Source organism: Quercus lobata, chromosome 3, assembly GCF_001633185.2.
Source record: "Quercus lobata isolate SW786 chromosome 3, ValleyOak3.0 Primary Assembly, whole genome shotgun sequence".
Taxonomy (NCBI): Eukaryota; Viridiplantae; Streptophyta; class Magnoliopsida; order Fagales; family Fagaceae; genus Quercus; species Quercus lobata.
This window is the reverse complement of record NC_044906.1, coordinates 54,717,597-54,789,685: the sequence shown is the minus strand read 5'-3', so window position 1 is coordinate 54,789,685 and position 72,089 is coordinate 54,717,597. Positions and strand designations below refer to the sequence as shown.

The 72,089-nt window shown below is 35.0% G+C and overlaps 5 protein-coding genes across 10 annotated transcripts in view; 2 read left to right on the top strand and 3 right to left on the bottom strand.

Moving 5' to 3' along the window:
• Positions 1-14,763: 14,763 nt before the first annotated feature.
• On the bottom strand, positions 14,764-18,638 carry LOC115982288 (3-oxoacyl-[acyl-carrier-protein] reductase 4). The gene is made up of 11 exons (XM_031104851.1): positions 18,252-18,638; positions 17,402-17,544; positions 17,006-17,059; positions 16,824-16,904; positions 16,697-16,742; positions 16,529-16,623; positions 16,411-16,443; positions 15,795-15,929; positions 15,592-15,685; positions 15,368-15,450; positions 14,764-15,076 (listed from the first exon to the last, which is right to left on the bottom strand). Exons 1-11 carry the CDS (start codon positions 18,442-18,444, stop codon positions 15,044-15,046), a joined length of 990 nt encoding a protein of 329 aa, XP_030960711.1. The 5' UTR covers positions 18,445-18,638; the 3' UTR covers positions 14,764-15,043.
• An 8,138-nt stretch (positions 18,639-26,776) lies between these two features.
• On the bottom strand, positions 26,777-28,066 carry LOC115982393 (putative F-box protein At1g67623). The gene has a single exon (XM_031104979.1). It carries the CDS (start codon positions 27,747-27,749, stop codon positions 26,985-26,987), a length of 765 nt encoding a protein of 254 aa, XP_030960839.1. The 5' UTR covers positions 27,750-28,066; the 3' UTR covers positions 26,777-26,984.
• Positions 28,067-28,985: 919 nt separating this feature from the next.
• On the bottom strand, positions 28,986-32,568 carry LOC115979162 (protein Iojap-related, mitochondrial). 2 transcript variants are annotated; one of them, XR_004088960.1, is made up of 5 exons: positions 32,152-32,568; positions 31,842-31,929; positions 31,188-31,285; positions 29,281-29,426; positions 28,986-29,175 (listed from the first exon to the last, which is right to left on the bottom strand). XR_004088960.1 is itself a non-coding variant. In XM_031101130.1 (4 exons), the coding sequence occupies exons 1-4, from the start codon at positions 32,449-32,451 to the stop codon at positions 29,355-29,357; spliced, it is 558 nt and encodes a 185-aa protein (XP_030956990.1). In that variant the 5' UTR covers positions 32,452-32,568; the 3' UTR covers positions 28,986-29,354. The 2 variants fall into 2 exon arrangements, 1 of the variants encoding a protein (XP_030956990.1); XM_031101130.1 differs by having other exon boundaries at positions 28,986-29,426.
• Positions 32,569-52,531: 19,963 nt separating this feature from the next.
• Positions 52,532-59,407, top strand: LOC115982287. Its single transcript, XM_031104850.1, has 6 exons — positions 52,532-53,735; positions 53,901-54,009; positions 54,526-54,646; positions 54,765-55,514; positions 55,948-57,889; positions 58,636-59,407. The coding sequence occupies exons 1-6, from the start codon at positions 53,540-53,542 to the stop codon at positions 59,070-59,072; spliced, it is 3,555 nt and encodes a 1,184-aa protein (XP_030960710.1). The 5' UTR covers positions 52,532-53,539; the 3' UTR covers positions 59,073-59,407.
• Positions 59,408-67,976: 8,569 nt separating this feature from the next.
• The window catches only part of LOC115978818 (ATP-dependent DNA helicase Q-like 5), a 9,062-nt gene continuing 4,949 nt past the window's right edge, over positions 67,977-72,089 (top strand). For all 5 annotated transcript variants that reach the window (XM_031100695.1, XM_031100693.1, XM_031100694.1 and 2 more), the window contains exons 1-11: positions 67,977-69,080; positions 69,158-69,211; positions 69,392-69,504; positions 69,649-69,861; positions 69,976-70,054; positions 70,349-70,402; positions 70,502-70,576; positions 70,720-70,773; positions 71,311-71,355; positions 71,446-71,540; positions 71,632-71,758. In XM_031100695.1, coding sequence (XP_030956555.1) covers positions 68,007-69,080; positions 69,158-69,211; positions 69,392-69,504; positions 69,649-69,861; positions 69,976-70,054; positions 70,349-70,402; positions 70,502-70,576; positions 70,720-70,773; positions 71,311-71,355; positions 71,446-71,540; positions 71,632-71,758 — 1,983 coding nt within the window. In that variant the 5' untranslated portion in view covers positions 67,977-68,006. The remainder of the gene's footprint in view (positions 69,081-69,157; positions 69,212-69,391; positions 69,505-69,648; positions 69,862-69,975; positions 70,055-70,348; positions 70,403-70,501; positions 70,577-70,719; positions 70,774-71,310; positions 71,356-71,445; positions 71,541-71,631; positions 71,759-72,089) is intronic.

The following is a 72,089-nucleotide window of genomic DNA, read 5'->3' as shown; positions in this document are numbered from 1 at the left end:
TTCAACATCCCTAGTCTGGGCACAAATCCACAATCTCCCTCTCCTCTAGAGGACGAAAGAAAACCTCCTCAAAATAGGCTCAAAAATTGGAGAAGTTGCCAAAGTAGATTTCATCGGTGACAACGAAGGTACCTAGAAGAAATTCATCAAGATAAGAATCGAGGTACCTATTACCAATCCTTTCATCCCCAGTTTTTTTCTGCCCTGCCAAAACGAGAACGATCTTTGGATCGGAATAAAATATGAGAAACTGGCAAACGTTTGTTACAACTGCGGCAAGATCGAACACGAACTAAAAGAATGCCACTTGGAAACTTTCTAACTACTCGGAATTTCCAGAACTCCCTTCAATGCTTTAGGTCCTTGGCTTAGAGCAGAGAATGAGGATAGTCCTCAGGGGCTGGAACCAAGGCACAAAGCTGCCTGCGCCTCCTCCCAGCAACACCACACTCAAAGTGCCGCGCCACCGGGAGACCCTACTGCCTCAGACACCACTCACATGCCAACCCACAAGCATGACACGTGGACAGAATTTACAAGTCCAGTACATGGGGCAGGACACAGTACTACGATGACAGTGAAACAGTGCAGGGACGAGCCTACAACGAATAGCACAGCTACAATAGGTTAGCTGGACGTCCTTCCTCCAACTCCTGAAACGCTCAAACTCACTTTCCCACTTTTGCTCCGCTGCACCAGCTCTAACCTCCCACCTACCTCACTCTTGCTCCTCGGCATCCACTTCCCTAAAAAGAAAAGTAACAAAGCAAGAGTGTGAACATCTCGCAAAGTGGCTTAGGAAGGAGATCTCAAGGCTAGAACCGGTGTATTTTGACTCAAACACAGTGACTTTAATCCCTAAATCAAAATTGGAGCATTTCATCATTCAACAAAGGCTCAAGCTAGGTACATCAAACACTTTAAACGAATCTCTTATCTCATAGCATGCACCTAATGTTCCTGCATCTCTCAATTGGCAATCCCCTGTTTTCCCTGCATCTTTCGCACCTTCTTATTCTAACTCTATGGCCAAGGAGGCGGGCCTTATCATGCCCTCAACCTCACCATGAAAATCCTCGGCTAGAACTATCGGGGCATCTGCAATGCCTTGATAGTTAGAGCCCTTAAGGCTCAAATAAAAGGCACTAGGCCTGATATTTTATTATTATTTGAAACAAAAGCTAAAGTAGGTCGTATGGAGTCTATTAAAAGCTTCTTGAAGTTTGATCATTTTGTGGTTGTGGAAGCAAAGGGCAAGGCTGGTGGTCTGTGCATGTTATGGAAAGAGGGTTTTTCAACAAGTCAGGTAGAATTTGAGGAAAATCTGATTGCGATAAAAATTTCAGATACTGTCTGTGATTGGTTGTTTGTTGGCTTCTACAGCCCCCCATACTACTCAAAGAAGAAGAAAGTGTGGGAGAGTTTAACTAGCCTACTCGAATCCTCTCAAGGCCCATGGGTCTGTATGGGCGATTTCAACTAATCCCTAAACGAGGATGAAAAGAAAGGAGGCAGAAGGGGCAGCACCTCGGAGACCAATCATCTCAAGGATCTCATGTTCGAATTTGGAGCCATTGATTTAGGGTACTTGGGAAGCAAATTTACATGGCCAAAAGGAAATTAGGGCAATACTGCTATCAAAAGAACATTGGATAGGGGCATCGCAAATATCTCTTGGAGACTTGCTTATCCGAAAGCAGCGATATCCCACCTCGGAGCCATTAAATCAAACCACACTCCCATTCTCTTGGATACTAATCCCAATGAAGAATTTGCCCACAGACCCTTCAGGTTCGAAGCTGTTTGGCTAAGAGATGACTCATGTGTCCCAGTGATAGAAAATGCTTGGAACACAGAACCCTTAGGCTCTAAGTTCATAAAGCTATACAAGAAACAAGCCTCAACTACGACTACTCTTTGCAAGTGGAACAAAGAAGTTTTTGGCCAATGTCAGGATAGAATCAATACTCTCCTTGCAAAAATCAAATAGGTTCAATCACAACAACCTTCCCAGGAGAATGAAGCTCTCGAAACCTCTCTCCAATATGAACTAGTAGAATGGCTATTCCGAAGTGAGACTTTATGGCGACAAAAATCCAGGGAAATCTGGCTAAAACTAGGAGACAAAAACTCAAAATTCTTCCACCTCTCTACCATCATCCGTTGAAGGAGAAACACTATCGACACAATCAAGATAAAGGATGGTTCATGGATCTCTGAATCCAAACTAATTTCAAACAGCAATTCAAGGAAGAAGAAGTCCACTTCCCCACCCACCCCGAGCATTTGATTCTCCCCTACGTCACGAAAGATGAAAATGCAAGCTTTCTCACTACCCCATCCCCTGAGGAAATCAAGTCCACCTTATTCCACATGCAGGACTTGAAAGCCCTCAATCCAGATGGCTTCCCCGTTTTCTTCTACAAGCAACTATGGCCAACTATAGGGAAGAATGTGACTGACGCAGTCATCTCTTTCTTTCAACTCTACTCCATGCCCAGAGAGGTAAACAAGTCATTAATTGTGCTCATTTCCAAAATTGCTAACCCTACTATGGTTAATCATTTTAGGCCCATCTCCCTCTGCAATGTGGTCTACAAAATTATTTCAAAACTCTTAGTCACCAAGCTCAGACCTTTGCTAGATAAATTTATCTCCCCTGCTCAGTCCGCGTTCATCCCAGACAAGTGGATAGCAAAAAATCAAGTTATTGTCTAGGAACTCATTCATGGGTTTAAAACCCGAAAGCCATAGTCCAGACTCATAGCCATCTAATTGGACCTTCAAAAGGCCTATGACAGGGTCAACTAGCGTTTCATTCACTCTGTTCTCCTTCACCTGGGTTTCAATAGCACTTTTACTAGTTGGATTACTGCCTGTTTATCATCTGTGACCTTCGAAATGATGGTTAATGGAGACATATCAGAAAGCTTCACTCCCAGCAGGGGCCTGAGGTAAGGAGATCCGCTCTCCTCCTACTTGTTCATTCTGGGCCAGGATGTGCTCTCTAGATTACTAGACCGCTAGTTAAGAACAAAGAATATAAGTGGTATCAAAGCAAGCTCCCATGGCCCAGCCATCACCCACGTCATGTATGAGGATGACATAATCTTTTTTCACAAAGGCCACCTCAAAAGACGCTCACAACATCAATGTGATGCTTGAGAAGTATTGCTCTTGGTTTGGGCAAAGCATTAACAAGATCAAATCAGGGGTTTTCTTCTCCAAGCACACTCATCCCTCTCATCGTAGACACATCAAAGAAATCTTACAACTCAAAAATTTTAAAAAGGATGCTATGTACTTGGGAGCTCCTCTAATCCTATCTAGATCCCCATCTCTAGACTTCTCTTATCTTTGCAAAAAGCTTAAAGCCAAACTAATGGGATGAAGAAGTAAGTGCTTATCTTGGGCAGGCAGGAAAACCCTCATCTCCTCCGTTGCACTATCCATACCTACGTATGTCATGTCTACTTTCAACATCCCTAAGAAGGTATGTGAAAAATGGATGCCATTACCAAAAGATTTGGTGGAAACAAAAAGAGAAAGAAGGAAAATTCCTTGCTTGGAAGTCTTGGGAAAACCTTTGTGTTCCAAAGGCTGCGGGTGGTCTTGGTTTCAAAAAATTCAAAGACATAAATAATGCTTTGTTGGCAAAGTTGGCCTGGATGGTTGCCTCCAAGCGAGACAGCCTTTGCATGCAAATTCTCTGAGCCAAATACAAGGTAGATCATAGTTGGCTGAGGTCCGATCCCTTAAAATCAACATCTCCCATATAGAAAGCAATTGATAAGCCCAAATCCATCATCATCAAAGGAGCATGCTACACCATCGGAGATGGAGCTTCTATAGATGTCTGGCAAGACCCTTGGGTCCCTTGGGTGCAAGGATTTCTTCCTAAACCAAAGGACTCATCCTCTCCAATGCCCCCCATCAAAGTTTCACAGCTCATCGGCCCCGATATCCATTGCTAGAAATCCCAAATCATACATTAGTTGTTTGAGCCTATATCTGCAAGAGCTATCCTCTCTATCCCAATCCATACTAATCCTAAACAAGACAAGTTAATGTGGGTGCCTAAGTCGAAAGGAAGTTTTACGGTAAAGTCAGCATATTTAACTACCAACTCTGTACCGAATGTGTTGGAACATACACATGTGAACTGGAAAAAGCTTTGGAATCTAAAAGCCCCAGAGAGGTTGAAAATGTTCATTTGGAGACTCTGTTCTGATATTCTGCCAACAAAAGAAAATCTATCAAAGCGTTTTATCATTTCTGAATCATCCTGTAATATCTGCAAAGAAGCTTCTGAGAGCGCAAGCCATCTTTCCTTGTTCTGTCCAGTTGCAAAGGCTCTATGGTTCGCTGTTTGCTGGGGTTTTAAATCTAAGGTTGTCTCAGCTTCTTCCACTGAGGACATTTTCAGTCTTGTCCATAATCCACCTGAAGCTCTTTGCCAAACTTTGGGGCATTGGAAGGTGTCTCTGACCATGGCTCTAATTTTAGACGAAATTTGGCATCTCAGGAATGCAGATCTCTTCATGAGGAGTAACTCAAATATAACCACCTCCATCCTTTCCATCCAGAGAAGATGCCAAGAATATCCAACTGTGTGTCCTATTCCCCCTCCAAGGCTTAAGCAGCAAAATTTAGCATGTTGGTCCCCTCCTCCTCCTTGCTACATCAAACTCAACACTAACGCTACCCTTTCAAGCACCAGAACAGCTTTGGCAGTCATAGCCAAGGACAACAATGGCTCTATTTGCAACATCTGGACCAAGCTTTTATCATAAAGATCACCCCTCCAAGCTGAGGCCGAAGCACTTTTATGGGCTGCCCATATTGCAAACCAGGAAAATTGGAGCTATATCATCCTTGAAAGCGACTCAAAAATCTGCATTGACTCCTTGTCTTCCTCTATTCCTGATTTGGACTAGTCTACCAGCACTATTTTTAGTAATTTGTTAGACTTTGCTAAGTGTTTCTCTGTTTGCTCCTTTGTTTGGACTAGTAGAACCTCCAATTCTGCAGCCCACATTGCTACTAAATTGGTTCTCTTTCACTGTATGCCTTTTCCCTTTAATAAGGATAATCTTCCACCTGCTTTAGCAGTTGCTTGTAAGGAACATTACCGTGCTTGTTCCCAATTTTCTTAGTAATGGATTGAAGTTTATCCAAAAAAAAAAAAAATTAGAGCATTAGCATCAATATGTGTAAACTCTTGCAAAATAGAAAAATTTGCTCATTTTACACATTTTTAGCAAAAAAACACCCACATCTATGGGTATAAAATTATGCATTTATGCACAATTGCTACAGTAACCGTTCATATATGCACAGTTACTGTAGCTCTTTTATCTATTATTTTATTTTTTTTCTCTCTCCTCACCTTGTCAGACTCTCTCTCACCCACTCTTCAATGCCAAGAAGAAGAAGAAGTCGGCCATCACAACTAACCAACCACCACCACCACCACCACAACCAACCCATTACAACATCAATTTAATCCAAACACAATCAACCCAAAATTAATGAACATCATCATAAACCCAACTTAAAATCAACTCAAAATAAAACACAACAGAAAACCCATTTGGCAAAATACAAATCAACCCAAAACCCAAGCTTTCTGCCATCATGAGAGAGAGAATGTGAGTGTATTGAGCCATGAAAGCTTGGTAGAGAGATTTTTTTCAGATTTGAAGAGAGCACTGATTTGATAGAGAAAGAGAGGGGGAGAAAGAGAAAGAATTTTTTTTTAGAAATGAAAAGGAAGAAGAAGAAAGAAAGAAGATGCTGAAGAAGAAAAACATAGAAGAAGAAAGAAGGAGAAGAAGAGAGAAGCAAGTAGAAAGAAGAAGGAGAAAAAGAAAGAGAGAGAGTGTTTCAGAGAAGTGAGGTAAGGTGGTATGGCCGTGTATGGGTAAGGGAAATAATAATAAAAAAATGTGAAAATGTATTATTTTAATAAAAGATTGTGTATTATAGATAATCTGATGCGGGTGTTTTTGCAAATTAATTATATAAAATAGAAAAAATAGATTTTTATTGTAAAATAGAAGGAAATTTTTGCACATACTGATACTAATGCTCTTAGTGTGAAGTAATGATTTTCCAATTATAAAAACTGTTTGAGGTTTATCTAAACTAATAATTTAGTCATTTATCCTTTTTTTTTTAAAAAGACATTAAGTTTTATAAGGATTCTTTACAAAAGTAGTCGTTTATATCTTCTAATAAAATAACATATCAAATCTTTTCAAATAAAAAAAAATATTAATGATACCACACACTCCATTTTGTATGTTACCCACCTCTCTTTTCCTATCTTAAACAATTGTGTGGGTTCCAGTTAACTCAAATTGTAAAGTCTCTGATGGTTGTATAAGGGAGAAAATGGGATTTTGCCCTTTTTTAAAAAAAAAAAAAAAATCTAGCAATTTGCCCCTTTTTCCAAACTAATTAGGGAAATGCCCCTGTTTTGAAACTCGATTTTTGAACAATCAAGTTATAACAAACTGAAAATTAAAAAATAAAATAAAATAAAAATTTCTGGAGCCCTATAGTGGCGTTTTGGAACTCGAGCTCCATGAACTCGAGTTCCATGCAAGTTTTTTTTTTTTTTTTTTAGTTTGATCGCCCCATACCTATAGTGGCATTTTAAAGAGCCTATAGTGACGTTAATGATACCACACACTCCATTTTGTATATTACCCACCTCTCTTTTCCTATCTTAAACAATTGTGTGGGTTCTAATTAGCTCAACTGATAAAGTTACTGATGGTTGTATAAGGGAGAAAATGAGCTTTTGCCCTTTTAAAAAAAAAAAAAAAAATCCAGCATTTTGCCCATTTTCCCAAACTAATTAGGGAAATACCCCTGTTTTGAAACTTGATTTTTGAACAATCAAGTTATAACAAACTAAAAATTAAAAAATAAAATAAATAAAAAATTTCTGGAGCCCTATAGTGGCGTTTTGGAACTTGAGTTCCATGCAAGTTTTTTTTTTTTTTTAAGTTTGATCGCCTATAGTGGCGTTTTAAAGAGCCTTTAGTGACGTTGAAACTCGATTTTAAGAAAATAAAATCGAGTTTCAAAACATGGGCATTTCCCTAATTAGTTTGGAAAATTGGGCAAAAGGCTGGATTTTTTGCGCAGAATGGGCAAAGTTCAATCCCCGTTTACACCAAAAATTGATTGGTATCTTGGTCTAATGATAAAGAGTTATCATCAGGAGCAGACGTCATAGATTGAAACTCTGTCCCAAAAAAAAAAAAAAAATCTTAAACAATTGTGTATCACGCCTCTTTTTTCCCATCTTAAAATAACTTTATGTCGCATAGCAATCAACTTTCGGCCTAGCCTATATATGGACTACGAAGCGTGCACAAAAGAAATAATTTTCACAAATTTTCCTTCAAAGTTTCCAGATATTTCCCTCAAATCATATCATATCTCATATATATATATATATATAGTTACCATATTGCAGCAAATTTTTAGATAATTACTCTACAACTTTGTGCTTATCACTTTCACTTTTGTATTTATCAACAAGAAAGAATATTCAATTAGGTGATTTTTTTTATTGCAAAAAAAAAAATTGATATTTTTGGTGTTCATTACTTTATCTCATTTTTACGAACAAGATAAAATATTCAAGGAAAAAAAAAAAAAAACTAGGAGATAATGGAAACCTGAGAAAGAACTTGAGGTTTCTTTTTTTTCTTTTTTCTTTTTTCGATACAAGATGAAATAGATCGATGTAGGTAATCTTGGAAGAAGTATATTGCCAAAGGTATGTATTCTCTCTTTCTTTCCATCTATCTATGTTGTGGGAGTCTAGGACTGTTCCATTAACTTAAAATAAAATAGTTTTCTCTTCTTTTATCATGCTTAATGTATATATCATAATTTTGTTTTTAGGTTAATAAATTTGATTTAAATATCTTGGAATTTATTCTAGAAAAAATAATATATATAAAATAAAATAAAATAAAAGGGGGGGGGGGGGGGGGGGGGGGAGAACACGTCTTCCAGAATTGGAGGCAAAAGCCAAAAGATGGTGTGTGTATATATATTGGCATGGAAGCAACAAGGCCTCCTCGTATATGGAACATATTTTATTTGTTTAACTAATAAGAATATTTATTTCCCTAAAGTTCCTTTCAGCTAGAGATTTTGTCCAAGGTTGCAACTATGTCTATGTCCAGCACCTCTTCTAATGCTTTGTTTCTTGTGTTGTGCTATTCATTTTGTCAGCAAATGTAAATTCAACTTCCATATTATTTTTGTCGTTGACTATGAAGGAAATAGATATTTTTGAAATGAAGAGTTTCTTTTAAAGATTTGTGGTTTAACTGTGACATTCCAATAATGTAAAGCTTGCTCCTCTTTCATTGGCAGATTAGTTGAAACAATGAATAAAGGAGTAAGCTTGATCTAGATGAGTGCATCAATTTCGTGTAAACTTGGCCTAGATACTGCTAATACCTCGCAGTTCTAAGGGGTAATGAGAGTTTTTTTTTTTTTTTTTTTGAGAAACCAAGGGGTAGTGAGAGTTTATACTTCATATTGTTTTAAAGTATGAATTTCACTATTATACCCTCATACCCTCTTATTAGTATTATTCATCCGCATCTTATGTATGATATATCTTTATGGGTTGTGCATTTTGAATTACTTTTCAAACATTCTAATTCTAACTCTAAACATGATGAATTGTTTTCAAGTAGGTATACCGTCATTAAAAACTAATCATTACAAAAATCACAACTTTTCTTTCTTTTATAAGATGGAGGTTGTAGGGACGCGTTTTTTGGATCCTGACCCAAGGTATGATTGGATCTAAACCCAAATAAGCCCAATACAATGAATTTGTAAAGAGTGGGTTGGAAAACTAGGCTCTAATGAATGGGACAACGGTTAGAATGGGATTTAAAAGATAATCAAACAAAGATGGACTAGAGTTATCTTAAGTAAATTTGTCCTCGGCACAATCCGAGGAGGTATGTGTAGGGGAGAAAAACACCTTGAAGAACTTCTTTGAGTAATTAATATAACATATAAAGACACACTTTAACCCAAAAGGCCTAAACCCAATGGGTATGTGCTCAATTGTGTTATATTAACCACTCATTCTTCTCATCTTTATTCAATATGGGATTTCACTCACACGTGTAACCCAACAATCTCTCCATTACGTGTGAGTCTGCCTCTTTATGGGCTTTAAGACCTCTCTGTGGACCATGAACAAGTCCTACTCACTCCCCCTTGCCTAATGGGCTTTTCACTTCATCAACGCATCATCCATGGATCTCTCGTACGCCATCCATAGGAACCACATGTCAACTCCGCACGCACATCCATGGAAACCCCACATGTCCATGTCCATGGAAACCTCGCATCACACCATTATTTAGCATCATTAACAATATTCCTTTGTTGGGCTTTTTTTTCTTTTTCTTTTTTTTTTTTTTTTCTTCTCCAGGATCTTTGTGTGTGGGCCGTTTAAGGCTTTCTCTGTCCCCGCTAAGTAAGGACCATGAACACCTCACCACCTTCACCGCACACCACCATGGGCTCTGATACCACTTGTAGGGGAGATAAACACCTTGGGGAGTTTGTTTAAGTAATTAATATAACATATAAAGACACACTTTAACCCAAAAGGTCTAAGCCCAATAGGTATGTGCTCAATTATGTTATATTAACCACTCATTCTTCTCATCTTTATTTAATGTGAGACTTCACTCGCACGTGTAACCCAACAGTATGTTCTAGTATATATTGATTGGAAATTATTACAAAACAGTTTAAGCTGCTATAGTGCTTTCTCTTACAAATTTCTGATCCCCTTCTCTCATTGCTCCCTTCTCCTTTTATACTCTTTTCCCTTTTCATCTCTACCCTCCACGTGCAGACCAGATAATGGGTGCTTGATACTTGTCCCATCAGCCCCCTCCTGAAGTCTTTAGGTAGTAGTTGTAAGGCTCAAAGCCATTGTTCAGGTATCACCTCCACACTAATGCGGCCAGAGAGTTAGCTGTAGAGCATTTAATGCGGTGGTAGCAGTTTTCTCCTTAGATATTTTAGGACTTCCCTATGTCCTTTGTTTCTGCAATACTTATCTATGCCAACAAAACTTCCTAGAACATTCACTCGGACGGCAGACCACCTCTACGGACCTTGATTTTGGTTAGCTGAGGAGGCATTCATTCTCGGCACAACCCCCTGGGCCATTATGATCAAAATTGACGTCTTCATTTGCTAACATGGGCTCTCTTGACAATGTTTACCCTCCTCGAACGCCTTCCAGTCCACAGCTTGAGCCTCAGGCCCATTATATACATAAATAATGAACTCCTGGGCCCAATACCCCTACAAAGGTAATACTTTAAGAGATTAAATTCAATAAGGACGTAGTGTAAAAACCTATGTTTACGCCATCCAATAATATTGTGCCATGTCAGATTTTTTTAAATAATTGCACAGAAAATATTAAGCCGTAATGTTCACAATTACTATCTATTTCAGTAGATTAAAACCCTAAACTAAACTTCCTCTAGAACCAATATACCTTGGGAAGTTGTTGAGAACCAATCATTCTCAACGAAGCTTCAAGGTCTTCGTGCAAGCCATTCTTGATCAAGTGATTTCATCAGCACAAATGGCAAAGCAATCATGATTTTCGCTCAAAGGTGCATCAGTTGTCTTTATTGAAATAGGACTTCAAACACATCAAGTTTAACAAAGGCTCATTTGCTCATTTTCCCAAGTCACCACAATCTACACTTCAATTGAATCTTTGAGGATTTTTTTTAAAATAACGAACACACACCCATGTGGATCATTTGCTAGGTGCTTTCTTGGTTGAGAATGAATGGTTCCCGACAGCTTTCCAAGGTGTATTGGTTTTAGATGAAGTTTAGCTTAGGGTTTTAATCTACTGAATTAGATAGTAATTGTGTGTATTACAATTTAATATTTTATGTGCAATTATTTTAAAAAATTTGATGTGGCACAATATTATTAGATGACATAAACATAGGCTTTTACATCACGTCCTTATTGAATTTAATTTCATACTATAATTCTTTTTACTGGTACTTATGATAATATGGTCTACTTTTTATTATATAGCCTAATTCTAGATTTAATCATATCATTATAATTGCTGAAATTAATATATATATATATATATATATATTAATTACAAATGGTGCCTGCCCTTGGTGTGTGTAGTAAGACTTCGCAAATTTTTGTTTTTGTTTTTTATCAAATTTATACAAATTTTTTCTCTTACAATTCCAATGCAAACACTTTGTTACAAATAATTACAAATGTCATTATAAGATCGTCTATACATTAGATGAGAAATTTAAAATTATGTAGTAGTTAATATTCATTTACCTAATGCTTCTCAAATCAAATTATATATTATATTATACAAGTTTATGAATAGAACCGTGCAATGCACGGAACTACAACTAGCATATTATTGTATGAAATGACACTCCCCTATAGGATCTGCCACTTGCTTGCTCCAACCATATCTATTCACTATTTGTGATATAATTGGGTTGACTTATCCTCTACTCTAACCCTTGCCAAAAAGGTTTATATAATTGAAACAAATTAATTATATCCTCTTTCACAGACTCACACTATCACCCCAACCAAACATACTAAGAGATTAAATTCAATAAGGACGTGGTGTAAAAACCTATGTTTACGCCATCCAATAATATTGTGCCATGTCAGATTTTTTTAAATAATTGCACAGAAAATATTAAGTCGTAATGTTCACAATTACTATCTATTTCAGTAGACTAAAAGTCTAAACTAAACTTCCTCTAGAACCAATATACCTTAGGAAGTTGTCAAGAACCAATCATTCTCAACCAAGTTTCAAGGTCTTCATGCAAGCCATTCTTGATCAAGTGATTTCATCAGCACAAATGGCAAAGCAATCATGATTTTCACTCAAAGGTGCATCAGTTGTCTCTATTGAAACAGGACTTCAAACACATCAAGTTTAACAAAGGCTCATTTGCTCATTTTCCCAAGTCACCACAATCTACACTTCAATTGAATCTTTGAGGATTTTTTTTAAAATAACGAACACACACCCATGTGGATCATTTGCTGGATGCTTTCTTGGTTGAGAATGATTGGTTCCTGGTAGTTTACCAAGGTGTATTGGTTTTAGATGAAGTTTAGCTTAGGGTTTTAATCTACTGAAATAGATAGTAATTGTGTGTATTACAATTTAATATTTTATGTGCAATTATTTTTAAAAATTTGATGTGGCACAATATTATTAGATGGTGTAAATATAGGCTTTTACACCACGTCCTTATTGAATTTAATCTCATACTGTAATTCTTTTTACTAGTATTTATGATAATATGATCTACTTTTTATTATATAGCCTAATTCTAGATTTAATCATATCATTATAATTGCTGAAATTTATATATATATATATATATATATATATATTACAAATGGTGCCTGCCCTTGGTGTGTGTAAGACTTCGCAAATTTTTGTTTTTGTTTTTTTATCAAATTTATACAAATTGTTTCTCTTACAGTTCCAATGCAAACACTTTATTACAAATAATTACAAATGTCATTATAAGATCGTCTATACATTAGATGAGCATTTTAAAATTATGTAGTAGTTAATATTCATTTACCTAATGCTTCTCAAATCAAATTATATATCATACAAGTTTATGGATAGCACTGTGCAACGCACAGAACTACAACTAGCATATTCTTGTATGAAATGACACTCCCCTATAGGATCTGCCACTCGCTTGCTCCAACCATATCTATTTGTGATATAATTGGGTTGACTTATCCTCTACTCTAACCCTTGCCATAAAAGGTTTATACAATTGCAACAAATTAATTATATCCTCTTTCACAAACTCACACTATGATTTCTTTAACAAAATACATTTAAAAAATATATTCCTAACCAAAATTATAGACAAAAATGACTCTTCACCTTAAGGTTTGTACCAATGACACTCATCATTTAGGTATGAAAATTTTTCTAAAATGAAATATTCCATCAAGAAATCATGGCGTGAGAAAGCATGAACTAATCTATTACATTTATGCAAACATAAAGGAAAGTAGTATTTCATCTATAGCTGCAAGGGAACATCATTTTGTAAAATCTCAAAGTAGGTTGATGTAATTGAAATAATAATAATAAAACTCTCATGCAAAATTCCATCTTTGCACTCTTTTAAATTTGCTTTAAAAGACCTACCCTAATTTGAAGGCCTAAAATATTTTCTCTTTTTTCAGATTTTTTTTAAAAAAATTTGCTTTAAAAGATCTACCCCAATTTGAAGGCCTAAAATATTCTCTCTTTTTTTAGATTTTTTGAATTTGTCGTTCTAATTGAACTATTAGTGTACTCACTTTTCTTTTTTTTAATTTGCTTTAAAAGATCTACCCCAATTTGAAGGCTTAAAATATTCTCTCTTTTTTTAGATTTTTTGAATTTGTCGTTCTAAATGAACTATTAGTGTACTCACTTTTGACTTCATTGATGAGATGTCATCTCTACCAAATTCAACTATTTTACTTGACACTATACTAATAAATTCCATCAAAGAACAATGTTATATACACAACATTTTTCACAACATTGTCAGGTTTATTGGTTTCATCTAAACCCATGACTTTATCATTTACCATTAATAGTTTGCCGACATGATCGTGAAATATTTTCTGAAAATTATTTGTGACTCTACTCTCTAGACTTACTGCTCCACCAAAATCAACTCTTTTAGTTTGACACTCTACACTCCAACATTGGACTCCACCAAAATTCAACTATTCAATTAGAAGTCCTATATCATTCTCAAAAAAAAAAAAAAATTAGAAGTCCTATATATATCCATGTCATCTTTCTTAACAACTACAATCGGTACAGAGATATGTCAAAAGCAAAACAAACAAACAAAACAATCAGTACAGAGGGACTAGTGGGACCACAATATGCAAATTGTTATCATTCCTCACAACACACTATCAATAACCCATTAAAAAGATATCAACAACTAATAATGTAGCTTTTTTTATGTTAAAATGCAGTTTTTTTTTTTTTTTTTTTCCTGAGAGTGTTTCAACCTATAACGTCCGTTCCTGATGATAACTCTTTATCATCAGACCAAGACATCAATCAATTTTTGGTGTAGACAGGAATTAAACCCCAAATCTCTTATACAACCATTAGAGACTTTACCAGTTGAGCTAACTGGAACTCACATATTAAAATGCAGCTTTGATTTGCCGCAACTTACTCTCTTCTTTTTTATATTTGTTTGGTAGGATGTCATCTACTTTCCTTTTTATTATTTTGGTAAATTATACTTTTGGTCCTAGAAATATGGGATAAATTCAATTTTGGTTCCTCAAATTTAAAAAGTTCACATCTTAAATCACTCAAATTTTCAAAAAGTAAACTATTTAATTCCCCATTGATTTTTTGCCAATTTTATGCTATCCAATAGTTACATAAACAGGCACAGATTGAATGACTCAAATGAGTCAAATCAAAGCAATATATAACATAAGGGACAACAATTCCTAAACTTAGTAATTTAACCCAACTTCTTAGTATAGGCCTATTTTTGCACACATAATAACCCTGTTCCAGATAATGCACACTGAATTACTGTTACCCCAAAAAGAAAGAAAAGGGGTTTGGGGGGGCGGGGGTAGAGAGAGAGAGAGTTGGAAACAACAGCAGTATGAGTTTTAAAAAACTGCATTTGCACAATGAAAAACACAGCCGAAAAGAAAAAGTGTTACAACTTATCTGGTTTTGATTAACATGCTTAATTAAAATTCTATCAAAACTTGCTAGAGTATTATTTTTAAAACACAACTATAGCATGAGCTCTCACAAAAACTGGCATATGCAATTGAATTTTGTGATTCCAGTGCCACTGGTCTGAAATGTGGAGCTCAAAAGCTCTGTTTGGAGCTTAATCAGGCAGAGTGGATAGCTGACCTACATCACCATCCCTCCATCAATGGTGAATACCTGCAAGGCAGCAATAATGGTCTAAATGAGCACCAAACTGGTGAAAAATAGGGAAAGATGGGAGGAGTGATAACTGCAAAAGAAAGAAGAGACAGAAACAAAGACTTGACTCATCATACTGAGCTTTTATGTCCCATAAGTTGGGACAGGAAATTGGTCAAGACAACAGTATCAGGTTTTCTGTGATCCATGCCTTAACCAATAAATTGCAGCCACTGGTGGGGCTAATAACTCCTTTTAAGAAAGAGTCAAGTATGTGAAACAGTATTAAAATAAACCATAGCTCTGAACCTGTCCGGTAATGTAACTGGCCGCAGGATTAATGGCCAAGAACTCCACCAGTCCAGCAACTTCTTCTGGTTGGCCATACCTTCCTGAATCCACATGGTAGAATAACAACAATGCTTAGAATCTTAACAAGACAAGTTCTATTATCATACTTGACAATCTCCTCTAATGTAGCACTTTCTAGCACTCTTGGGTATCATGAAATAAAGTTTTTCTTAGAGTCTCACCTAATGGGATGGCCTCCAAAATTTTCTTCTCAATGTCTTCCCCTAGCTTGGATGTCATGTCAGATGCAATGAACCCTGGGGCAACAGCATTAACCTGAAAGGAAATTCTTTAATCATTACTGTTTTCCATCAACTTGTCCTAGCTACATCTTAGGATGTCTGACATAACTAGAACAAAAGGACACAAATTTCTAAGAACCCACGTTGATGTTTCTGCTTGAATATTCCTTTGCAACAGACTTTGTCAAGCCGATTACCCCTGCTTTTGCAGCACTGTAGTTGGCTTGGCCTACATTGCCAACCAGACCAACAACTGATGCTATATTGACTATCCTTCCCTGCAACCAAAAAAAAAAAAATGATGTCACGAGTACAGCAGAAGTCAATGTCCATACCATGTATGATTTGGAATTTTAATTTTATTTTATTTATCCTTTTATAGGCATAGTCAGCTCTCAGAGAGTTGAGAGCATCTGGAGCCTAAGCAACTGAAATTTGCTTTTTCTTCTAACATCAGGAAATAGGGCAACAAAGCACAATTTTCCTTTGGGGGTGGGGGAAGAGACGTCTTGCAGTTCTTTTAGCTTTATTCAAGATATACTCCACATTTCAAGGATAGAGATTATAGAGATGGTAACCATGCCATGTTTATGATAAATTACTGTATGTCAATATACCACACTCCATCTCCATTATAATCCAAGAAAGAGGTTCCAAATACTACGAGAGAAGTAAACTTTGTGGAGACTCTGATTCATCCCAGCACAAATGACACAGAACCAAAAGAATAAGAATTTTGAGATGGCAATGCCATGTTACCTTTTTTTTCTTCATCATAATTTTTGCTGCTGCCTACAAAGAGTAAATTGAATCAGTTTCAAATAGGATAGATCAGACAATGGACTTCTGTAGAAAACAAAAAATCTGACATTCATACCTGTGTACAGAGAAATACACCTGTGAGATTCAGATCAATAACCTCCTGCCACTGAGATTTCTTCATTCTCATCAATAAAGTATCCCGAGTAATTCCTGCAAGCAGAGTCGATAAAGTTTACGAGAGCAAAAAAATTGATATTATGATAGGCAGGTGACATTTACTCACCTGCATTGTTTATCAAAACATCAACAGTTCCCCATGCATCAACTGCCTGCAGATGTGAAAATTCATTAAGTTTACCACAAGAAGCATCAAACTAACTCATCACTTAGCAGAGATTACATTTGCTTACAGTTTTAATCATTGCTTCAACATCTTCTTCTTTCGAAACATCCCCTCCAAAAGTCAAGGCTTGTCCACCATTTGCCTCAATCTGCGAATAGCCAAATAATTTATCACCAGTGAAATCTATAGTACAGTACAAACTACCAATGAGACAAGACAATAGTGTATTGAATAGATGCAACCATCCACCTCTTTGGAGACTTCCTCAGCTTCCTTTGATGACCTTGCATAATTAACAAGGACCTGTATAGCACAACAAAAACCGCAATCATCACTGGTGAGATCAAGAGATGAATCGGAAAACATATCCCACCTCAAGAAGACATCTTGTATCGCAAATACGCAATCATGAACGGGAAATATTAATTGGGGTTCATCCCATTATACAGAACATAAACATGACATAGTACACGAATCAAATTAATAAGAGAAACACAGTGCTTAAGTTCAGTAATCCCATTAACCAAAGCAATTTCTAGCAGAAAAATCGGATCAACCACTCAGATTCAGACTGCATTGTTTAGTAAAAAAAAAATGGTACATTTCTATTCATAAGCAAACACGTTTTATCATCCAACCACTAACCTTACAACCAGCTTTTCCCAATGACAAAGCAATTGCTCTACCGATGCCTCTTGAAGCACCGGTCACAATAACCACAGGAGCTTCCACATTTTGGGCTACTCCAGTGCTTGCTTGTTCAAGTGTGGCAACCTGAGCCCTTACTCCTGCATTTATCATTATAATTCTCGAAAATCTCACTCATTGCTACCATACATGGTAAATTCCTCACTATGGTAAAGCTCCAATAACAATAATCATAACACAAACGAGTTTGGTTCAAGTTACTCCTTGTCTTTATCAAAGTTACACGAGTCAATAACTTCCAATTGGATTTTTATTACACTGTTGGATTCCATTTCTCCTTATACCCTACTGATCAAAGGTTTATTAAATATGGGTTTATGGATCAAATAGAAAATAACATCAAATCAACGTGAAATTTGAAATACCTATAAAAATCATAGAGAATATATATAATCTAACTGTGGGATTTTCAAAAATATTAATATAAGGTGTAACGTTAAGCAAGAGTCACACCATGGTGTAACTTGATTTCTGACACCCGCACATACGCCAGAAATTTGATTGAAATTCAATTTTCTTCCCTTCAATTTTCAAAGTTTTATAATTTCGTCCTAGAAATTTCAAAAACATATCAATTTCGTCCTTATGTTGAGGGCAAATTTGATAACTTAACGAATTTTTAACGGAAAAGTGTATTTTAGCATAAAAGAAGAAAGCAATGTAAAAAAAGGGAGTTCACTTTCAATTAATCAAATGTGAAAACAAAATCCCTAATTACTCATTTATGAATACAAATAATACGATGCGCAGTAAGAGAAAAAAATGAATCAAAAATCAGCTTTTTTACCAGACGAAGAAAACGAGCTTTTCGATGTGCAGTGGAGGCCGCCGATGCGAGTCCGGGCCTGACCCGATCCGACTCCGCCGCAAACCGGAGACCATTGCCGAAACTGATGAGCGAATTTATTACAATCGACGGAACCGCCGAATTTGGCGGCGGATTTGAAGGCAACGACATTGGATCCGGCGATAGAAGCCATGGCAGCTCCGAAGAGTCTAGAAGATGAAGAATGAGAAGCGAAGAAGAGTGTAGCCAGAAATGAAACTGAAAGCAAAAAAAGCTTTGTGTTTTTTGGTTTTATAAAGCAAAGAGGAAAATGTTGGTTTTTGCTTTGGAAGCTCCGCAGAGTGATGGAGTGGGCGAAAGAAACGAAGTTGTTGGGGGACTCTTTGAATTGAGGCTGACAGATCAGATTCGTGGGGCTAGTTTTTTTTTTTTTTTTAATTACCATTCACCCCAGTTTGAGTTTAATTGTTTATGTGACACCTGTAGTTTCGGTGTAGGGGTAAAATGGTCATATTTTGTTGGGGTTTTGAAGTTTTTTAGGTGGAAAATTAGTTGATCCACTTTACCAAAGTACGACATACTGAGTGAAACGTTACCGTTTTATTTGGAAACAAAACGTCTCTGCAATGAGAGCAATCCAATCATAGGTGCTTTTGTCCTTGCTCTTCCTTGCCTCGTTCTATCGTATATGACGATGCAAGTTGTCTAACCTCTTCCCTACTCCGTTCTCATCTCGATTTGTAGACTTTACCCGTGTTAATCCACTTTGCCTCAAATTTATTACATTTATATAAAATTATGATGGAAAAATAGTATGGAGTGATTAAGAAATTGATGTTTTTTATGTTCACTTAGATGTTATTAAAAGTGGTAAAATCCTAAGTCCCACATAGGAAAGGAAATATATAATATATGAGTTTATATGCTCATGAGTTGGACATTGGGTTAAGCTTTTGGCATATGTGGACGGTATCTATTTGTCCAAATAATAATATTTTATTATTTTAATTTTTGAGTTAGTTAGCATGTGCACAGCAGTTATTATTGAAACAAATTATTACTGAAACAAAGTGTCTTTAGTAACGTATAATAATTCATAGTCCCTCATTCATAAAAATAACTTTTGAAAAAAAAAAAAAAAACTCTCCAGGTGAGAATTTTTTGTGCATTTCATATTGTGTTAAAGAGAGAAAAAGAGACATTGAGTAGTTCACAGAGCACGACTTTGTGTGTTTTGTTTTCGTGTTGTAGATCATTTTATCCTGGAAGACAGACGTCCGTGAGTCTCAAAACAACACAATGATTGTGTGAGAAGCGAAATTTACTTTAAAGAGATTGTGTCAAACACAAGACTTGATTTGAATCATTCATTCTTTACGCATTTAGTCGGTGAGTTTTTAATTATTTACAGATTTCTTCTTATTCAATATTTGTCTATTATTTTTGTCTATCACATCTATTTGTATTTTTGCTTATTCTTAAATCTGTATATTGTCCCTTTTACTTTATCACAAAAGTAAATTGTTGAAATATATCTAACCCTCTTAAAGCAGATTTTATATTTTAATTTACTTTTGTGATCTACGTTGAAAGGAATTTTGGTTGGTTGAAAAATACTAAATCGACGATTGTTTATACTCTACACAAAACTTGGCAAAACTGGGTTTGTGTTTGTCGTATATCGTGTATATCTATCTTCTTTGTTTTTCTATAAAGTGATTGGTCAGGTCCGTTTGTTTTGCGCGTCTGGCGTTCACGTCCAGCGTTTCAGGCTTTTTTTTTTTTTTTTTTTTTTTTAACTAGCGCCTATTGTACTGTTTATGTAAACAGTAATTTTAAGTGGACAGTAATCGAAAAGTGATTCCTTATTATTTTCGGTTTTTAGGCGGTTTGGATTCGGCGTCTGTGTTTTCATCTCAACGTTAAAAAAATATTAAAAATGGGTCTTACGGTATTATTCATACATTTAAAAATTATTTTGCTATAATATTAAAAATTATTTTACTACAAGTATTTTCAGTTTTCAATTTTCAATTTCAGTAATAACAAGTTCAATCCAAACGGACCCAAAATCTTCCACTACGTTTTAGTGTCGGTTTGACCGTTGTTAGTGTTTGTAGATTTTTGTTTGCGTGGGTTGACTGTAGATATTTGTATTTTTTTTTTTTTTTGGTAAATAGTAGATATTTGTATAGCTTCATTGGTTTAGTGTTTTTGATATTATTATAAGCATTGGATAAAGTTGATTTCATGCTTGACAGTGTTGGTGGTTTTAATTATATTATATAATATTAGCCTTTTTGTCTTATTTACTTGGCTGGGCATTATTTAGATTCTATAGTGTGTACTGTGCTGCTCTTTCTCTGCAATTCGGTGATGAAGTCAAAGCAAATGTTTTATTTGCATCTCTTGCTAAGTGGTGATTGGTCATTGTAGTACATACACGACAGTATATGGAAAGGCAATGAATAACTGCTTTAATTTGTGAACCTGTGCTATCAATTGCTTAGTTTAATCGCCTAGTAAAATAAGAGTTTGATAATATTGATAGAATGGTATTTAATCTATGAGTAATAGATAGATGTAGAGATAATGGTGTGACTGCCATCTTATATTTGCAATGGCCCGCAAGAGGATGCATTGGATTTGTGTGCAGATTCTAATAGCACTAGTTCATGGCATGCAATATATCTATGAGTAATACATATATTGATATATATGGTCATATGGTATTTATTTGATATCAAGGGTAGATGTAAATGGCAATTAAACATGTCATTAATGCTAGTAATATGTCCTCGGCCTTTTATGTGCAATGGTGTATGGGCTAGATGAATAAAGGAAATTGGAAATTTTGATGGAGGCAAAAATTTTTGAATCCATTTAAATGCATTCAATTTTGGGCATGGCTACCATTTTTTAGTTTTTGATTAGCCTTTATTAATTCATCAAGTGATCCTCTATTTGATAATTAAAATAGCATTATGAGAGCTGTTATTAATAATTTCAAATGTGTGGATATAAGCCCAAGAATGAGACCAATTGCACACTAGTGGGACTGTAAATATGGGGTTTCACTCTAAGTTAGAGAGTGTACAGTTCACCCTTTGGCCAAAGGTGTTATTTATTTATAAAGTTTAAGGCTCAATTGTTTGTATTGATATGAAGGACACATGATTGTTGTTTTTGAGCACATATAATCTTATTTAATTACTTACATGTATATATATGTGTATATATATATATATTGTGGGCATGTGTGAGCTTGATTGGATATTAATGTGTTTAATCCCAATATATGTTTTGTAATATTTCTTTGGTTGAAGTATATGTTACATGCCTTAGTTGATATGCTTAAGTTGTCTAATGTTTTGGAATGCACAAGAATCTGTTATGAGTGCTTATAAGTAAGCAATGATGAGATATTAGAGATGTCCATTCATTATAAGGATGAAGTTGAGAAATAATTCAATGAATGCAATAAGTTCTTGATTACCATAGAACTTGTGGGAGAAGCTATTATTTCCACTTTATTTGTTCATTGAGATGCCTTAAAAGAAACCACTAAGACACCTTGTGAATTATGGAAAGAGTGATCACCTTTCCATAAATTCTTTAAATGTGGGGGTGTTTGATGAAGGTGGTGATTCCTATTCTTAAAGGATAAAAAACCATTGATTGTGTTTTCATTGGTTATGGTCATAACAGTAGTGCATAGTGCTTTCTAATCTATGAATCTATTATTTTTATATGCATGACAATTAATTAGAATATATTTCAAGTGTTAAACTTTCTTAAAGAAAGTTTGAGTCTACATTTAGTATCTCTCATGATCAAGAGTCAATGGAAGAGTGGTTGAGCCTAAGCGTAGTAAAAGGACAAATGTCATGATTGTTTGGTCCAAATTTTCTAATTTATATATTAGAAGATGAACTTAAAGCTTCAAAGAAGCAAAATCCTAAAGTGCCTTCTTGGAAAAGAGATTTTCAATAGTGCAATAAATCCATATTTGAAATCTATGCATAGTAATTGATCAATCTACCACCTAAGAGTTTGAGAGTTGATGGAATTATTGACTATTACAAGGCAAGACAAGTTGTAGAAGGCTACAAACAATAGGAAGATGTGAGTTTTCTTGATACACAATAAACCAAAGGGGTTTATGATTCTTGTACAAGGAAACAAAGTGTGTAGGCTTGTTAAATCTTTGTATAGATTGAAGCAAGTTTCAATGCAATGACATGATAAATTTGACATTGAGATGATGTCAAATGAGTTTAGGTTTAATGTGACTAGTCTGTTATGTGAAATATATCACAAGAGGCTATGTCATTGTGAGATATGCTCATGTATGTAGCAATAATAAAGGCTACCGAGATGATATTGATCATTAAGTTCAACTCGAAAGATGTAGGTGTTGTAGATGTGATACTAGAAATAAATTTTCAAATACATCTGATGGACTTCTCTTGTCTCAATCACATGAGAGATGTAACGACAGTCTAATGAGAACACCTTGTGTGAAGAACATATGTGTTTTTGGGAAGTCTTTATAAACCTAAACAAACATGCATTGTTGGATACTTGTGCCTCCTATTTGTATATATTGGTAGGGCACAGAGTTATGGAGGGTCTTGACATATTCGTTAGAGACAATACCATTAGACAGTTGCTCTCAAATGGAAGTATTTCCAGATTGTAAAACGGATCCGTAATCAATTGTTTATGTGGAGAGCAAATAAACTGCGTGTTCATTAAAGGGAATGGGATTAAAGCCTATTACCTAAAAGTCTCCGGGATGGTAACCCAACCTAGCTAACTGGAGATCCCAAGATCTAAGTTCAAAGGGACAACCGAATCATAGAGACTATTTTTATCACTATGGAGATAACATCTCTTTCCCATTCCTATGATGAAATAGTGATGCCTGTAAGCGATGTTCAGGGTAAGCTTTGCTTTTAATGATTCTTATATCTTGGAATTTCAAGTGGGGTATAGCAGGATACTCTTAATAAGAGTCACCTATATGAGTGTGAAGTGGGCCACTTCCATGAGAGTTTCCAAGGCTGAATTCTCTAAAGCATTTCATGAATTTACTAGGATATGTTCAGGGCCAAAATGAACACAACTATAAGAATGAAATATGTTTGAAAATAAGCTGTGTGAATTCTATTGTCTTGGTATACACAAATGGCTAACAGTTCAAAAATATCGTGTTCACTGATTAGCTAGTATATCTGATAGTCTTTCACAAAGGAAAGGTCAAAGTCACAAGCTACTTCTCCCGATACAGTAACTTTTCTTCTACTCTCTCTGTGTCTGCATCATCATTTGCATTGTGTTTATCAATTTCTATTCATGTGGGGGATTGTTGGAAAAATAGCATGGAGTGAATAAGAAATTGATGTTTTCTATGTTCACTTAGATGTTATTAAAAGTGGTAAAAATCCTGAGTCCCACATAGGAAAGGAAATAGATAATGTATGAGTTTATATGCTCATGAGTTGGATATTGGGTTGGGCTTTTGGCATATGTGGACTAGGCCTACTTATCCAAATAATAATATTTTATTATTTTAATTTTTGAGTCAGTTAGCCTGTGCACAGGAATTATTACTGAAACAGAGTGCTTATTTAGTAACGTATAATAATTCATAGTCCCTCATTCATAAAAATAACTTTTGAGAAGAAAAAAAAAAAAAAAAAAAAAACTCCAAGTGAGAATTTTTTGTGCATTTCATATTGTGTCAAAAAGAGAAAAAGAGACATTGAGTAATTCGAAAAGCATGACTTTGTGTGCTTCATTTTCATGTTGTAGATCATTTTATCCAGGGAGGCAAACGTCTGTGAGTCTCAAAGCACCACAGTGATTGTGTGAAAGGCGAAATCTACTTTAAGGAGATTGTGTTAAACACAATACTTGATCTGAATCATTCATTCTTCATGCATTTGGTCTGTGATTTTTAATTATTTGCAGATTTCTTCTTATATATATTCAATATTTGTCTATTACTTTTGTCTATCACATCTATTTGTGTTTTTGCTTATTCTTAGATCTGTATATTGTTCCTTTTGCTTTATCACAAAAGTAAATCGTTGAAATATATCCAACAAAATAGACTTAAAATTACAATTAAATTGATCATACAAAATCAAATTTATTTTTTGTAAGAAACTTAATAATATAAACCAAAGAATTTAACAACACAGTTAAAAAAAACTCTTATTATTTAAGTAATTTAATACTTACGCTCCATGTTGTTTTGAAGTGAAATAATTTGAAACGTAAAATATTTTCCAAGGGTTTAATGTGACATGTAAAAATTTTCAAGCAAACCTCCAAAACTGGTGGCTCAACCATCAAAGCCACTAATGTCGAAGGTCCAGCAACCAAATTGCCAAAACTGGCAGCCAAACGGTGGCTTCGGCGACCAAACTACCACTAAAACATCATTTTCGGTGATCGGACTGCTGACAACCACCTCTAGAAAGGTGGCTCTAGCAACCAAACCACCAACAACTAGTACCAAAAAATTCCTATTTAAATTAGATTAGATCTTCTCTAAACACATTCTAATTAAATTAGGGATGCTTTTTTCTATAAATTCTCTCATTTGAATTTTTTTTTTAGCACTTATTAATTAAATAAATGTGATATATATGAAAAGAAAAATTGTTGAGATTACATAGGTTAACGACTAATATAATATGTAATAAAATTTAGGTCTTAGAAGGTACGGTTGTGCACAAGTGGTTGTACTTTTTCATGTCAAGTGACTACTCTTTATTATGAAGGACTTAAGTAATTATGTGTGTTTGGATTGGGATTGTAAATGAAAATTATTTCACTATTCAACTTATTTTTGTTACTATTCATAGGCCCCACTGCACTTTTTAGCACTATTCATGGGCTCCACTATACTATTTCAACTAACTTTTACATTTATCTACAGTACTTTTAGTAATAATTTTTCAGATTCAGCAAAATAAACGGTATTTAAACACACCCTACATAATGCTAATAAAATTTCAGATGATTTCAAAATTATACTCTAAATTTTAAAAAGTTTCAATTAAAACCATGAACTCTTTAAATCGTTTTAATCTGCAACCTCAATGAGTCACCATTAACTAAAACTAACAAAAATTATAAATAAGTTGTGGTCAAACCTATTCTTCTAAGTTTAAAATCTTATTATCAAGAGTTTCTAGAAAATTAAAATAAATTCCACTATTTATTTTATATTAAGTAATGGTTTACCATAAATTTTAATTTTAATAAGAAAAGTTAGGTCTTAAATGTTGTGCTTAAACTAAATTTAAGTATTGCAAGTTTTTTTTTGTGCAAAAGTATTGCAAGTTGTATGACATGATTTTGCTATGTGATATGCATTCATCATGTAATTTTTGTTCTTTATTTTTACTCACTATTTTCTTATTCAACTTTAAATATATTATTAAATTTTTTTTTATTTACATATGGTTCTTAATTAAGACATGCATCACAAGAATGAATTCCGTTAAAAAATAACACTAATAACATTATAGGTTTGAAATGACATCTTATTCCCAATCATTTTTAATCCACATATTAATGAAACTCAAATTCATTCATAAATTCCGTCAATAGAAAAAATATATATTTCTTTTTATATTGTATTTAAGTAATTCAAACTAAAAATTAAAATCAAAATCATTTTCCTTAAATTCATTTATGCATACAAAGTATTAAGAAAATTGTGCATGTGCAAGCACTGAATTTAACCATTTTCATGGGGCAGAATGTATCAATAGGGTTTTCAATACTTCAATTATTGGGTTAAGCTAAAAACGTGGTAGTATTAGCATTAGGAATCACTAGAGAGTAAAATGACATTATCTGGCATCCTTTGACCCCTAGGATCGCATTGATTAATGCAGAACTAATTTAACTATAGCTGCAAATTAAAATCAACTGGCAGAGGAGAAGCCAGGGGCATTTGCTGATTTACATAGTTTATTGGTTGTCCTTTCTGCTAATTAATCTGTTGCAAGCAACAAAAACGTCTTACTTTTCCCCCTATCATAGACCTTTTGATGAGCTTCAGCAATAGGTAGAGAAAGCCACCTCCACAAGCTCAGAAGAAGCACAGGTGGAGATTTAACAGTTTCCAACCAAATAACAACCAGAGGTCCATCAAAGTCAGAGAGTGTGTATGCACATGGAAAACTCCAATAAAAATAAATAAATAAATAAACGCCTTAATTAGATAACAATCTACCGTTTACATTTAGAGCATGCATAAAAGCCTTATGATGTAGAAACTACTATGACTATAAACTGCATCATATGGACAAAAATAATCATGCAACTTTTGATGGTTCTTTTGAGTTGTTCTTGTGACAAATCTTCACAATAAGCTTTTTGCAACTGCTAAACAAATTAAAAAGATAATGACATATAGGGAACCATACCAATAAGTGCTTTTCACATACAAGAAAAAAAAAAAGGCAAAAGAGTGAAAAAAAACGCCAATTACCACTTCATTAAACTAATAATAATTATTATTATTATAGTAAAAGGTTCTCATTACATTATAGAAGTGACAGAATACTTAAATATCTCGTAAAATGCACCTAAAAATAATAAAAAATAATAATAATAAAAAAAGAAAAAGATCCTAATAGTTAACTACCAACTTCACAAAGATCATGGTCATCTGCATCTAATTTAGCCAATTGATTCTCATCCTCTTTATTTTCCAGGTAAAATATTAGAAAACCATTTAACTTCACAATTGCAGCTACAAGCGTCGCAAAGAGCATCATCATCTGCATCTAACTCAATGTCATTTGGTTCCCATCCACTATTCCTTTTTAGAACTTTCCTTTTTAGAACTTGGCATGGTTCTTCACGGCAACACAATACTCGTTGTCCAACAATAAAATTTCTAACCCAAAAACCACTTTGCATCACAGTCTTCGTTCTCTTACGGCATTCTTTCAAGCCACCTGAGTTAGACCTTTTCAAAGTAGAGAGAATCCTTAAACCCTCTTGCTTCAATTCACCTTCAGAACATAGTAGAATTATCCCATACACGTATGTTGCTTCTAGGTGTCCTTTATCAGCCGCTCTTTTCAAGTACTCAAGCCCTGACTTTATCCTCCCCAAACTAAAATAATCAATCACTCCTTGTCTAAATAAGGACTCAGGGTTTCCAAAATTCAAACAAAGTTTTAAAAACGGTGATGCTTTCTCATCCAAACAAAAAGGATTTGTTGGAATTTTCTTGAGTGATGCCTGTTGAAAGATATAAAAATCCTCTGCCAACTCCGAAAAATCTTTGCAGCTCAATTTGACATTGAATAGATCAGCCAACGATGTTGAGGCAACATGACCAAGAACTTCTGTCCACAAATCCTTTGGAAGAGAAGATTTAATGGACGAAGAATAAGACTTTCTCTTGTAACTTGTTGTTCTCTTGTATTCAGATGTTCTCGTTGCCTGGATTTTAGCCATTGATGCAAGCGTGAGAAAACTAGAGAAAACTTAAAACCATGTGTATTGTCCAGAAAGCTTTGAAGGAAGCAATATACAGAGATATTCTAGGGTTGCGTCTAGTATTTAAGAATCCAAATTGGTTTTAGAATCCTAGAAAGTAACAAAGACCAAAACCTACACGGCTTAGGAAAAACTTTGAGAAAAAAGGCGGTAACCCCACCAGTACTACTACTTGTCAACTTGTAGGAGAATCCCACCGCCTTAACGGAACATGTTCATCATTAATATAACTCAACAATTCTAAAATTGAACGAAACCCAATTTGCCAAAAGAAGAAAGCTTTCATATAGTTTAACCATATCCCATGACGAAGTACTCATACAAGCCTCGTGGCTAACTTTGATTCAAATATCTAAAATAAATATCATGAAAATTTTGTGTAACATTTTTCGTCGGTAATAATTATCTATATTTATAATCTATAATCTATTTATATATAAATACTATATAAACTAAGTTTTTAATTATTTATTGACCTTCTTAGATCAAAGTTGGACCCAAGGGGCTCAAGCGGGCCCAGGCCCCTCTAGCTCTTAGAAAAAAAAAATTATTAGTTATATTTTTCATTTCTGGAGTTGAGCCCCACTCTTTCAAAACCAAAACCTTAACACCCCCCCCCCCCCCCCAAAAATTTATTGGTTATATTTTTTCAACCCCATAATGCTATTACGATGTTACCTATTTCATAAGCGCAACCCATTTATGGTAGATCCTACATTACAATCACATTACAGATTTGAAATGACAATTTTTTTTTTTTTTTTATGGGAAAGAGAGGATGACTAGAGGGGATTCACAAAACCATTACTGTCCAGTTCTACCAATGCATAAGTGAACATTAAAGCCTATGTTTCACCAAATCACTTAGAAGGCCTAGTGACCATTCAACCAAACACCCTTTGGTGGTATTTGAAATGACATCTATACCTAATCACTTTTAATCCACTTACTGATAACGCTCAAATTCCTTCATAAATTTCATAAATAGAAAATCATTTCATATTCTATTCGAGTCATCAAGACTAAAGATTGAAATCCTTTCATCAAAAAAAAAAAAAAAAGATTGAAATCCAAATCATTTTCCTTAAATTCTTTTATCCAAATATACCAACTACTACGAAAATTTGTACATATGAAAGCACTGAATTCAACATTTTTCATGGGGAGTAGATCAAACCATCGCAGCAGAATGTATTGTAAGGGCTTACAATACTTCAACCATCGAGTTGAGCTGAAACTTGGTAGTATTAGCATTAGGTATCATTACAGAAAAAAAATGGCACCATCCCGCATCCTTTGTCCCTTGGTATGGCGTAGACAAATGCAAAACTAATTTAACCATAGCTACGAAATCAAGTTGCAGAGGAGAAGCCAGGGGCATTTGCTGTTAAATTCCAACCAAATATAACAGATAAGGGAAAATCAAATTCAAAGTGCGTGCATGCACATGACAAACTACAGAAAATACCTTAATTAGATAACAACCTACAGTTTGCATTTAGAACAGGCATATAAGCCTTACAATGTGGAGTCGGTCCGCCTCCAGTATATGGACAAAAATGATCATGCAACTTTTTGCACTGGTTTTTTGGAGTTGTTCTTGGGACGAATCTTCACAAAAGCTTTTTCCAACTCCTGAACAAATAAAAAAAAATTGAGGTCATACAAGGAACCATATAGGTAAGTATTTTTCATTTGCGAGATAGAGACGGCCAAAGAAATTAAAAATAATAAATAAATAAAAATTCTCTGTTTTGTAGACCAATCACTCATGTTGAACTAGAACAATTTTGAATTCTACTACGTAATCAACTGAATAACAAGAGTTCCACAGGACCACAGCCTGAAGCGGCCATTTGAATGCATTCTAATTTCTCAATTTCTAAGGCCAGAACACAAGTTGAACTGGAAGCAACTAGATTTGCCTCCATAAGAATTTGCCATGACAATGCTAATGAGCTCCAGCTCAATGGCCACTATCTCTTTCCTGAATAATGTGATGTAGGATAATGTACTGGGTTCAAGACCCATAAGGTGCACGTGTACCTCTCAATAAAAAAAATGACATGACGATCAAAACATGCAAAGCATTAGATTTCCACCAAATAAATAAATAAAGCAAGGATTTCCACCTATATTAATATAAATACTTACATTGCAAATTAGTCACATACTGATAAATGTTTTTTTAATTCTAGGCTTCTAAAAGAGGACAAACAACACTCATAGGGACCAACAGATGCAGAACTCCAGCAGGGTGAGTTTGCAAGAAGAAAAGCTTAACCATTCCATGACTAAATAACCAAAACTTTATCAGGGAATTGGAACCAAAAAATGGATCAAAACCCCTGATAAAATATTCAGACAGTCAAAATAATCTTTTGTCTGTCTGTCAAAGCCATGTTTGAAACGAAGTAAAATACTCAAATGTACAGAAAAATTGGATTACAAAATAATCTTAATTGTGCATGTAAGAAATCAAGGTAATTAAATTGTGTGTTCTTTTTCTTAGGTGTCCAGTTTGTGCGTCCAAAATAAATGCCCAGATCAGCAAGTTAGTGACAAAGACGTCTGTGGCTGTTTGGGAAGAAGGCATATAAAATTCAACCAAAAAAAAAAAAAAAACTGGTAAGAGAATGTGGAATGAGGAAGCTGTCTTATAAGATTGTCCAAGCAACATCATCAAAATTATTACTAACAGATGAATGCTAACTAAGCAGTTGGGATGGCTATGCATCCCCTCCAAAGAGATGATTTGCACATCCATTCCCCCCATACAACATTGATGCCGCCAGTGCCACCAAAAGATTCATCTGCAGTTGGGGTGGTTGAAGGGGAGGGGGAGGGGGGGATGGTGCATTGCCTGACCATGCTGGAGAATCATGGCTGCAGCTATGCCAGAGAAATCTTCTGCCATGTAGACAGTAAATTCTTTCTTCCTTTTTTTTTAATTCCTTTCACAAGACACTGGATTGAAGAGAGCAGACCACTAGTGTAAGAAGATTGGGCAGAGCCACTAAGATGGATTCTAATCAATAGGTATTTAGAGGTCAAATTAGCCTGCCAAATTCAGGCGGCATCGACTAACTTGGGATTGTACCTTCAGTATTTACCTTCAAAAAATTTTATTAGAACTTATTTAAGCCGGAGGCAGATGATGTCTACCATTTGATACACACTGAAAATCTCCCACTAGATTCTCAAAAATAAGAAGAAAAAAAATCCCTCACTTGAAAGTCTTACCCAGTATTCCTCAAAAAAGTTACTAATTCTTTCCTGACAGCCTATAATCTTCTTGTCAAAAAGGTGAAGCATTCCAAATATTGTATGTGTATGGAGGAACAGTTCAACATAAGCTAATGACATCTTAGAAAGTTATAAAGAAACTCAAATTACCGGGTTTGGTTCCTTTTGAGATGTCTCAGTGGTCCAAAGGCCCTCCAAATTGTAGTACTCTCTAGCCTTCTCATCAAGAGCATGAACAATAATTTTTCCTGAAGAAAAACAAATCAGCATTAAAAATCAGATAAAAGGATTACACATTTTACCAGAATACAAGTTTACCTATCAAAAAAAAGGATGTTACATTCAGAATTTTATAAACCATGCTGTTAGAAACACCTTTTCTTTTTCTTTTTCTTATCATAATTGTAGATAACAAACCAAGATTAAAGAAAAATCAAAAAAATAAAAGATTCAACTAGATATTTGGATAATGTACTTTGTCATTAGAAGTACAAAAATATTACCAGGCAATACACAAATATGATAAGAACATTGGACTAAGTAACTCCTATCAAGCACCAGCCACTGCCATATAATATTTACCATAACAAGGAAAAAAAAATTCTCAAACCCATCTGATTTATTTTCTAGATAATTTTTTCTTTACTTTCATGAGTATTAGTAAGAAGTTCTGAACCCATCCTATTTAGCAGCAAATTTAAGGGACTACATTGATTATACCAAAATGCAAGTCCAAAAACACTTTTGAAACTGACTAACATTTGTAAAATGTAATACAAGAAAGAAAGAAAGAGCAGCACAGACCAGAGTCAATGACAATCCACTTTCCTTCCTCTTGCCCTTCAACACTCGGCAGCACCTTCCGATCCACTCCTTTCTGCTTCTGCTTAGCCTGCTCATACAAAATTAATTCAATCACCAAATAATAATAAACCTATAGATAACTGAAAAAATAAATTATCACCAAAAATTCAATTTTTTTTTTTTTTTTTTTTTTGAAAACTTTGCATCTTAACCGAAATTTAAAGATCATATTTTGTTTTCTCGGCAACCAAAAGGAAAATTAGGGTTTTAACAACCAAAAAAAAACAGCGAGAAGAGAGGACGAACCTGCCTTGTAGATAAGGGCTTGAGCGATGTTCTTGACGTGCCAGGTGGACCTACCGGTGGCGAGGACCACGTAGTCGGCCCAATCGGCGTGCATATTAGGGACTGATAAGACCTTGACGTCGTCTGCCCTAACGTCGTTGAGAACCTTCTTGATTTCTTGGAGGCTGAGGAAGGCTTTGTTGGTGGTGGCGGCGGTGGTGAAAGACGAAGAAGAGAAGGCGGTGGGGTTGAGCCCTGGTGGAACTGCAATCCCTTGCTTCCATGGATGGAGCGATGAGGAACGAGATCGTAGTGCCGCCCACATCAGTTTCGAACTTGCTCACTGCTCTCTGCCTCTGTGGCTCGGAGATGGAGACGCTATTGACAGTGTAAAACGCTAGTTTGGTGTGTACTTATTTTTCGGGTCATTTCACCCAAAAACGACATAGTTTTAATGCCCTAAAATTAACTCATTTTATCCGCATGAAAAAAATCTTTACTTTTTTTCATTTTGGCATTTCCTCTCTAAACTCCCACATTCAATTGACTTATCATGAAATCCTATATTAGTGGTAATGCTATTTGTGGTGTTTTATGTCAATGGTTCAAACCCCACCTCTTCCATCTCCTTACTATCTATCTCCAAAAAAATACTTTAACCAGACTCTAAACAACAATACACTATGTCACATGCAATAACCGAAACCCTCTAAGCTCATTACTTGAAAGCCCAAAAACACCACGTCCCACTCCCACAGCCTCTCACAATGGCCTAAAAGCCTAAACAAAATTCTAATCCAAACCTTAACCACTACACACGATGCCTTTATCATAAACCTAGGCCTTGCAACCCAATCATCCAAACTTCACCCCTTTCATTGATCTATGGTGAAAGTAATGAGATGAGTAATGGTTGCATAATAGGGTTAATCTTAGGTAGGAAAAATGATGGGTTCTCTCAGACCACTTGTGGATAAATTGAAATTAGCTCTAGGATATATTTGTATTTTTAAAAAAAAAAAACTAAAAAATTTAATAGAAAAAAATTGATTATGGAACAAACATGTAACAATCACCCATAGATTGTATCAAAAAAAAAAAATTCACCCATAGATGAGATGATTAAATTACGTTAATTTATCAACAACCGTACAAACACATCCAATTTCACACTGTGTTGAGTTGTCAACTTATGGTGGGAGCATAATTACTTTTACATGAATCCACCACTACCATGATGTTCATTATACATCTATAACAGCATTCACAGCCAAGTTTGTAAAAAATGAAAACCTATCTTAACAACCCAAAAATTTAATTGTCTTCTTTAAAACATCATTTTACAATTCGCCCAACATCTCATTTCTTATTTTTCTCATCATACCCAACACAATTCAATTTTTTTTATTCATTTAACTCTCCCTTTCTCTCTCTTCCTCACCGTCTCTCTCTTTAGTCTCTTCAACTATAGCAGTTTTTCTCTCTTCCTCAGTGTCTCTCTCTCTCCACTTCACACTCTCTTCATCCACAATCAAAACTAGCCACCACCTCCATCAAAACTAGCCAATGCCTCTATCAAAACCTGCTACCATAGCAACCGCATCCATCAAAACTCATTCTAAAATAAACCCCATAGCAAAAAGAAAAAAGAAACTCAGCCACAACAAACCATCAAAAACCTAAAACGTCACCACCGCAACCCAACCATCACTAGCCCGATTTCAACCACCCAGGCCACATCCCGATCTTACCCACAACTAATTTGATGGTGCTAGAAAGGAAGGCAAGAGAGGACAGAGCAGTGAGAGAGGAGAGAGAGGAGAGGAAAAAGAGGGAAAAAAATATAACCAAAAAAAAAAAAAAGAAGAAGTTGTTACACTAATAGTTTACTTATACAACTTTAATGTAGCTAGTGTCTATCCTTTTTTAGCTATAGACATTGAAATGTTGAGGATTTTTTGGTGTTTGGGGGTTCCAAAATAGTCATTTAGGAGTTTCACACCCCCAACTACTAATGCACTAATAACTTTACACATTTGTTGAAAGTGTTAGCGTTTAGGATTAGACTATATGTCAACTTATAGCTAATTTTTTATTTTTACTATTTGCAAGTCTCACATAGGCCCCAGAATAAAGTAGTTTGTTTTTGTAAGCCTCATTATTATGTTTTTGGTCAAAAAGTAAATACAATTAACTAAATGTGGATCTAGTGCTATGGTTTTTCTCAAGATGTCACGTACTCTCTTTTTTTGTTGTGGTTCTCTCTCTACCTTTTTTTTTTTTTTGCTACAATACTTTCAACTTAAAAATCAATCAACTTATTTTGTTTTTACACAATCACTTCTCAATAGTACTTACATGATAGAGACTTTGATGGAATTAGTGTTTAGGGTAGGTCACTTCAAGGGGACCTCAGCCTTCATAGCTAAGAAAGTGACTGAAAAGATTAAAGGAACAGAGAGAGAGAAAGAGAGAGAGAGGAAAGGAAGTATCATCATTCAGAGTATTATTCTTATGTCCAACAGATACAATGCTTGCCCACTATATACACATCTCACATCCTAACTAACTACCCAGATCTTCAACTGAACTAACCACCTCTAACAGCAGCACCACTAACTGCCTTCCAGCAATACTACCCTACAACATATACCACAGTACAATGGTACATCCTACAGCTCATGCTACTATACAATGGTACAAGCCTCACATCAACACAATACAATAGTCCATATACAATACAATAATATAGGTGCCTAACATACCCTTCCCCATTTAAAACACCATGCCCACAAGGTGAGGAAACCTAGAATGCAAACAATCCAAAGACTCCTAAGTGGCATCTTCAGTGACATCCTAGCCACAACACCAGAACTTCAGTGACATCCCGAGTCCTCAAGGTTTTGGTCCTGGTCTGCAGCACAGCAATGGACTCAATGGCAACCTGCCATTCATCATCTACAAGTGGTATAGAGGTGTGACATGTTGACCCAGCTTCAATTTCAAACAAGATACATGGAAAATAAGATGAATTTTGGACTCAGGAGGTAAATCCAACCTGTAAGATACAAACCTAACCTTCTGTATCACCTTGAAAGGACCAAAATACCTTGGAGACAACTTCCACTTCCCTTTATAAGCCAAAGTTTTCTATCTATAGGGCTGAAGCCTCAAGTAAACCCAATCACCCACCACAAAAGATCTATCCTACCTATGCTTATTAGCTTGAGACTTCCTCCTCTCTTGAGCAACATGAAGATGGCCCTTAAGAATAAACAAAACTTTCTCCCTTTGGCTCAAAATAGAATCCAAGGCATCTAGTTGTGCCAGGAATGTAGCTCTGCAACTTTGGAGGAAGGAAGCCTTACAAAGCTTCAAATGGTGACATCTTAAGGCTAGTATGGGAGTTAGAATTGAACCAAAACTCTGCAAGTGGCAACCATTCAGCCCATTTAGTTGTTCTGTCACTAGTAAAAGCTTTAAAGTACTACTCCAAGCTTCTGTTGACCACCTCAGTTTGGCCATCTGACTGAGGATGATAAGTTGTAGACATGGCCAGTACTATACCCTACAATCTAAACAACTCAAACGATAATAATGAAGTGAAAGTTGCATCTCAATCACTTACAATAGAGGCAGGCATGCCATGGAGTTTGAATATGTACTGGAGGTATAAGGCAGCAACCTTAGCAGCAGTGTAAGGGTGAGACAAAGGCACGAAATGGGCATACTTGGTTAACCAATCCACCATAACTAGGATCACCTCAAACCCTTGAGACTTAGGAAGTCCTTCAACAAAATCTAAGTTCACATCAGCCCATGCAGTAGTAGGAATGGCTAATGGTTGCAACAAACTAGCTGGGGCAAATGTCTCAGACTTGATTCTCTAACAGACATCACACTCCTTAATAAACTTCTTCAAATCAGTCTTCATACCATGCCAATATAACTCCCTCTTAACTCTCTGAAAGGACTTTAAAAAACCAGAATGGCCAGCTACAGGACTACTATAAACCAATTGCAAAACCTGTGACTTGAAGGGGCACAAAGGTCCCAAGAAGAATCTACCTTTGTAGAAAATCAAATCATTCTGAAACGTAAAACCTTTGGGGGAAGCACCAAATTGAATTGAAGAAAAAAGTTGCTGAACAAAAGGATCTTGAGAGTAACTATCCTTGAGAACAACCAACCATGTGGGATCAAGAACTAAGAAAAGGAACAAACAACTTGTTTTCTGCTGAAGAGGCAGCTGCAGGTTCTCAGGAACAAGATTAGACTTCCTAGAAAGTGTATCAGCCACCCTGTTGTCCACACCCTTCTTGTATTCAACCACAAAAGCATATCCCAAGAGTTTAGCAAGCCATTTTTGCTGAGCTGGTGTGGTAATCCTTTGCTCCAACAAAAATTTTAAGCTCTAATGGTCAGTCTTAACAATGAAGGGTTTGCCCACTAAATATGGTCTCCACCTTTTGACAGCAGTTGCTAAAACTAAGAGCTCTGTCTCATAGGTAGACAAATACTGGTACGTACCTTTCAAAGCTTGGTTGTGGAAGGTTATGTGTCTATTATCTTACATCAAGACAGTACCAAGACCAAAACTAGAGGCATCACACTCAATGGTGAAAGGTTTGGAGAAGTTGAAAGAGCTAATATAAGTGGTTGAATCACTGCAGCTTTAAGAGCATTGAAGGCCTCCAAAGTTGTATTAGACCACAGGAAGCCATCTATCTTAAGAAGATCAGTTAAGGGTTTAGCAATGGTGCTGTAGGAACACAATTTGTAACGACCCACAAAATAGTGTTGGGTTCGCACATTAAGGGCCCAAACAATACAATTTGTAGAGAGTGGGCTTGTGAAGTTAGGCCTTGGTCACCGGACAGCGGTTTAGCCATGGTCAGCCATGGTGTCTATGGAAATTTACATGAAGGCGAATCCTAACGAGTTTAACGAGATATTCTTCTGATGGCAGCAATGAATGGTTCCCGTTTTTTTAGACCTTGTCCGAGGAGCTTCCTGTCCCCCCCTCCCCTTTGGTTCTCCTTCCCTTTTATACTAGCATTTACCCCTCTTCTAGTGTCCACGTGTCAGCTCCATTTTCTGGGGTTGAGACTTGTCATATTAGCCCATACCTAGAGTGGTTGGGAGTAGTTGTAAAAGCTGGATAGCATGGTCGAAGGCATGGACCTATCAGATGCAGGGTTCTTTATTACTGTATTGACAGCTTTTTCCCTTAACCTGCTCCTGCGCTGAGCTCGTCCTTTTTCTTTAGGTGTCCTATGGGATGCTGAGCGTAAGATCGTTCTCGGCCACATCCTTGGGCCTTTTTGGGGCTTTCATTATGCGTCCTCGGCAATAGGTCTCCTCAACTTGGGTCTTGGGCCCTAATGTAAAGTGGGCTAGGACCACAAATTCTCCGGCCCCACAGGTGCCATCCTCTTTAATGAATTTCCTGTAATAGCTTGTAAGACCTAAAAAACCCCTTAAGGCCTTGACGGTGGTTGAGACTGGCCACTGCTAGATTGCAATAGTCTTCTTAGGATCTACCTTAACCCCCTTACCAAAAATAATGTGATCCAAATATTCAACTTCAAAACTCCCAAAGACACACTTAGACCTCTTTGCATACAATTGATGAGACAACAGGATATTCAAAACAGTTTTTAGGTGGTCCAAATGATCATCCAAACACTGACTGTAGACTAAAATGTCAACAAAGAAAACCAAAACAAACCTTCCTAGATAAGGCTTGAAAATGTCATTCATGAGTGCTTGAAGAGTAGATGGGGCATTAGTCAAGCCAAAGGGCATGACAAGAAACTCATAATTTCCCTCGTGAGTTCTGAAAGCTGTTTTAGGAATATTTTCTGGCTTCATACGAATTTAATGGTATCTTGACCTTAAGTCCAACTCAAAGAAGATAGTGGCCCCTGCCAGTTCATCCAATGGCTCATCCACCATAAGAATAGGGAATTTATCCTTTATAGTTACCTTATTTAGAGCCCTATAATCAGTGCACATCCTCCAACTCCCATTAGCCTTTCTAACAAGCAACACAGGTGAGTAAAAGGGACTTTGGCTAGGTTGAATGGCAACAAGTTCAAGCAACTCATGCACAATCTTTTCAATTTATGACTTTTGAAAGTAAAGGTACCTGTAAGGTCATTCACAAACTGGTAGGGTTTCATCTTTAAGTATGATCTGATGCTCATGTCCACGAAATGGTGGTAGGCCTAAAGCATGTCAAACACCTTGGAAAACTATTCCAAAAGGTCAGATAAGGCAATAGGCAGCAGTAAATCATTTGCTGAGTTAGTGGTGACTACTGAAATCTAGAGAACCAGCCCCTTCCTTGTAGCAGAACCATTAAATAACCTGTTAGCCTCTAAAAAGACAAATCCTTTAAAGTGTAACCCCTTCAACAACACCCTATTACCCAGGTAAAGGAACTTCATGGTCAATAACTTGAAATCCCAACTGATTACTCCTAAAGTACATAACCGCTGAGTACCTAAAACCACTGCATAGCCCCCTAAATGCAATACATTCAAATCCATGACAAACTTATACCCCCGGATTGCAAGAGTGACTCCATGACATATTCCCAAAGTCTTAATGACACTATCATCAGCTACTTTAACTTCCAAAATTTGAGATGTATCCAAGTGTAAATTCAACATATCTAATTCTGCAGCATCCAAAAAATTATGCTTACTGCTTAAATCAATAAAAGAAACTACCTCATGATTCTTAACCGTACCTTTGACTCTTATGGTATTAGCTGAAGGGTTTCCTATCAAGGCATATAAGGTGATTTCAGCAAGGGTAACCACATTATCACTCCCTTGAACCAGATCTTGGGTTCCCAACATCACCCCATCATCATACCTTTGCTCCCTTACACTTATGTCCTAATTGCCACTTTTCATCACAATTATAACACAGACATTATTTCCTCCTTTCCTCCATTTATGCATTAGTTAGCCTCTGTAAAGGAAGCTTAAACCTCAAATCAATCTTACCATCTATCTTAGGTAATCCTAAAATTGAAGGCTTCCCACTATCCACAACATTCTTGAAACTTTTCTTACTACTTAGTAAGTACTCTTCCAAAATTTTGGCCAAACCAAAGGCTTCATAAGGGATTTTGGCACTAGCATCCTAATTGGTAATCTTATTTCATCCCTTAATCCACTAAAAAACAACTCAATTTATGAGACTCAGATAAACCAACAATCCTATTGGACAGAATTTTTAAGTTACCTTTATAAGAAACCATAGTAGAAGTCTGTTTAAGCCTGGTGAGTGCCTCCATTGGATCATCATAGGTTGTGACCCCAAAACAAGTCTGAAGGGCCTTCACAAACACCTCCCAACTTGCAAAACCTCCAATCCGCACAACATTCTGGAACCAAATCAAGGCCTCCCCATCCAAATGATAAGAAGCCATGATGACTTTTTGATGTTCTGGAGCATTGTGGTATGAAAAGAATTGATTTGTCTAGTAAATCCAACAAGTTGGGTCTTCTCCCTAGAATTTAGGAAATTCTAGCTTCAAGTTCTTGATTGGATTAATGATTGGAGATTCATGAACTCCATGATTGCTACTCTGAAGCAAAGCTCGTGACCCCTAAATTGGAGATTGTCGTTTATCTTCAACTTCAACTAATTTTTGCATGAACCTAATAATAGTCTGTAGTTGCTTCTGAATTTCTTGTAAGGTCTGTTCATGGCTATATGCAATCTTGGATAGTGCAGCTATCTTTTTAGAATTTTGTATGTTGGAACGTGTTTCAGTCATGGTGGTGAACATCAAACTACTCTGATACCAATGATAGAGACTTTGATGGAATTAGAGTTTAGGGTAGGTCACTTCAAGGGGACCTAGGCCTCCATAGCTAAGAAAGTGATTGAAAAGATTAAAGGAACAAAGAGAGAGAGAGAGAGAGAGAGAGAGAGAGAGAGAGAGAGAGAGAGAGAGAGTATCAACATTCAGAGCATTATTCTTATGTCCAACAGATGCAATGCTTGCCCACTATATACACATCTCACATCCTAACTAACTACCTAGATCTTCAACTGAACTAACCACCTCTAACTGTAGCACCACTAACTGCCTTCCAGCAATACTACCCTACAACACATACCACAGTACAATGGTACATCCTACAGCTCGTACTACTATACAATGGTACAAGCATTTGATATCTTTATCTCGTGTCAAATCTAAAAAAATCCACATATCCTCTCAGATCAAACTCTCTTGCTTATCAACCCTCTCTCATCCCAAACTCACAACCTCTCATCGCTTTCTCAGTCGACACCGCTGCCATAGTTCTTCTTCGTCGCTACTATGGTTCTTCTTCACCCCTGTTGTGCTTATTCTTCTTCTTCTTATTTGCAAGTTGGGTTTGATGATTCATATAGATTTTATGTTTCATATGGATTTTATATATGGATTTAATGAGTTTTGGATCTTAATTTAGGATAAGTTTATACTTTGATGAATTTGTAGAGGTTGCTGGAATTCAAAGTTAGGATGGATTGCTAGAATTTACAGAGGTTGATGAATTTGCATATTTAGGATAAGTTTGAGATCTTGATTTTTTGTTTGGATTATCAACTATTGAAATGTATTGTGGTGGTGGTTAGGTGGTGCAGGGTTGCGGTGGTGGTGGTGGGTGGGTAGAGAGAGTCTGGAAGCACAGTGGTGAGAGAGAAAGAAAAAAGAATAAATTAATAATATACACAACTATAATAATTGTGTATATTTATATGATTACTGGAGCACATTTCTATATTACACAACAATACAAAGTCTAGTGTAGGGCAAGCCATATTGTGTAAACTTACTGACTTTAGAGCACTCACAGCAGTGGAGTTAAATAACTATTTTAGCTCCACCAAAACACAAAAAACCACCATCCAACAGTGGAGCTATAGCTATTTTTTTTTAGCTTCATTACTACAGTGCACATCTATAAATAGATGTGCACTGTAGTTAAGAGCTAAAATATATATATATATATATATATATATTATTAAATTTCTCTCTCCTCTTTCATTAAAAAAATATTTTTTCTTTCTTTCTTTTTCTCTCTCTGGCTTCTCTTCTTTCTCATTTTTTTTTCTCTCCCTCATCTACTCTTTGCTTCGCCGATCTGCTTCACTGCTGCCAGCCCACCCCCACGCCGCCGATCCACACCACCAACCCATTTCGCCCTTACTTGGTTGCTTTTGTTTTTTTTGTTTTTCCCTGTTGTGGGTTGTGGTGTGGTGGTGGTTGTGGTTGTGGTTGTGTGGGTTGATAACCCCTTAAAATGTATATTTGTTATATATTTATATGAGTGTTATCTCCTTATTACTATGCTTAATTTGTATAATTAAGTCATGATTTGCATTAGTCCCTATTATTTATCTTTACATAATTTCTTGAATAAGATGCTATTCACTGTGTTTAATTTTCTACTTTTAGGAAATTATGTAAGAAAGATGAGTTTACAGGAATTTGTGAGAGAATGGAGGCCAAACTAGAATTAAAGTGGAGCTAAAAGACTATGCTTAAATGTCTAAGGAGGTGTAGTTGGAGTGCTTGGATCGTCTACCATGATTGGAAACTTCAAATAAGGAAAGAAATCAAAGAGGCAGAATCTGAAAAGGAAAAATCTAATTTGAACACTGATCAGTATTTTGGGCGTATCTCTCTCCTCAAAAATCCAATTGACACAAGGCTAGATGGGCTAGAACCGTGATTTAAATATCTACAACTTTCCAGTTTTGAGTTTTTAAAAATTCTCAATTTTTGACGGCCGAAATTAACTCACAAGTTACTGCTGTAAACCTAGATGGAAATTAAAATAGTAAAAGTTTTATTTTCTTTGAACACTTAGACATTAGGGTTTTAAAGGGAGGCTGTGGAGAAAGAATTTTGGCAGAGCAAACCTTGTATTTTTCTTTCTCTAATGGCAGCCTAAACTCTTTGCTAGGGTTAGGGGTTATGTTTTTTCTATACGGTATGAATATTCAATGTGATTCTTTCTAAGATTTTATCTACAACATATTTGATTGTTCAATTAAACTTCTTTTGATGTATTAGTTTTTCCATGCTTTTAATAAGTTCAATCATGTTTTTCTTATTGTTAAGATGAATTTCTAATAGTTTCAAATAGAAATCAAGTTTTAAAGTGAATGGGTTTTTTTGAAAACTTTTCTAACCGCATTATCAATCGAGGTTATCATGCGTTCTTGAATTGTCTCAGTTCAACCGAATCATAAGTTTTTAATTGTATAAGAACAATCAATTATGAAATAGATATTTTCTTAGATCACAAAGAATTTCATATCGATATAGGGAAACACCCTGATGCTCTAGTATTTACATTATTGATTTAAATTAGTTATTATTATTGTTGTTAACAATCACCAAGCAAAAATATTTTTCTTATTCACCCAAATTGTTATTTAATTATATTGTTTTTGAATTTACCCTGCTCCTTGTGGTTCGATCTCGGTACTCCGAGAATTATATTACTACGATCTCCTACACTTGGGAGTGAGCAAGCATGGGTAGATCGACGTCGATGGGTGGTTGGGTTCGCTAGCATCAGTGGATATATTACCTAGTGAGAAATGGAGTATATTGGCGTCGGTGGTTATGGTTGTGTGGGTAAATCGGCGTCGGTGGGTGGCTGGGCTGTGGGTGGGTTTGTGGGTGGATCGATGTGTTCGTGGTGGTGGCTCAGGTAGGTTTCATGGTGGTGGGTATGGGTGTTGCCTGGTGGGTCTGGTGCGTGTGGGCTTGGTTGATTTTTTTTTTTCATTGTTGCGGGCTATGGTGGTGGTGGTTGTGTGTGTGGCTGTGATAGTTGTATGTAGTAAATATATTATTTTATTGTAGTGAGATAGATTATTTTATTATTATAGATATATTATTTTATTATGATATTTATATTATTTTATTGTATTAAAAGTTAAAATAGATCTACTACTGCAATATGTATAAGTATAATAAATAAATTAACTTTTAATAGAGCTAAATAACCAAATTTTTAACTGTATGCTCTTATGTATTAAAGCAAAAGTGATGAGATTGCTATGTCGTTTGCAATTTGTGTGAAATAAAAATAATTTAAATAATTTGTAATAGAAATAAAGTAAATGGTGGACTGTGGGTACGCATTAAAGTGTGTAGTACACCACAAATCACAATATGCCACGACACGGGAGCTTTTTACTCCGAACATGAAAAGCAAACTCATATCTCAATCAACATTTCCCGACAGTGGCCTTTTTATATAAAAGATTTTTTTAGCCTATAGCCTATAAACATAAGCAACAAACAACTGTCGGTCATTTCATATCATTTCAATCACACAGTTCATCATATTTATTAGCCGTAGTTGCCAACAAAGCCCACGGCCCTCACGTGTGTTCTGAAAAGGAAAGTGTGGAAAAAGAAAACAAAAGTAAAACTGAGTAAAAGAATCCACCAGGGCCGCCTAAACTGTGCTTAGGAAGTTGTATCGGTAATTGGGCAGCTAAATCTTTGAAAACGGTGGTGTTGCTAAAGATGCTAGTACTTTGGTAGATTAGGACTAGACCACTTAAACACACTTAACTCCTATCTAGGCTAGGCTTGAGTTTGGACTTTTTGATTTGGTCTTTTTATTAGCACCAAAAAATCACAGAAAAGAAGGAATGAAAAAAAGATAAGAAAAAGGACCCTACTCATCCTGATAAACAAAGGAAGTTCCATGGATGGATAAATGAATGGGCCCATTCCTATTACAATATTAAGTAAGTTTACCTACAATTGCGTTTGGAACTAATTCCTTCAATAGAAATGCTATCAACAAATCTTAGGAACTTAACCCTAAAATTTATTATGAAGGTATTACAAATAATTTTAGACAAAGTTTGACATTATTTTTATGAAAAATAAAAAAAGTTATTAAAATATTAATTTTTTTCATATAATTTTTTTTAAAAAAAATTGGTTTACTATCAAATTATTTTAAGATATCCGTTAACATTTTCCTTATAAAAATATTGTGGACAACATTTTCATTCCTTTAAACCACATTAAGAAGCCGACATGTGTCTTTAATAATGTACGCTCTATTTGTTTCGGTAGAAAATCTTGTGTAGAGATAGTTTTTTGTATTTTCCAATGTTTGGTAGCATTAGAAAAAATAAGTCAAAAGAAAACTATCTTTAGTCAACATAAAAAGTATAACTTATTTTTAGAAATTGTTTTTAACTAATTTTTTTTAGAAGACAACTCTATATCACAGCAAACTAAATAAGGGAAGTTAGGATATTGTTTTTCAACTCATTTAAGATTGTTACTTGCTACCAAACATAGAAAAATGAGATAATTTTATAGAAAATGTTTTTTAGAAAATGACTCGTTTTCTAGAAAACATCATCATTGAAACAAACAGAGCGGTAAAATGCATTTGACTAAACCAAAAAAAAATTCAAACCCACTTAACCTTAGGTTTTTTAATAAACTCTTTATTAACAATTTTTTTTTAGTTTTATACTACACGACCTCTTTCTCAAAAAAAAAAAAATAATAATAATACACGACCAATCAAGACTTCATTGTCTTCTCAAAAAAAAAAATATAATAATAATCAAGACTTCATTTGTACAACTCATAGATTGAAGAACTTTGAATAGAAATTGAATCCGGGGAGTATTATTTTGTAAAATGAATTAAATAAGAGAATTGTAATTGTGGTAGGTAAAAAGATAAATCAAGTTGGTTTTAATCGTGTTACTATTCGCTTACACAATTAATTTATAGATGTGGAATGCAAGGTCAATCTTTTAGTACCCGTTATAAGACAAATGACGAAAGTCAGATTAAACTATGTGTGTAATGATTAATGTTCATTTTGAAATAGCCTTGAAATGGCAAAGAGTTTGTCCTCAGATTTGGTCCAAGAAAGAGGTTACAATTGGTTGATTTCTTTCTCTTTTCTCCTAAAAATCAGCCTTCCCTTGATCCAGGTGCTTCTTGGCTTTATATAACTTAGCAAAGATGCACCTAGACCTTACACTTGGAGAGTCATGATTAGACTTTCCTGATACTTGTCCTATCAAGATCTTACTAGAAGGTTTTTACACTAAGGTATGAGTTGTGGGAACACCATTCATGGTCATTTTCCCATTAATGCAGCCAGCTAAGTGATTGCAGTGCATTTAATGCGGAGGAGAAGGCCACTTTGTCCTTTCTTTTTCTTCTTTTCCTTGTTCAATGTCAAGTTACCTTTGTCCCCCCTTGGATTGCGCCATGCTACCTTCAACTCTAACCCTCGACCTTCCAAGATTAGGCAAATGTCCTCGGCACCCTTGCCAGTTATGGTTGTTCAGCTTAAGTATGAGTTAAGTGTATACTTTCTGAGGACAACCCACCAGTATTTCCTGATGTTTACCTCCTCAAGAATTTCATCAGTTGTTTGGATCCTCATCCCCTACAGCAATCATTTATCTATAAACACAAATTCTTATTTGTGAATTAATTTCACTTAAAAATTTGTGTTTATAAATTTATGACATGCTTAGTGGGACCAGGTCAAATTACCTTGTAAAGGCAAAGTCATTGCTGCAAAAAGACACCTTATGAAGGCGAACTTACACAACAAACAATGGTGGTCTTTTATAGGGAAGGCTGTTTGAGATTCCATAACTCCGAGCCATCTTCCTAATAAGAAGTTTCAATTTAGCATATATATTTAAATTATAGAGAACAAACCATTTTTTTTCTTTTCTTTTCTCTTTTTTAAAAATAAAAACGTTTTAAGTGAATGAATGAAATATGAGCTTTGGATATTTCCATTAGAAACATTGAGAGATGCATTTGACCTAAAGGTCATTGACAATTTCACTCATATTAAAGGATGCACTTATGCACTCTTGAATTAATGGTGTGTTAACCTCAAAAGGTTGGTTTAGTGGTTTTTAAGACCTCATGATATCCATGAGATCCTAAATTTGAAACCTCTTGCTAATATCCTGGGGCTACCCCAAGGGATTCACTCCTATGATGACTTGGTGTGTGTGGGACAAGGAGACTGACATGCTTAAAAGAATAGAGTCAAATACTCAAAGAGGTCTCAATATCCTTATTTATAAAAATATGAAAAAAAAGTAATGGTCTGTTAATTAATTAGGTGCTCGTTAAAAAATAAAAGAGCACTTGAAAAATATATATATATATATATATATGAGTTGGGTTCAAGTTACATTTGGTATAACTTTAAGCAATGTTACGCCACCTAATAACGTAATATTGAATTAATATTTTGAAAATCCAATCGTTAAATTATATATTTTATATGTTCTTAACATGCATGCCAATTTTCATTTCAATCGGATGTTATTTACCGTTTGATCCATAACTCATCTTTTATGCATTATTTTAAACTACAAAAACTTGAATTTTAACAATTGATTGATGACATGACTATTAATATTTGATCACCTTAAAATTTTGCAAGCATGAAGAATATATGAAGATAATGTAATCTAACGGTAGATTTGTCAATATTCGCATTCAATTAAAAAATATTGGGTGCATCAGGTGTAACTTAAATCCAACCCTATATCTATATATAAATATATATATATATATATATATATATATAAACTTTTAGAAGCTAAAGCTTGCTAGGCTGCTAGCTATATCTGAGTTCATACAACAGTATTCTGTGATGAACTAGCATAAAAAATAGAAAAAGCTTTGCATCCTGACTCCTGAGCATTGAGCCTTCTGTTGGTGCAAACCAGAGCTTCAACTACCTCTTTGGCTTGCACATTGCTTGCTTCAATCTCCTTGCTGCTAGTAAATAGAATGAATAAATGATGATAAGTTGGGTTGCAGAGAATTTAAAGCGGCTTCTCTGAGTATATAAACACATGAGCACTTAATTGCCTTTATTGTAGCTCCATATATACTGAAACAACCTGAAACACAAGTTGAAAATGCTCGACTATGCCACAAAATTAAAGCAATGTCTGTAGATTCTAGGCCGTGGAAATAAAGAGTTTTGCTAAACTCAAATCTTTCTTCTTCTCTTCAAAAGCTTTGGCATTGACAGTTGACTATTTTATACTTTCATACGGAATCAATTTTTTACTTACACATAATGATTGAAACTTGTGTACGTTTTTGAAGTTGAATAATATCCTAAGAAGCATGGACACAAACACTTCAAGGCGACATGACAATTTTTTAAAAATTAGGACGTGACACAGTAGAGATAGACAATGACAGTTCTAGAAATTTTTTTGAGGATAGTCATTAAGAAACTTAAATTATACAAAATCTAATAAAAAAAACTTCATATATTGACGACAAAAAAAAAAAAAAAACACGCAAATACATAAAGTTTTACAATTTCCGTCTATAAATTTTCTTATTTTGAAATCGTTACATGATAATCTCATTATTAACGTTGCAAACTACATCTCTTTCAAAATTTTAGTTAAATTAAAATTTTCGCTGACTTTTAAAAAAAAAAAAAAATTGTAAGGACCTAATACATTGTTAAAGGGACCAAAGTTTGGCTACAAATTAAATTGTAGCACAAGGCTATAACTATCACTAAACAAATTAACATTGCTACATATTTTGAAAATCAAGCCGTTGAATAGCATGTTCTCTATATTCTTAAAACACGTGTCAAATTTCATGTCAATCGAATATTATTTATTATTCGATCCATAAAATTAAAATTTTATGTATAATTTTATACAATAAAAATTTGAAATTTAAACATTTGATTGATGACATAACTATTAATTTTTTATTTTCTTAAAATTTTGCAAGTATGAAGGATATAAGAAGAAAATGTAATTAAATAGTGGATTTGTCAAAATTCAAATTCAATAAAAAAAATATTGAATGGAGTTATAGCCTTAGCTTACAACCACGTTTGTTGCCAAATTTTGTCTAAAGTTTAATTATGTTGGACTTAAAAAAAATTTAGGGTTGTCACAAAGTTTTTTTAAGGATGAAAAAATCATTAATTTTTTTTTAATTTATACATAATAATAATTATTATTTTAAGGACAGGACCACCCTGGACTCTATGTGGAGCCGCAAGTGGAGATGGACATATTAATTAATTAGTAAATATATTTTTAAATACTCTTAAGCATTTTTTTCACACAATGTTTTTTTTTTTTGAGAATGAGAAAATGGGAGCCTTTATGGTTAAACATATATTAATTTAAGAATAATAATGGATAATAAAGCTAATTAATAACTAATAAATAATATTTAGAAAATAGAAAAAAAAAACCAAGAATAAGATCCAAAAGAGTAAATATAAAATAACTATATATGTATTCAAGATTGAAACTAAAAAGAAAATAAAAATTAGTGTCCATCCCGGCCATGTCCTGCAAATTTTATTTTATTTTTAGAAAAATGACATGATTGGGATACGGATGCAGAAGTGTTCCAAATATATCTCATATTCTCATGTCCAAGTCCAACACATAGGAGAAAATGAGCATTTGTCCCTAATTTACAAACTATGCAATAAAATGCTCATGTTTTGAAACTATTTAGCAAAATTTTTCTATTTTTGAAACTCGATTTTAACAAAATCTAGTTACAAGTAGAATTCGATATTAGCAATGTCGAGTTTTATGCATAAATATGCCACTTAGATTTTTTTGAAAATTTAAGTGAAACTCGACATTGGTAATGTCAAGTTCCACTAAAAAAATATACATATTACGTGATTTTAAGGATATCGAGTTTTACACATAACTCAATTTTGTTAAAATTGAATTTAAAAAATAAGAGCATTTTGTTAAATAGTTTCAAAACAAAGATATTTTGCTACATAGTTTATAAATTAGGGACAAATGCCCATTTTCCCCCAACACATGTACTATACAATAATATATACAATAATACAAGTACAATACCCCAAATGCAATGTCTGAATTTCCTAAATAATAGCTAGGATGAGAGTTTATGATGGTAGTGACTGGTGAGGGAAGTGAGAATGCACAACTACACATATCATGTGTCGTTGTCGTTGTCCTGAAGTGGCAAAAAACATTACGCTCATTTAGTCCTTAATAATTTATCTTTCCATTTATATTTTCTAGTTTTTACAATTTTTTTAATGATCTTTACAACTTCTTTTTGGTTTTGAGGAGAAATTCTCCATAAATTGTTGACTTCCACGTATATATCGTATATGCTACACACACATATGTATACTTAAAATATATTTATATATATATATATATATATATATTACTACTTGCATGACAAGATCTAATAATGGAATCTTTGGTTTAACTCAAAGCCATGCATAACAACATAAATTGAGCTATGATATTGCATTAGTATTGGGTATGGGGCATTAGTAAGATTAACCATTATTTTATATATGTGGCAAATTGTGATTGATTACTTATCATTTTTTACATAGACTTGCGCTCAATACTTTTTATTATTACTACTCACAGTTAATCACATTAAATTTTTCTAAAAAAAAAAAGAGTCACATTAGGTAGTTATGAAACTGGATGTGAATTTTTTTGGTTCGAGGCTTCCAACCATGTGCCAAATGTGTACAGTCCCGGGTCCCCCATTAAATGGGAGGGGTTTAATGACTTTCATCTAATACGTTACACATTGTTCATATGAAAATTGTTCCACAATCCAAAGCATCCTCAAAATGCCAAGCAGCCATGGAAGATTTGTAGAAACCCACAATAATTGGATAAATATGAGTGGTCATCATTAGCATGAAGCCTTTTAAGTTATCCAAAACACCAACCAATTAAAACGACTTAATTCTCTATATATGTATATGATATATCTTCATTTTTGGGAATAGCTAATCATAGCTTAGTTGTTATGTTGACCTTTTTTCAATAGTTGCCCCACATCTTTGTTTCTTGCTAAGCACACTAGTTTTTTTTTTTATGATTTTTTTTTTTTTTATTAATGTTGTTCATAGTCATAGGTAGTCCCACTCATATAAATGTACGAAGATAGCAGTTGTATTCATTGGCAGGTTGCCAAACACTGTCATGATATATGTATATATTCACACGTTATTATTATTAATAAGGTTTGGGAAGTACGTACCAAGTTAGGTTGAGAATTATTGTAAGATTATAATACACATGAAATTGATTTATAATAATTATAATAAAATAATTGTTAAGTACAAATGAACAACTTATGTTGTTGTTGTGTTGTTTTTATAGATGTATATGATGTTGTATGGTTGTTTCCCCATCAAGATGGATTTGGCTTCTTTCTCAAAAAAAAAAGAAAAAAAGATGGATTTGGCTTTGAGAAATTATTAATTGTGAACCATCACACTCAAAGAGCTTTCGCTATTAAAGACATTACAACCTATTTGCCATTGAACAGTTCACAAATTCGATGTTTACCCCTTTTAAAGATGTGATAAGTGATATAATTTATTGATTAGATGTTTACTATTGGATTCTATTGGACACACATATAATATAATGAGGATTATTCCAAGCAAAAACATGAATCAATTTCGATAATTATATTAATTATGATTTGAAACGTGATTTTCATTAGTTTAACTAATAAAAATTATTATCTTTGAATAAAAGATTTGGTGTTGTGATGTAATAATTATGAGAAAATGAAACCACAAACTATTTTACAAACTTCAAATATAGCATTTCCTTCTTAAAAAAAAATCCTTCAAATATGGTGAGTGATTATTATTTATTAGTAAGTAAAAAATGGTGTTAGTGGTGACTCAAATAAGAACCAGTAAAAATTTGCCACATTAATAGCTTGTAAAATAGTTTGTTGTTGTAAACTTGTAATATTAATTATGAAATGAATATCATAAATTTGTCATTAACCTCTAGAACAAATGACATTTGTTGGTGTTTTTAATAAAACGTTCATGTTTGAATTCAATTCAGTCCCTTAAAATTTTTTTATTTAAAAAAAAAAACAAAATAACAAAGGTCGAAAATAAACAAATATTTCAAACGGATTTTTACTCATTGTATTTTTGGGTTACAACTTAGAGAGAAGCCCAAAATAATGTCTTTTCACTAAATGCTACCAATTTTTTTCCTCCTTTTACTATATATAAATGCTACCAAATTTTTTATAAATATTCTAATTTCGTCTTATCATACGTGTATTATTTAATGAATTTGGTAAGGGCAACAAAAAGCTGTTCCAAGTTCCAACTATATGAATCCAAGAAAATCTCTGTGGGCAATTTAATCCCTAGCAGCGTGGCCTTAGTACTCCCCCAATTGATTTCTACCTTCAATTCAATGCATCTTTTATTTTTTATTTTTTTTTGTTAGAATCAATTCAATGCATCTATATCTATGTACTGTTTAAATGAAGCAAATGACAGTAAATATATATATACGTCGTGCCTTTGAACCATTGTTAATAAATTAATTTAAGAAAGTTTTACCATTATTTTTTTAAGAAAAATGTAAAAAACAGCTAAAATAATTAATTATTTTTTATTTTTCCATAAAAATTTGTTGAGAATACATCTTAAACCAATTCCTTTAAAATATCAGTTAACTATTCCTAATATATACAATCAAATAACCAAGAAAATGAGGTTAAAAAGGTAAAAATATAAAAACCATCCATTTTTATTAATACAATATTATTACCAATTTTATCAAAACTATCCAATTTGTTCCAAGTTCACTGCTCTTTCAAGTCAAGCCACTTATCTTGTTTCTCTCACAATTATTACATTGTGAAAATTATATGCGCAATAGTGTTTCTAGTAGTCAATGATAGATAAATAAGAAATATTATATCCACAATATTTTAACAACAAATCTTAAGTAATAGGTTATTATTGATTATTGTTGGTGAGACAAAAAAGTCATTTCAATGATAAATTCAAAATTATAATCAATAACAACTAACCATCTATGACTTGTTGTGAAAATATCATGAAAATATTATATACTTTACACTTCTCTAAATAAACAACGAATATAAATAGAGAAGGAAAAACAGTCTATGCATACTATACTTGAGAAATGCAACGCTCACAAGATTTTCATAACAATTTTTAAATAGAAAGTTGTTATTAGTTGACATTAGTAGCTCACAATATTTTTAGAAGATAACAAGTTATTTTTAGTTGTGAAAATATTACGGACGTAGCATTATTTTCTTACAACACAAATTTGAAATTATTGTTTTTTTTTTTTTAATATAGGAACTCAATAAAGTACATGTGAATGTGAGAGGTTTGGAACTTAGAAGTTAGAGCTAATAGTTGATCTGTAATCAGTGGCATCACTGTAAAAATTAAGAACCAAGTAAAGAGAGAATAAGAAAAAGGAAAATATCGCAGAGAAAAAGAAAGAAAGAAAGGAAGAAAATGAAAGCTTGCTGCTGAGGAAAGAAGCAAATCTAACATATCTAAAAAACCAATCAACAACGTCACCAACAACAAAAAAAAAAAAAAAAAAGGAATTCATTTTCTCGGAGGAGAGAGAAAGTGCTAGAAAATTTTCCACTTTTATTTTCTTTCTCATTTTCTCGCTCAAGTGGTAGTTGGAACTGACCGATCTCTCTCTAGTGGGATCCGTACTCTCAGACAGAGCAGTAAATGCGTTTGGATCCAAGTGTCCGATACGGCTATTCCTCGCATTGGTTTTTTTTTTTTTTGGATTCTTCGAGTTTTTGAGATCGCATTTCAACGCAGTTTCTAGCTGTCTTTGAAGAAATTTTGACTTGGAGTTTTGGAGGAGGAGAAAGAAAAACGCTTTGTTGGTAAGTGAAGCTCTCTGCAAATGTTCAATTTCTGAACTCACAAATTGTGGCTTTAGTGCTATTCCTGGAAACTTCAATTAGGGCTTTGGCTTCAGTGTTCTAGTAGCAGAGTGTTTGGATTTTTTAGCCGGACGAGGAAAATCTAGGGTTTCGTGTTGAACTGCATTGTGAGAGAGTCACAAATTGGTGATATTTTTTGTGTTTTTTGTTTTTATTTAGTTATGAACGTTGAGGCTCTACATTTTGATTGGTACAACTGTTTGAATAGTTGAAGGTTTGTTTTTGCTATCATGATTCAATGTACAACAAAGACTCTGTGTTGAGTTGAGTTGACTTGGTCCTGCAATGACTGATTTTGATATGGGTATTGGAATTAATATAATTTGTTGAATATTGCTGAGCCGGCGAGTTGAAACTGAGTTTTGGTGTTTTTTTCTTTCTTTTTTTGTGTGAAAGTGATTGTGGGCTTGAGTTATTTTTGTTGTTAGTGAGCTCAGATGGATAGAATGTGGTATTGGTTTTGGTACAACTGTTGTTTGATTTCGGGGCGTGTGGAGAGGTTGTTGTGGTGGTGACAATTTTGAGAAGTGTAGTTTAGGTGTCCAAGATGCCTCCGTCTCCGGCATTGAGATACTCTCCCGGGAGAGAGATGAGAGCTAGCAGTCACAAGCGAGGGCGGAGTTTGGAGAGCGGATTGTTGTTCAAAGAGAAAGATGACGATCTTGCTTTGTTCAACGAAATGCAGTCCAAAGAAAAAGAGAGTTTCTTGCTTCAGTCCACCGATGACATGGAAGACACACTTTGTAATCTTCTATACTGACCCTGGTTCTGTAATTTGGATATATGTTATGTGTACAGTTTGGATTTATTTTTTATTTTTTATTTTTCCCTTAAATTTGTAAAGTTTGGTGTCTTCTTGCTAATAATGTGCTGCATTTTGCTCTGTGAATTTGAATTGTTCTTTACAGCTACAAAGTTAAGACAATTTGCGGATTTTAAGCTTGGAATAACCATTCCTGTTCGAGGAGAGAGTAGTGACCTGCTTAATGCCGAGGAGGAGAAGAATGACTACGATTGGTAGGCTGTCTTTTTTCTTATTATGAAGTTTTCAACTTTCCAACTCTGAACCACTATATAACTACTATGGTTCCATGTATATTGTAGTGATGGAATTTAACAGGGTAATAGTTTAAGTATCTTGCTACAAAGACAGAAATTCTATCATCAAGCAAAAAGAAAAGCATTTACTTATGGCCCAACTAAAGTTGTCTATGTGCGTAAGCACACTTCAAAATTGTAATTTATTAGTCTGATAATCAAGTCCTTTCATCAAAAAGCTGGAATTCCCTTGGCAAATCGTCAATTTCCTCACATAGCCATAAGTGTATAGTTGTCAATTTATTCAAATTACATTGAATTGTTACTCCTGCATGATGGTTTTAGCTGGTATCATCAATACATAAGAATGGGGTGAAGAGTGAGGTTGTGGGTTGAAGGCCCACTAGGTGTGCTTGTAACTTATCAATAAAAAGAATTCAATACATTTCACTTGTCTTGGTTCCAATGGAATTCCTGGTGTTATTGATTTTGCAGGTTATTAACTCCTCCTGATACCCCATTGTTTCCTTCATTGGACGATGAGCCACAAGCAGTTACTACTGTACCCAGGGGCCGACCTCGGAGTCAACCTATTTCGATATCAAGATCTTCCACGGTAAGTGGTGAGATCAATTTAATGGATACAATCAGATTGATTCTCTAAAAGATTTTTTAAAAAATGAGTCATTTCTTTATGCTCCGTCTGTTCACATAAGACGTGTATGTTTTTGCAGATGGAGAAGAGTTACAGAAGTAGTAGGGGTAGTCCCAGTCCAAATCGCTTAAGCCCATCTCCTCGGTCTGGGAATAGCACCTTCCAGTCGAGGGGAAGGACATCATCAACACCCCATTCCAGTCCACCTCCAGGTGTACGGAATGCTACTCCATCACGGAGACCATCTACTCCTCCAAGTAAACCCTCAACACCTGCTCCAAGGTCTTCTACTCCGACTCCCCGAAGGATGAGCACTGGGTCCAGTGGTGCCATAGCCTCACCAGGGATTAGGGGAACTTCCCCTATAAAGACAAGTCGGGGGAACTCTGCTTCACCAAAAATAAGGGCATGGCAAACAAATATTCCAGGTTTCTCCTCTGATGCACCTCCCAATCTTCGTACTTCTCTGGCTGATCGACCAGCATCGTATGTGAGGGGTTCCTCACCAGCATCCAGAAATGGTAGGGAATCTACCTCAAAATTCAACAGGCAGTCAATGTCTCCAACAGCTCCTAGAAGCATCAGTTCATCTCATAGTCATGACCGAGACAGATTTAGCTCTCACAGCAAAGGTTCTGTGGCATCATCTGGTGATGATGATGTAGACTCTCTACAATCCCTTCCTGTGGGTAGTTTGGACCGAGCAACTTCAAGGAGAGTCAGTGCATTATCAAATAACCGGACTTTGGCCTTTTCAAAGAAACCAGCTAGAATAGTGTCCTCAACATCTGCTCCAAAAAAATCATTTGACTCTTCCTTTCGACAGATGGTATTTTTTTTCTTCATTTAAAATTTTGTGTGTCATTATCGGAATTTGGCAAGTGAGCATCAGATGAGTTGAAAATAAGAATTGTTCTCACGTATGTAGTTGAGATCAAGTGACAAAACATAAAGGTTTAGTAACCTCAGATTGGTTGGCCAATATGCATAAAATCTCATACTTTTAACTTAAGTGGTTTTTTTTTTTTTTTTTTAATTTAAAAAAAGAAAAAGAAAAAGGAATTTACTATTATGCAGTCCTTTTGTTTGCTAGTAGATTTCTGAGGACTCCCCCCTCCACCCCCCCCCCCTCCCTCTCCCTCTCCTTTTCCCCCAATGTTTTTTGCAGTGATATGCGGTTGTGTACTCACCCATGAAGACTTGTCAATTAATATTTAACAGTAATGATATCTGATAGGTTTAGTAATTCAATGTTTGTGCAGGATAATAGGAAAAGTCCTCAAAATATGTTCAGGCCACTCCTATCTAGTGTCCCCAGTACCACCTTTTATGTTGGAAAAGCAAGTTCTACACATCGTTCTCTGATATCTAGGAATTCCTCTGTTACAACAAGCAGCAATGCAAGTTCTGATCAAGGTACAAATGCTGCACTTGATACTGAAGGTAGTGACCACAACCAGGATGATGCGGCAAGTGAAAGTGGGAAAGTTGCATATCCTGATGTTCATGAAGAAGTGTTTGCCTTTGATAAGATGGATGTAGTAAATGAGGACGTTGGGCATGAAATGCATAATGTTCCACTTCACCTACAGCACGGTGGCTTTGATAAAGGCCCTGCAGTTGAGTATGATCATGCTGAAAACTCTATTCACCATGGTGTTGCGATGGAAATCCTTGCAACTTCCGAAGTTTCTCAAGTCAAGGCTGAATCTTCGGATGTTTTTATTCTTGAAAATATGGAACTTTGTTTAAAGTGTGGTTCTAGATATGTTGCTGATGAAGTGGAAGCAGACGTTAAACTTTGTCCAGAATGCTGTAGGAAAGACAAACTTTTGAGTGTCATAATTCCAGATACAACAATTACTGTTGCTGAAAACTCCCCAGTGATGTCCATGACATTTTCTGAAGAAGAAAAACCTTCTGTGGAGATAGAGCCCCTGATGGTTGTACCTGAATTTCCACACATCACTTCTGTGGGTGAACCAAAGGTTTCCCAGGGTGAAGAGAATGTTGAGCAAGGCCAGACTTTCTGGAGTGAACAAAACCAGAATGACTCACAAGAATCTGCAAGGTCGTTGTTAGAGGAAGTTGAGCATAGACATGCCAATCAGCAAGAGATGAGCCAATCAATTGTTGGTTACAGCATGACTGATGATGGCACTGGAGGTCAGCAATTGCATCACTTTAATGACCATCCAAATTTGAAGGTTGACTTTTCAGAAGGTACAGGCATCTCCATACTGCTGAAGAGGTCAAGCAGTAGCAAAGGGCCTGTTATTCGGGGAAGGACATTTACTGCTTCTACGATACCTTATGATGATTTGTCTTATGCAAGAGACAGTGCAAACAGTATGAGAAGCTCCATTGGGCATAGCAGTTTCTCAGCATCATCCTCTATTGATTTCAGCTCTTCTAGACAAACAGAGACTCGTGTACAACGGCAATTAAGTAGCAGGAAATCGGACTTGGAGAACTACAGATTTGACATTAGCACCAAACCTCAAAGCACTGGGTCGTCTTTTTCTGGATTTTCAAACCATGTTCGCCAAGGGTCAGGTCTTGCATCGAGCACACTTACAGAAGAGAACTTTGAGGTTTCTGCTGGCAATGTGGAACATGATGTGGAAATACGTACTGCTTCTGAAGAACAAGTGCTAATGTCAGAATATACAGAAGCAGATGTTACTTGTACATCTTTAACCAGGACTGCTGCTGTTCAGAATGATAATTTTGAATGTAACGATGGTAGTAGAACCATTGATGCTTTCACCTCGGAATTGTTGAGTCGTGTAGTCAGTGTTCAGATAGAGGACGATTCAGTAGCACCACTTCCAAATTATGAAGATCGTGCTGTTTATGAAAATGGTGAAAACTTCCCAGACAATGCTCGTGTCATGGATATGGAAGCATCTATTAGAACTTCAAAGTCCTCTTTTGGTGAGGAGCTTACCATGCTGAATAACAGTATTGATGGAGTGGATGTCCTACAGATTCCTTCTCACAGTTCTTTGGTTACTATGCCAGAATTAGAAACTGAAAAATGCTGTCAGAGCACCCCTGGTTCACAGATTGATGATGCTTCTCAGATATCAAAGAGCACCAAGGGTGAATTGCAGGACTGTTCGGTTCCAAGCTCTTCACAGGGGGATTTAATTGCTCCTGTTTCAGAGCACAACACCTCTGATCATGCAGATGGCATCATTGGTAAGTTTCTCGAGTTTTATTTTTTGTTATAGTTGAGATTTTCTCTGTCATAGTTGAATCCAATTGAGTGCCAATGATGTGTTTGGTATTTCCGTTTTTGGTCTGAACATTTTTATTTATTTTTTTGTTGAGGAGATTGGTTTGAACATTGTAATGCTCTAACCAATGATGTCTATCAAATGTCCATAGTTGCTCCTGTCACATAAGTGAGTGTTCTGGTATCTCAACATTATTTATGTATCTTTAGACAAGCTTTGATAGACTTGTAATGAATGATCTTGATGACTGAATTTTGTTAAATAATGCTTCAGCATGTCTTGCAATAATAATGTGATAGACTACATTATCATGGTATGCACTCTGACAAACAAACAGGGAAAAAATGAAGTGTCCTATGAATGGTGGTGTTCATATGCCTAATGCCAAATGATATGATGCTATGCAAATTGATTTGACCTCATCCATTATACTTGTTAATTTCATTTACTTGAAAAGTGAAAACTTTACATCGTAAATGAGGACTGCATTTGTATTTACTTTCTGCAAATTATTTGCTGATCCAGAGCATATCATGAAACCCATCTTTTCTAGTTGGATTGTTTATAGCTCCATCTCTGTTACCTACTCTTACTCCATTATGCACTTCACTTCGTACAACATTTATCATGTGCTAAAGCCCTATTTATGTAAAATGAGCCAGTCTTAGCTAAGTTATCTGACAATTTTTTTTAAAATATTTTTGACAGAGGAATCAAAAGTAATGGTAGAGTGTCAGGGTGGAAGTAAAGCAAGAAGTCTAACACTTGATGAGGCGACGGATACAATACTTTTCTGCAGCTCCATCGTTCATGATCTGGCTTGCCAAGCTGCAGCCATAGCGATGGAGAAGGAAAGTTCGGTCCCGTTGGAAGGTTCCCGGCCAACAGTTACAATATTGGGAAAATCAATTTCTGATAGAAAGGTTCCACGGGGCAGGACTGCTACCAAACGTACTTCAAGAGCCCAAAAGGCCAGGCAAAGACAGGTGGAAACAGATGCGAAAATTCCTTCTAATGAGACTGAGAATGATGAGAATGTGGATGAATCTTTGCCCCGCATTGTTGGGCTTCCTAACAAGGTGGACAGCATGAAGCCTCCTCCTCCTCCAAAGCTGGAATCCAAGTGCAACTGCACAATAATGTGAAAGTATTTTTTATTCAGATGGTGCTTATGGTGCCCCCACCATGCTACTCCCTTGTATTTTAATGGTTTATGTTTGAAGGGCTGTTTGAATTACTGCCAATTGGTTTCTGATGATCCAATTAATTTGTAAGAAATGCCATGTTGTTTTGGTGCCGTAATTGTAAAGTTTTGTTGTTGTTAGGCTGATATTTAGTGAGAGGCACTGGAGGTTTGTGTTCGCTCCAGCAGCCACATTCTTGTTCTATTTGGTTCCAGTCCTCCATAAGAGATGTGAACGAAATGAGAAATCCCACTCATTCTTATTCATTATGATTGTGAAAATATATCTTGATTTAATTAGCACTTCCTAGTTGAACAAGGCGGCATTATTTGCCTACTTGTGTGAAACCCTGTTAGAGCAATAATGGATGTATAATGCGAAACAATAGCAGTAATTGGTTAGTCTACCAAAAATGACTTTTTTTCTCAAGGCACTCATATGCAGTTGTGCGTGTGCTATTTTCTTCTTTTTGGGTGTGGTTGTTTACTTTACTAAGTAAAAAAATGGTTCTAATAATCCTTTTTTTTTTGGTAGAAGGCTCTAATAATTCTCTCTCTTAAAACTTCTTTGAAGCTATACTGAAACAAGGTTTTTCACTTTAACTTCGTGTTCTCATTCAAATTTTTTTTTTAAATATATTAATATTAGTATTATGCTTATGCAATAAACAGGTCAATCAATAATTATATGTAAACTAGTATATAACCCATACTTATGCACAAGAATGATGAATTGTAGTGGTGCTATTAATGTTAGTTTAGGTAATTAAATATATAGGACATTAGTTCGATCAGGACATTAATTCGACCAAAATATTTGGAGATACTAAAATAATTTTTCCTTGCAATTTTAATGATATTGATTATACCAAATTTCTCATTACATTACTATTATGTATACTAACTTGTAACCCCATGCTTATGCATGGATGTACTTAAAAGATACACATTAAAATGCATAGTATAATTCTTACTTATATAATTTAAATATTATTAATAGTCATTCATATATATATATTTTAACTCTTTAAAAAGTCTTGTAAGAATGTTATTAGATAGAAAATATAAATTGTCCATTTTTTAAATATTTTTATGTTCATTAATTCTAGACTCTTTGATTTTTGTACACAATAACTCACTTGAATGAAAATTTATGATATGTTCACATATTTGATTTAAAATTAAGAAATAAAAAACTCTCTAAAAATAAATAATTTAGGACACATGACGCAAAATTGGACTTCAATTATGGAATCTAATTGGATTTTCTCTAAACTTTACCTATTAATATATATAGATGACTTATAAATTTGAATTGTTTTTCGTTATACAAAAAATGGCTCATAAATATAAAATTATTCAAACTCTCTCTTTCTCTAATTTTATATATAGCGTTAGATATATAATTATGTTTTTTATGATTTATTTATATTGGACTCATCGTTTTCTACACTAAATTAACTCATTTGGCACAAAAATTAAAAATTTTTGATTAGATAGGACACACACACACACACATATATATATAGATGACTGTAAGGACGTGGCTTAGGTCCCCAGTCCAAAAGATATATGGACCTTGGCCCAAAAAGCCCCAAAACAATGAATTTGTAGAGAATGAGTGGGAAATCTAGGTTTTAATGAGTTGGATAGTTATTGTCGTAGATTCAAATGACAACAAAGTAAGAACAAGTGGCTTATATTTAAAGAAGGTCGTCCTCGGCCCAGTCCAAGGAGATCAGTCCTTGCTTGTCTTCTAGATTAGATTATCAATCCGGTCCATATTGCTACCGTCCTCTCTTTCTCCATTTTTTGGATCCTTTACTATCAGGGTCTCTCCTTTATTTTATACTATCATTTTCCTCCTCTTTCCACCTTCCACGTGTAGATTCAGATTAGTAACCCTGATACTTGTCCCATAAGCCCCTCCCTAAAGTCTTTGGGAATAACTGTAAGGCTGAAAAATATGGTTCAGTCAGCTACAGAGCATTCAATGCAGTGGTAGCAGCCTTATATTAGATATTTTATAGCTCTTCTTTGTCCTGTCCCTACTTAATACTTATCTTCTTCCCTAGAATGGTCCGGAATATTGCTTTTGATTGCAGACTATGCCCTCTGTCCTCGACCTTGCCCAGCCGAGGAGGGATTCTTCCTCGTTTTCCTCCTGGGTGGCTCTAATCAGATTCCATTTCTTCTCTCATTGGCACAGACCCCTCTGGAAGTGTTTAACGACCTCGGATTAGGCTCCTAGCCCAACATATATATATATATATATATATATATGGGCTTTCTGGCCTTTCACCCCTATAATAGCCCCTCGAGATCCTTTGTTCTGACTCCTCAGGAGGAAAGGAGGACGTCGATGTGATGATAGTTCCTTCGCGCCCAATTTTCATCACCTCTGACTGTACAGATTTTATTATTATTATTATTTTTTTTTATAATTGACCACGTCACGCTCCTGACATTTCAATATACTAGGCGCGCCTTCATTAAATTATTGCAACTCTATGTTCCCCACGTTCCACGACGTGATGAGAATCCAACAACTGAGCATTTTATTGGAAATTGAGTGGGATTTTTCCTGCTTATGACTTTCTCTTTGAACTTCGAGCAGGATAACTCCCACTAGGTTTCGCCTTCTATATAAGGCGCCCCGGGGGAATCATTCTTCTTCACTTTACAAGTCTTTGAGTCCTCCAGAAATTTCAAACTCTTAAATCTTCGGGGCTTCCAAAGGACCCAACCAAGATGGTGATCAAGGCCTAGGGGATGAGATGGCCAGGGATAAAGGCAAGGGTGAGGAAACCAAGCCCTCTTTAAAAACCAAGGATGCTACCAGGGCCTAGGATGGCGCAGTCAAGACGAAGGAAGCAGAGGCCAAAGATGTTCCTGCCTTTTAGCCGAGCAAGAAAGAAGATCTTCCTTCTCTAGCCAAGGCCCAAAGCAAGTGCAGATCGCATCAGATTTTTGGTGCAACAAAGTTTGGGTTCCAACCTATATCATGTGTGCACAAATGTAAAAACAATCCAAGGTTGATCGAGCAAATTAACAAGAACAAGGATAGGCAAGCTTTCTGTTTTTCAGCCTTGATAGCTGAATATCTTGTAATTAGGAGAAAAATGATAGATAGGTCTCCTATTTTTCAGCCTTGATAGTAGAACATCTTGTAATTAGGAGAAAAATGATAGATAGGTCTCCTATTTTGTAGTTGAAGTTTGCCATTATGCATAATGTACATTTCCTTCATCTAATAAAAAGGGTTTGCACTTTTTTCATCGTGAGTCTTTCTTTTCTCTGCAATAACTATTTTATGAATGGTGGCATTGTTGTTTTTCCCTCTAATGGGACTTAAAATTGATGATGTTGTTAGTGATGAAAAGTTGTCACCCTGACTTTGTAAAAGCCGACAGTAGTGCATGGCTGCTATCTTAAGTAAATTAACTTCGTAAAAAATAGTAAGGAAAATAACCGTGTGCATATACCACGAATAGTGCAATCCATCATAGAATACTAAATCCAAAGCAAGTGATCTGAGGGGACCATCACGTACTAAGGTTCTATTTGAACACTTATAAGAGATATCAGCGTGTTAATTTCCCCAAAGCACCTGGTCCGAGGACTGTAGGCATGACTTTGGTTCTACTTGAACAATTATAAAAGATGTTATAGTGTTAATTTCCCCAAAGCATCTGGTCCGAGGATTGCAGCCATGACTTTGGTTCTGTTTGAACACTTATAAAAGATGTCATAGTGTTAATTTCCCCAAAACATCTGGTCCGAGGACTGCATGCATGACTTTGGTTCTGTTTGAACACTTATAAAAGATGTTATAGTGAGAAGAACGATGCATTTGCACAATGGACAAGCATATGTTAATGGAAATTTTCGTTAATAATGATACATTTTCAGGAGATACTAAAACCAGCCCCACTTTGGATCCCTATTGATTTGCAACATCATCAATATGTATCCTCCTGGACAAAGGGTTTGATGTAGTGAGACCATGCCAGCTGATTTTCCATCCATGTTTTGTTTCTCAAAAAAAAAAAATAAATAAATAAATAAATGGGGTTTCAACAAACTCAGCCATCAAATCAGTGAAGGCTTCACCCTTCACAGAGACGCGAGACATGTATTCGATATAGAAAGCCCCCAATATCGTATCCTACTTGGCAATCCTCCGCATAGCATGCATCCTTGCCAAAATGGCCTCCTTTAATGGTCGATCTCCTGTTGCATTGCCTTGGTATGTTGAGCGTTGAACGCACTAAAACACCAGACTCCCTACAGACGGTGCCAATTGTAAAGATATGGCTTGGGTCCTCGATCCAAAAGATATATGGACCTTGGTCCAAAAAGCCCCAAAATAATGAATTTGTAGAGAATGAGTTGGAAATCTAGGTTTTAATGAGTTGGATAGTTATTGTCGTAGATTCAAATGACATCAAAGTAAGAACAAGTAGCTTATATTTAAAGAACGTTGTCCTCGGCCCAGTCCGAGGAGATCAGTTCTTACTTGTCTTTCGAATTAAGTTACCAGTCCAGTCCATATTGCTACCGTCCTCTCTTTCGCCATTTTTTGGATCATTTACTATCAGGGTCTCTCCTTTATTTTATATTATCTTTTTCCTCCTCTTTCCACCTTCCACGTGTAGATTTAGATTGGTAACCCTGATACATGTCCCATCAGCCCCTCCCTAAAGTTTTTGGGAATAACTATAAGGTTGAAAAGTATGGTTCAGTTAGCTGCAAAGCATTCAATACCTTGGTAGCAGCCTTATCTTAGATATTTTATAGCTCTCCTTTGTCCTGTCCCTCCTTAATACTTATCATCTTCCCTGGAATGGTCCGGAATGTTACTCTTGATTGCAGACTATGCCCTCTGTCCTTGACCTTGCTTAGCCGAGGAGGGATTCTTCCTCGTTTTCCTCCCGGGTGGCTTTGATCGGATTCCATTTATTCTCTCATTGGCACAGACCCCATTGGAAGTGTTTAACGACCTTGAATTGGGCCCCTAGCCCAACATATATATATATATATATTTATATATATATGGGCTCTCTAGCCTTTCACCCCTACAATGATTTATAAACTTGATTTTTTTTTTAGTTCTATAAAAAAAAAAGGCTCATAAATATAAAATCATTCAAAAATTATGTTTTTTTTTTTATGATTTACTTATATTAGACTCCTCATTTTTTACACTAAATTAACTTATTTGGCACAAAAATTAAAAAAAAAAATTTAGATTAAATGGGACACATGTCGCAAAATCAAACTCTAATTGAAATCCAATTTTTACATTGAATTAACTCACTTGACACAAATATTTAAAAACTTAGGTTAGATAGGACACATGGCGCAAAATTAGACTCTAATTGAATTTCAATTTGAAATCTAATTGAATTTTCTTTCATGTTTACCTATTATTATATATATAGATAATTTTGAAAATCATTATTGGACCCTACATATACAATATCAATTCATTATCACTGTTCGTAAAATTCTACTAAATACAACACAATATAAAAGAATAAATTGGTTTAATAGTATCTCCTAAATTGAATGGTGATAAGTGCATGAGATCGTTTAGCTCAATAAAGTTTGTTACGTTCAAGATCTTCACATACAAAATATCTAAATATAAACAATAAAAAAATATATATACTCATTTGTTCAGGAAAAAAAAAAAAACAACAACAATAAAAATCTAAATAATTTAATTTATATGAAAAAGCTTCTTTTTTTATTTTTTATACAAGATAGAAATTCTACTCTAGCTAAATCTAAGTGTACATGTGTGTGAAGCTTCCTCTTGGAGACTTGAATCCAACCCTTGCCCCCCTTCCCACACTCCACAAGCACTTATACTTGTGGAGTGACTAACGTGCTAAGGGTGTGCGGTTGTAATTTACATGAAAAGCTAACAAAGGCAAAATCTAGTTTTGGACTACTCATTTTCTAGACTGAATTAACTCACTTGGCACAAAAATTTAAAAGCTTAATGAGACACATGGCGCAAAATTAGACTCTAATTAAATTCCAATTTGAATTCTAATTGAATTTTCTCTCAGTTTTGACTAAATATATATATATATATTAAAAAATAATAATATATATATTAAATATATTTTTTTATATACATATATATATTAAATATCTAATATATGAAAAAATAGGGATTGTATAAACTTCTTACACAGTTACACTTTGCCTACGGTTCAACCAAATTGAGTATACACAAAACGTAAATTATTGAAGAGTCGGTGCAATTAAGTGGCAGCTCCATTAATTTTTTATAAGAGGATCATTCAAATTCATGTTGAAAATGTTGGCAATAATCTTTTTGTTTTGGGATCTGGTTCACGAGTGCCCTTAAACATTTGTTAATGGACAATTTTAGGAAATATTTAATATCACTTTCAGGTGAAATATAAAAAATTGTCAAAAAAATTAATTGATTTTTTTCTTTTCCCATAAAAAGTTTTTAAAAATATTTCATAAATCAATGCCCTTAAGGCATTTGTTATCTTTTTCCTTTCGTAAATAATATTTTCTTATTTCATCTTGATCATTAAGAAGATAAAATGAGATATTTTCTCGTAACCCATGATCTGAAGAAAGAATTTTCAAGTTAATAAGAGTTCTCTTATCAGAAATTTATCCATAGTACTAGAAAAAGAATAACTCTATTTTTTTTTTGAAAATAATGCTTTCTAGAAAATGAGTTGTTTTTCAAAAAGTATTTTTTATAAAACTATATTATTTTTCTATATTTGGCAGCAATCTTAAATGAGTTGAAAAACAATCTCCTAACTTATTTAGCTTGTTATGAGATAGAGTTGTTTTTTTTTAAAAAAAATTGAATGGAAAACAAACTTTAAAAATAAGTCATACTCTTCCTGTTGACCAAAAGATAATTTTATTTTGGTTTTTTTTTTTTTTTTAATGCTACTAAACAATGGAAAATACTGGATAAACTATAAGTTCATAGGGCATATATATTGAAGTTATTAATTATTGTTGCTAAGATTATTATTATTTTTTTAAGAAACAAACAAACCGCTAAGCATACACATTATTATTGCTTATAATACTTTAATTTATTATTTATTAGTTTTTGTGTTTACTCTTTTCAAATTTTTTTATTTAAAATTCAATTCAACTTGAGAAACTTCTTGATTTTTGTAAATTTTTAAGAATTTTTTTTAATTACTCAATTAAGAATTCAACATAATAATACAATCATTAAAAAAGACATCTTCACTCCCCATTGTCCCATGCCCCACTTCCACTACCTCACACTTTTTTTTTCCCCTGAGATTTAAGATCATCAAAGTACTAATTTTTATTGTTGGGCTTTTTTTTTTTCTTTTTTTTTTTAACCATATTTTGGATCAAATTGGTTTGTTGTTGGGATTTTCCTTTTTGTTTTTAAAGGCCAAGATAAAGGTTGGTGTTGAATTTTTTTTTAGAAACAAACACACACACACAAGGTTGGTGTTAAATTGGGTTGTTATTGAGCTTCTTTTAGGGTGTCCAAATTTTTATTTTTATTGGTGGAAAAAAAAAAATCCAAGCTAGGTGGCATAGACACCTCACTTTATACCCCTTATGACTCAGACCCCCATTCTCTAATGATGTTGGAATTCTAAAGCCCAAGGTTAGTTTAGGGCTCGATTAGATTGAAATTGACTTGAGGAAAGTGTTTTCAGAAAAAATGTAACTCTTTTATGAACTAATTAAATAAGCTATTTTTAGAAAAGAAATGCCACAAAATCCTAGGGCATGCGTATGTATACACGCGTATGCACATGCATGCTCCAAACTTGCATGCGCATGCTTCATGCATGCGTACGCACGGGCATGCATGCACATGCTAGGGTTCTAGAAACTATGAAATACAAGTTTTCTGCATTTAAAACTTGGTTTTGGAATGAATCCCACATTCGTTTGGGAGCCATTCCAAACTCCCATTTTCTAACTATAAAAAACCATACATGGTATCTTTTCAAAACACATAGAAAATCCTAAGGGAAAACACAAAATTCACTAGAAATAATGAATCAAAGAGAGAGTTTTCAACACAACATCCTCAAGTCAATTCTAAAGAAACTTAAAGAGTGAGCTTTGCATTTTAGCCTATTTATTATTAAAATGTAATCATTATTACATTGTATCAAATATGCCTAACCAATTAGCATAAGACATATTATGTCATGACTCAAAATGACAACAAATAGGTAAAGAGTATTGTAACTCAACTAGTACTTGTTGGTGTTTTCACATGAGACATTCAGGCTTCAAATACTCTACTTACCATTATTGTATTTGTAACTATTGAATTATAATACACACACAACAACAACAACAACAACAACAAATAGTTAAAAAGTCAAATACATTTTTTTAAAAATAGTAAGATACAGTTAACATCCCTAAGATATGAGTTAAGCCAGTCAGATTCAAGATTTTTAAAAATTGGCCAACTTGGTTCTTAAACCATTTCTCATTTTTCTCTTCATTTTCAAAGTGATTAGAGACAAAATTGGTTAGTTTTAAAAAAGTCTTGAACTTGACCCGCATTAGTCCAAAACGGGCAAACCTCATGCATATAATTATTAACTATATTTTATTCAAAAAAAAGGGAAAAAAAGAAAGAAAAAAAAAAAAAAGGAAAGAAAAGTCAAATATTACTAGAGCAGAATTTTTATACTCGGTGGTATTTTGGGGTATTCCCTCTCAAAGTTTTTTTTTAAAAAAAAAAAAAAAATCCGAAAACAATTTGGCGGGAAAATTAGAGCAAAATGTACAGTAGAGATCCAATATTATTAGTTCCCTCTAAAATTTCTCAGCAAATCTCTATCATAAACGGTTAAAAAAAAAAAAAATGGAATCCGATTCAGACTCCGATGGCTCTCACGTCTCCGCCACTCCTCCACGAGACCCCTATCAACCACCACCGCCGCCGCCGCCGCGTCAGTCTACTACCTCCTCCAAAAAACCCAAACCTAGCCTTAAACCCAAAAAACCACCAATCCCAATCCCAAACCCCAAACCCAAACCTTCACTCTCACCTTCACCTCCATCCTCACCCACTCCTTCTCCCCTCTCTACTCTCCCCTTCCAAATCCTCCGCCGCACCTCCGACCACGACGACCCAATCTCCGCCGCCCAAGCCCTCCCCGCCCGCCACTTCTCCAACTCCGCCTCTTTCTCCAAACTCAACAAACCCTCGCTCAATTTCGAGCCTCTCGAACCCAACACTACTGTCACCGATCATTTCCAGTCCAATTCGGAAGCTACGAATTCCGCAAACTCACACAGAGTTGTTAAGAGACACTCCAATTTGATCGGGAGTAACCCGCCTCTACCGCCGGCGAAGTTGCGAAAATGCGGCAATGAAGGGAACTTCGTGAAGCTTAACCTGAATGGAAAAAGGCGAAAGTTTGCCAATAAAGGCAAAACCAGAAGAAATATCTATGGCTCTTATTCTTCAAGTAGTAGAAAATTTCATAGAAAAAAGAAGAGAAAAGTTGAAGGTGAAGGTGAAGGTGAAGATGAGAAAAATGGGTGTGAAGAAGATGGTTTGGTTGTGGAAACTGAGCAACAGAAGCAAAAACAGGAAAGTGGGAGAGCGAAATTGGACTCCCAATTGATTGAAGAGGCGGCATTGGCAGCAAGAAATGAGGCCTCGGATGAGAACTTGTTGAAGCTGTTGAATTTGGTGTATGGTTATGATTCGTTCCGAGATGGGCAGTTGGAGGCAATCAAGATGGTGCTGGCCGGAGAATCCGCGATGCTGGTTTTGCCAACTGGGGCTGGGAAGTCTCTGTGTTATCAGTTGCCGGCAATGGTTTTGCCGGGGTTAACGCTGGTGGTGAGTCCTTTGGTCGCGCTGATGATTGATCAGTTGAGGCAGCTGCCTCCTGTGATTACGGGTGGTCTTCTTTGTAGCAGTCAGGTAACTAATGACGTCTCTTTTGTGCCAAAAAGGTTTTGGATTGGTTGTGTGATTAGTGTGTTTTTTCAATGTTTTAGACACTTGAAGAGGTTTCCGAGACACTGAGGAAGCTTCAAGAAGGAACCATCAAGGTGAGTTTATCACAATGTGTATGCTTTTTAGCTTCGAGGGGTGACAATTATATGGCTAATTTTGTGGCTAGAATATGATTTGGTTGTCAATCACTGCATTGTAGGTTGTTAAAATGTAGTAGATTTCAACACCCACTTGCAGGATTACCAAAAGCTGAGGTTTTGTGGTTTCTATTTCAGGTGCTATTTGTCTCACCGGAGAGATTTTTAAACGCGGAATTCTTGTCAGTAGTTTCAACTAATTTATCGATCTCACTTGTTGTGGTTGATGAAGCTCACTGTATATCTGAATGGTGAGTGCTTGCACTGCCTTTTGTCTCCTTGGGTTTTGGCTTGTTGGTTATATTACTGTTTACACTAATCAGAAATCATGTTTAGTTGTCTTCTGTTTTCCAGCTAAAATTCAAAGTTGCATGTGTATTTCTTGGATAAAACAGGTCGCACAATTTCCGGCCTTCATTCATGAGGCTCAGGGCATCTATGCTTCGTGACAGACTAAACGTTGGATGCATTCTTGCAATGACTGCTACTGCCACAGTCACAACATTAAATGCTGTTATGTCTGCTCTAGCCATTCCGCAAACCAATCTGATTCAAAAAGAACAACTAAGGGAAAATTTACAATTGTCAGTATCTTTAAGTGGAAATAGGCAAGTGTGAATGGTTATTTTTTGTCTAATCCCTGATTTTCATCTTTAATTGGCTTAAATGAATAGATCTGTTAAATTTACCCATTATTACCTTGGATGTGATGAATTTAATAGAATGAAAGATTTGCTGATGTTGATGAAGTCTTCTCCCTTTAAGGAAGTCAAGAGCATCATCATATACTGCAAATTTCAGGTACGCTTGTAAAATTTTATGTTTCAAATATATCATGGCCTATGGCATCTTATTTTTTCACTCCATGGTTTCTTGATTCTGTAACACTGTTTAGAAGATCAACTATTGCAATTGCTTTGGGGGGGGGGGGGGGGGGTTATGTCTGTGTCATCCATTAGCTTCCAGAGCTTGCAATTTCAGATCACCAGAATGCACTTAAGTATTGTTGGGATGGATGGTTTTAAACTTCATGTTAATACGCATTTCATTTTCATAGATTAGATGACAATTAATATTTGCATTTTGGTTTTGCAGTCTGAAACTGATCTAATAAACAGATACTTGTGTGATAATAATATCTCAGCAAAGGTTGGACTTTCACTTTCTCAGTTGCATGATACTTGACTTTTATGTGGCTTTTTAATATTAATGGCAACCCTGACAATATTAATTGGAACTGCTATTTAGAGCTATCACAGTGGAATCCCTGCAAAAAACCGTAGCCGTACACAGGAATTGTTTTGTTCAAACAAAATTAGAGTGGTAAGAAAATTATTCTCTAGCCTGGTGTCTGAAATTTATCTGCATTATGTCTTTTCAAAATTTTCAATTTTTTTGGCACTTTTATATTGTAGCAAATACAACTTTTTCTTGTCTGAATCATTGACTTGTACTTGTTATGGAAGATTGTTGCAACTGTGGCATTTGGAATGGGGCTTGACAAGCAGGATGTTGGAGCTGTAAGTAGAAAAACCTTAAACATGATCATTTTGGTTTCTTTGCATTGTATTCTAATTAACTGATGCCAAACAGGGCAAATTTTGTTTCATTTATTAAAGTAATCCATTAGGATGGTGTGCCAATATTATAGTGAAACTCATTGTGCATGCATAGCTACAGAGCTACTCCTATATTTGTTGCGTCATTTGCTCCAAGCTTCCTAGAAGTCTCCTTCACACAAGTTTGACTCCATCTGAAACAAATGATATTTTCTGAAGTAAAGGTTTTTTATGGTTACTTGGTTAGACTCTTAAAGTGGAGTCAATAATCTGGTGTTGGAATCTTTAGAATGTCTTCGTCTTGTCTATGCACACATGCTGTTAATATGGATTGGTTATCCTTATGGAATTTCTGGTATCCTTGATTTACTCAGTATTTTTTGTACCACACATTTAGCGGTCCATTATGACATATCTTTCCATTGAAATATGCATGCTCCTGTATGGCACCATCATATAGAAATCAATATAAAAACTTCCTGATTCCATCTGTTTCAGGTAATTCATTACAGCTTGCCAGAAAGCTTGGAGGAATATGTTCAGGTACACTTGATTCTTAACAACTGGTTTTTTGACGGGATTTAAAAAAAAAAATGTTGTTTACTTATGAAATAAATATCACACTTTGTGTAGGAGATTGGGCGTGCTGGAAGGGATGGGAGGTTGTCCTATTGCCATCTACTTTTTGATGATGACACATACTTCAAACTTCGTAGTCTGATGCACAGGTAATCAAATATAATTGTATCTAGACAATTAATTTTGATTTATATAAGCCTTTTGTCAAGTTAGAATTCATTTACAGTATTTTGTTTTCAGTGAAGGAGTAGATGAACATGCGGTAAACAAATTTCTCAATCAAGTTTTCAATGCCAAGAATTCGCATGGGAAAATATGTTCATTAGTCAAAGAGTCAGCATCCCGCATGTTTGATATGAAAGAAGAGGTCCTTTCCTTGTAATTTTTCTGTATCAATATTCTAAATTTTGAAGTTAGTAGTAATTGATGTTTACAGATAAATTTTGTGCAGGGTTTTTTCTGGCGTCATTTCACAATTTTCTTGTTCTTTTAAATTAGTCAGTGTATTATGATGATTAGAAATTTTTTTTATTATGATCAAGTTATTGATTAATCCAAACATTTAGGATAAATTTTGACCTGGGTGAGTAAAAAAGGTTATGTATTCACCAAACAGCCAGAACTAACTTAGGATTAAGTCCCTTAAAATGCTAGCTTTGGTAACAAATTAGATGATTCTAGGCATATGAGGGTTATTG

Bases quoted from the DNA above. Each gene is read 5' to 3' on its own strand.
- LOC115982288 (XM_031104851.1), bottom strand. From the start codon at position 18,444: ATGGCTTCTATCGCCGGATCCAATGTCGTTGCCTTCAAATCCGCCGCC. The intron at 16,444-16,528 runs GTATGAATGTCA...TACTCTTTGTAG, and splicing joins GTGTATTTCTCTGTACACAG to GCAGCAGCAAAAATTATGAT. The intron at 15,930-16,410 runs GTAACATGGCAT...TTTTGGTTGCAG, and splicing joins TTATGATGAAGAAAAAAAAG to GGAAGGATAGTCAATATAGC.
- LOC115982393 (XM_031104979.1), bottom strand. From the start codon at position 27,749: ATGGCTAAAATCCAGGCAACGAGAACATCTGAATACAAGAGAACAACA.
- LOC115979162 (XM_031101130.1), bottom strand. From the start codon at position 32,451: ATGTGGGCGGCACTACGATCTCGTTCCTCATCGCTCCATCCATGGAAG. The intron at 31,286-31,841 runs GTCTGTGCTGCT...GTTTTTCTTCAG, and splicing joins GTGGATTGTCATTGACTCTG to GAAAAATTATTGTTCATGCT. The intron at 29,427-31,187 runs GTAATTTGAGTT...TTATTTGTTCAG, and splicing joins CTCAAAAGGAACCAAACCCG to GAGTTGGAAAAAGCTTTTGT.
- LOC115982287 (XM_031104850.1), top strand. From the start codon at position 53,540: ATGCCTCCGTCTCCGGCATTGAGATACTCTCCCGGGAGAGAGATGAGA. The intron at 53,736-53,900 runs GTAATCTTCTAT...TGTTCTTTACAG, and splicing joins TGACATGGAAGACACACTTT to CTACAAAGTTAAGACAATTT. The intron at 54,647-54,764 runs GTAAGTGGTGAG...ATGTTTTTGCAG, and splicing joins CGATATCAAGATCTTCCACG to ATGGAGAAGAGTTACAGAAG.